Source organism: Onychomys torridus, unplaced genomic scaffold, assembly GCF_903995425.1.
Source record: "Onychomys torridus unplaced genomic scaffold, mOncTor1.1, whole genome shotgun sequence".
Classification (NCBI taxonomy): Eukaryota; Metazoa; Chordata; class Mammalia; order Rodentia; family Cricetidae; genus Onychomys; species Onychomys torridus.
The window spans coordinates 171,920-244,008 of NW_023413700.1; the positions used below are offsets into that span (position 1 = coordinate 171,920).

Here is a 72,089-nt window from a genome sequence, read left to right on the forward strand (position 1 = left end):
AACCCATGACTGATGTGTAAAATGAAAACACAAATATGATAATAAAAATAGAAAAAAAGAAAAAAGAATGGATAAGGAAAATATGGCACATGTACACAATGGAGTATTACTTAGCAGTAAAAAATGATATTATGAAATTTGTAGTCAAATGGATGGAACTACAAAATATCATCCTGTGTGAGGAAACCCAGATTCAGAAGGACACAGTATGTACTCACTCATAAGTGCTAGCTGTAAGGCAAAGTATAACCAGACTACAACACACTGCTACAGAGAAGCTAGCTAACAAGGAGGACCCTAAGAGAGACACATGGATAGTCCAACAAAAGAGAAATATGAGCAAACTGGGCATGTGGAGGGAGGAATGGAGGGCCAAGAATGGGGAATGAGAACATAAGGAAATGGATGGGCCAAGCTGGAACAGGGGCAGAGTAGGAGACCAAGGAACAAGATACTATGATAAATGAAGACATCATTGGAATAGGTAGAGGTATGGTGCTGGGGAAGTTCTCAGGAATCCACAAGGATGACTCCACCTTGGTCTACTGGCAATGGTCGAGAGGGTGACTGGACTGGTCTACTCTGGTGACCGGTCTAGTGAATACCCTAACTGTCATCATAGGTCCTTAATTCAGTGACTGATGGAAGCAGACACAGAGATCCATGGCCTGGAGCCAGGCTGAGATCCCAGAATCCAATAAATGAGAGGAGGGATTCTGTGGGCAGGGGACATGGAGATCATGATGGAAAATGTGCAGCAATGACCAGCCACACTAGTCAAAACCCATGAACTGTGGTCTAATAGCTGTGGAGCCTCCATAAGACTAGAATAGGCCCTCTGGATACAGGAGATAGTTGTTTAGCTTGAATTGTTTGGGAGGCCCCCAGGCTAGAGGTTCAGGATCCATCCCTGGTGCATGAGCAGGCTTTTTGGCTCCCAGTATCTAGGGTGTGACACCTTGAACAGCCTTGGTGCAAGGGGAGGGGTTTAGACCTGCCTCAGCTGAGTGTGCCAGGCACTGCTGACTCCCCATGGGAGATTTTGATTTGGAAAATGTGGGGATGGGGGGTTTGTTGGGGGGAGGAAGCTGGTAGTGGGGAGAGGGAGGAGGGGGAGTCTGTGGTTGTTATGTAAAGTGAATAGAAAATTTCTTAATAAAAAAAAAGAATACAAAGAAGATTCCATAAGAAATATAGTCAGGGAAGAAGGAATGTTGCCGCTGGTATTCTATTGAATCCCTAGGAATGAGACTATAGACATTGAATCTGGAGAAGCAAAAAGCTTTTTCACCATGTTTAATTGGATTATTTCTTTTCTTGATGTTGTTTTTTTTCTTTATGTATTACTAATATTAGTTTTCTATTAGACATGTAGATGATAAAAATCTTTTTCCATTCTGCAGCCTATCTCTTTAATTGAATGATGTTCTCCTTTGCCACACAGATTTTCAGTTTTCTGATGTCCTATTTACTAATTGTTGTTCTTAGTGCCTGTGTTATCAGTGTTCTGTTCAGAAAGATTTTTCCTGTGCTGATGAGTTCAGAACTATTCCCTACTTTCTTTTCTATCAGTTCAGTGCTTATGGTCATATGTTGAGACCTTTCATCCATGGAAAGCTGAGGTTTTTGCAGGGTGACAAGTATGGATTTGTATTCTTCTATACTTAGGCATCTAATTTGACCAGAACCATTTGTTGAAGATGCTCTCTTTTCCCAGTAAAAAGTACCAGCTTTTCTTGTTTTCTTTCCTTTATTTATTCATCTGTTGATAAGCATCTGTACTGTTTCAGCATCTTTAAATTTTTTTAAATTACTTTATTAAATTTCAAAATTATAATTTTGAAAACATTGATGAGCAAGTATCTCTGTTCTATGCTGATTTATTCACCTTCAAATAGTGTATGTGGACCATAAGTAGTTGTGTTCATTATCCAGTGGTGACTGCTTTCATTTCCATGTACTAAATGTGTACATGGGATCCAACCCCAATGTATATGCTCATAAATGTTTTCCGTTATTTTGTGAATGATATCCATTCTCCCTGGGATGGTGGTGTCTCAGTGCTATTGTAATTTTTATTTTCTACATCTCTGAGGATATTGACTTTGTTTTTGTTCTCATACAATTTAGTGTAATTTAAACCTTGACATTCAATACTATCTGAAAATAATGGAATACTAATTTGTAAGATGACTAACAATTATAGAACTAAAGAAATGGCTCTGTGGTTAATTGATATCCCTGGGGATTATATTAACACTCTGCTCAATGAATACAGGTTTGATTCCCAGTATACACAAGGTGGCATAATCCACCTGTAACCCTAGTTCCATTAGATCAAACGCCATCTGTGGTGGTATTGTGTTTCCCACAATATTGCACACCCTAATAAACTGATCTGGGGTCAGAGAACAGACAGCCACTAGAACAAAGCCTTTAATCCCAGAAATCCAGCCTTTAATCCCAGGGAGTGATGGCAGAAAGTAGAAAGATATATATAAGGCGTGAGGACCAGAAACTAGAAACATTTTGGCTGGTTAAGCATTCAGGCTTTGGAGCAGCACAGTTCAGCTGAGATTCGGGATGAGGACTCAGGTGCTTGCAGTCTAAGGAAACAAGACCAACTGAGGAACTGGTGAGGTGAGGAAACTGTGGCTTGTTCTGCTTCTCTGATCTTCCAGCATTCCCCTCAATAACTGGCCTCAGGTTTGATGTCATTAATAAGACCATTTAAGATTCCTGCGACATCCATCTGTTGGCCTCTGAGGCACATGACATGCAAGTGGTGCAAAGACATACATGTATCCAAGCACACATAAACATGTAACATTAAAAGTTAAAAAATAATGCTTTACCAAATATCCATCTCCATTTCTCTTTTCTTTGGCTTCATTTATCTTGACCCTTTGGAGTGTAGTCCATCATCTAAAGCACTTTTAACAAGAGCTTTAGCATAGAGCTGGTCATTCTACTTGTCAGAGCTTCATAAGCTGCTTTTAGGGTAGTCATTCAATCTTTTGTTTTACTTTTCTAGTGGTACAGGGGCGAATCCAGGATCCAATGAATGTTTTAACACTGAATTACATCACCAGTCAACATTAGTGACTATTGCTCAAAGATTTTGTTCATAGTTATACTGTTCAGAAGCCCATTCTGGCTAGATAACAATATACACATGATTGCCATGACAACCAATATATTACTGCAGAGTTCCAATGATCTTCATCTTAGAATAAGAGAAATTGCCAACTCATCATTTGACTTTCTAAGGATACTGACATTTAATGTAGAGACTCAATTCTAGCTCTGGATCTACTCCTAGTGTTTGAAGTTGTTTCAGATGGATATGAGCTGGTCCTTTATTGTCGTTCACTATTCCATCTAATCTTAGATGAATTTAAAAATTTCATCCTGTTTCAGAATTTAAGGTTCTGAAGTCTATGGTAACATGCATGGATAACCTACTTAACATCACTGCAGCTATTAAAAAAAGGGTTAATTTTCAAAATCATTTATATTTTGTGTTATTGTTTGATCATATTAATATTTTTTTTATTTTGACACTAAAATATAATTACATAAATTTTCCTTTTTGGCCTCTATCCAGTACCTTCAATGTTCTTCTTCCCTTTTCTCTCTCAAAAATCAATATTTAATTAATTTATGTCAGTTTCCAGTCCAAATATATTGTAACAAAAAAGATATTCAGTTAAAAAATTAAGACATGAGAAAAAAGATACAAGTCACTCTTCTGATAAAAGACACTTGATTTTTGTTGCTAATTGTTGAGTGTTTCAAACATCATGTAATATGATCAAATAAACCATGCCTATTCATTTACTTTTATAAGTGTTTTATACTTTTAAAAGTATAAGTGTTTTAAGTATATGACTGTATGTGTACTTCAAACAATCCAGGTGCCCACAGAGATCAGATCTTCTAAAATTAAGTTACAAGCTTTTATGGGTTATTATGTGGGGTCTGATATTCAAACATAGGCCCTCTGCAGGAAAATTTAGTACTCTTCAATGCAGAGACATCTTTCAAGCACCCCTGTAAGATAACTGTTTAAAAATCTGTGAATACTACCTAAACATAATAAAAGCAATTTACAGCAAGCCAACAGCCATCATCAAATTAAACTGAAAGAAAAATCAAAGCAATTTGACTAAAATCAGGAACAAGACAAATGCTATCAACTCTCTCCATATCTATTTCATATAGTACTTAAAGTTCTAGCTGGAGCTATAAAACAAAAAAGGAGATCAGGTGGATAAACATTGGAAAGGAAAAACTCAAAGTATCATTGTTTGCAGATGATATGGTAGTATACATAAGTGACTCCAAGAATTCTACCAGGGAACCCCTAAAGCTGATAAATGACTTTAATGAAGTGGATAAATGTGAGATTAATTCAAAATAATCAGTAGCCCTCCTAGATACAAATGATAAACAGACTGACTGAGAAAGAAGTTGGGGAAACACCATTCACAATAGCCACACATAATATAAACTATCTTAGAGTAACACTGGCCAACAAATTGAAAAAGCTGTATGACAAGAACATCAAGTCTTTAGAGAGAAAATGGAGAAGATATCAGAAGATAGAAAGGTCTCCCATGCTCATGGATTAGTGGGATTAACATAGTAAAAATGGCCATTTTTTCCAAGTGATTTACAGATTCAATGAAATCCCCATTGAAATCCAAACAAAATTCTTTCCAGACCTTGAAAAAACAACACTCAGCTTCATATGGGGGGAAGTGGGGAGAGGGAAACAGGGTTGCTAAAACAATCCTGTATAACAAAGGAATTTATGGAGGTATCACCATCCCTGACTTCAAAAAGGTCTACTACAGAGCTATAGTAATAAAAATTGCATGATATTGGCATTAAAAACAGACAGATGTATCAATGGAAACAAATCAAAGACACAGACATAAATCCACACACCTGATCATTGACAAAGAAGCCAAAATTGTGGTAGTGTGGGAACAGACAGCTATAATTGGGGGCATTTGGAGGTCCGTGTGCAACCTAATGCAAGGGAAACTTCCTGGAATCTATGGCGGTGATACTAGTGAGGATTCCTAGAGTCTGAACTGGCCATCTCTTGTTGCTAGGCAAGGCTTCCAGTGGTGAGACTCTTGCATTCTTGACTGAATTGTTGCCTGAGGGGTCCTATAAAGATTTTCTAAACACCTCATGCTGATGCGAGGACAGAAGGCCACTCTGAAAACCGACAGTGGGACCCCATTGCTGAGGACAACATTCACACAGCCCATTAAAAGTAGAGAGGTCGAGCTCTTGCCTGCATGGAGCTTTGGCCCTTCCAGTCTAGTTTCTATGGAGGGGTGAGGTACTCTGCAGGCTACAGAAAGAGAAACCTGGACACCAACCCAGTCACAAAACCCTCACCCTGCAATCTGTCCTGCCCACAAGACGTGCTGGGGCAATGGTGGTCCAGAGCTTGTGAAAGTAACCAACCAATGTCTAGTTTAACTTGAGACCTAGGCCACAATAGGGAGCCATTGTCCCACACTGTCTGGATGGCCAGGCGCTGGAAAGTGGATAGCCCAGAGGAGTAGAACTAAGTAAGACTACAGAAAAAAATAAAAAATGATTCTGAGTGATATTCTGCTATACCCATAAAGCAATGCCTTGTCCAGTCTTCATCATAAAGACTTCCTGTGACAGAGACTCACGGCCAGACATTATATGGAAAGTCTAAGTTGAAGGTTTCAATCAGGTCCCACCCCTTGGAGATCGGGGAACCCCAAGAAAGAGGGGTGTGAAAGACTGCAGGAGTAAGAAGGGATGAAGGACTGCAAGAGAACATGCCACACCAAATCAACTAAGCAGGGCTCACACAGGCTCACAGAGACTGAAATGGAAAGCATGGGACTTGCATGGGTCTCCACTAGGTCCTCTGCATATATTAAGGCTGTGAGTTTGTTGTTTGTGTGAGATTCCTAACAGTGGGAGTGGGTATTTCCCTGACTCCTTTGTCTGCTCTTGGGATTCTTTGTTTTCTATTGGGTTGTCTTATCCAGCCTCAATATGAGAGCTTTTACCTTGTCTAATGTATCTTGTCTTGTTTGGCTCTTGTCTCTTGCAGGCCTGACCTGTTCTGGAGAGGAAACATGGAGTGGGTGGATCTGGGGGAGAGCAAAGGTGAGAGGCAGCTGGAAAGGGTGGGGGGAAAGGAGACTATGGTTGGGATGTATTGTATGAGAGAAGAATCTATTGTGAATAAAAAATTAGTAAATAAAACACACTTTTCAATATCAAATTTTATTTATTTTTCGTCTCAATTCTCCAAAGGACAAAGACTAATATAGTAAATCAGACCAGAAACCAAAATCTTTCCTTTCACTCCTTCATAGACGCATAACTCACAATGGAGATAGACATTGTCTTGGAGGAAAAAGTAGGCATCAGGATTTCAAGGAAATAGAATTAGGAAGTGAGTGCACATTGCTATTCTAGTACAAAAGAAAATAAATATAAAAAAATTAATCCAAAGAGTTAAATAAGGTATTATTCTTATGGAAAGCACAAGACATAAAGAGGAAATTATAATTCTAAAAATGTATACACTGAAGTGAGGTGATAACAATCACATAAACAATTGCTGCTGGATAGATAATAAAGTTACAAATTAATCCCAGCACAGTTATAGTGGGCTACTGCAGTATCCTTCTTTCACCAAGAGAATGGTCATCCAGACCAAAAAAAGAAAAGAAAAGAAAAATCACAGAAACACTGGCATTACAAGACAACATAGACCAAATAAATGAATTAACACATATTTACAAAATATGCATCCCAAAATTAAAGAACACACAACTTTCTTAGAAGCCCATGGGATTTACTTTCAAGTAATCCCCATATTTCTATACACAGCAAGTCTCAGCAAATATAGAAAAATTGAGACAATGTCTTCTATTCTATCTGACCACAGTTGAATGAAGCTAGGCAAAAAAGAAAAGAAGCTACAGAATGTTCATAAAATTTTGGAGACTAAGTACACTTTATTGAATGATGAATTGGCCATTTAAGATATCAATAAGGAAACAAATTCCTAGAACTGAACAAAAATAAGAAGAGAGAATATCAAGTCAGTCCTAAGCAAGACGTTTATAGCTTTAAGGGACTACATTACAAAAATCCAAGAAACCTCAAATAGATCATCTGAAAATGCCCCTTCAGGTCTTGGGAAGCTAAGGGCAATCATCTGAAAGTAGGAGACAGAAAGGAATGAGTAGGATTGGTGCAGGCATCAATTACATAGAAATAAAGAAAACAATGTAAAGAATCAGTATAGCAAAGAGTTGATTCTTTGAAAAGATGAACAAGATCAGCAAGCCCTTAGCCAAACGAACAAGAGGAAAATGAGAGAAGACCTAAATCAATAAGACTAGAGAAGAAAAAGAAGACATTCCAAAAGATAGCAACAAAACTCAGAACATCATGAGGACATACTTTTAAAAACAAAAGACAAAACTGTGTTCCACCGAATCAGAAAACATAAAAGAAAAAGATGAATTTCTAGATGCTGCCTGCAAGATGTAGGACTCTCAGCTATTCTTCCAGCACCTCATCTACCCACATGCTACCATACTCCCCACAATGATGATAATGGGCTGAACCTCTGAAACTGTAAATTACCGTTTGCATTTGTACTGGAAGAATTTACATATGAAAATATTCCTTTGGCCTGGTGTTCCATTCATCCTTAATAAACAGAGGACTGAGTACAACCTGGACATGAAAAATGCAAGAAACTGCAATCATATTCTTTCTGGGTGGAGACAGAGTTTCTTATGTGCAGTCCTGGAGTTAGCAAGATTTTGAGGCTAATTCATGCCCAAGTTGCAAAAAGAGGAAAGAATTGGACACTGCCCAAATTAGCTTCCCACAGACAGAAAAAAAATTCTCCATTCTATGTACGAAGTGACAAGGTCTGGGGGCACAGGAGGGCACTCTGCTTCACGAAGTACAAAGATTTACTCTTTGTATGAATTACAGAGATTCTCCTGGGCTTGTTTTCAAGCAGATCTCATCATTTTTGTTTCTTCCCCTTTGTTTAATTTTAGTACTAATTCAGTTTGGCCATTAGAGGTATCTGCTCACTCTCAATGTTGCCACTGCCCTCTTCCTGATCTCATATCTGATTTCACAGAACAGGCTTAAACACAAACCTGGTTAACTCAGTGCTGCCAGAGCCTCCCAGTTCTTCTGTTTCTTACTCATTTTATATATCTGATGGATCACCCCCAAACCTGCTCCTTGACTGTGAGCTTGTGTGTGCAGAGCTGAACATACTTCATTCTGAGAACAGCCCTGCAGTGGTTTCCATGCCTATACTGAAGCATCTCTTGAATAGTCTTTATCCTGCTCCCACCCCTGCACCCCAGGAAAAAGGTAATTGTAGCTGAGAATTTCCCCATCATCTGCTTGGAGTTTGAGATCAGAAGCTCTGCACAGAGTAGTAACAGCATGCAAATATGTTTACAGAAAGTTCCTGAAAGATGGAAAGACAGGTGGGTGTGCTATAAATGGCAAAGAATGAAAGACTTGAAGATAGCAGAGACACGCATCTTCAGTCAGGTCAAAAGTGACCTAGTTTTCAAACCCTCTATCCCTACTGCGTAGTGTGAGCAGCTACAGCACGCAACACCATCCCCCACTGTGAAATGTTAGCATCTGTGACAGGCAGCACCTGTCTATTTCTGAAAATGTTGGCAGCCCATGCAATTATTATTATTATAACATTATTGTGGTATTATTTTATTATTGTTGCCCACTAAAGGTATCACTTGTCTGCCCCCAGTTCCTTTCTTACCATGTGCCTTTACTGCACTGAAAATATCTGGGACATTCACTCTCTGCTTCAAGGTTCTGCATTTCTGGTAAAAAAACAAAAAACAGGTCTGAGGTCATCTCAGCCTCAGGTGTAATGATGTTATACTCACATCCCCATACATTAAGGCTCCTGGGAGGAATCCATGCTGGACATATTTAGTCCCAGGCCACTATCAACAAGCTACTTGTCTGAACACCATTAAAAGTGTTTTCAGTAGTGTGTCTCAAAAGATCTACAGTTAGATGTGAAGCTAAGGTTCTTGTAGGACCCATGACAGTCAGAATTCATGTATAATCTGGATGTTCCATTCCAAAGTCCAAATCAGGGGAAAGCAACCTCATTTGTAGAGCACCCATCATGCACCGAGAATGCACAGCTGGACCCAGGCTCCACCAGTCATAGATATAGGATACTCAATCAGGACCTATCCCTGCACTGAGCGGAGAACCAATAATCAAGCAAAATCCAGACATTGCCTGACTCATGCTGACTCAGGGTCCATTAATATCCAATTCATCATTTACCATGAGAAACCATTATTTGAGTTATAAAACATGACCTCCTTTCCTGACCCTTATTTCCTACAGATCAATACCCTCCAATGATCCATTCACCTACATCATCGATTTCCTCCTTTGTTTATGCTCATCTTAGGAGCCAATAGTGGCTGGAAAGCAGCCCTCTGTTTAATATTTAGAAAACAGTAGTAGCTGGACATACCACTTGTTTAATGTGTGAACTCTTATATTTCCTGGCAAGATTTTTTTTTGTCTAATTATAGTTAATTTGTAAATCTTGTGCATGCACTCACATCTCCTGTGAGTTCATGTGCATATTTGGCTCAGTTCACAGCTGATACATAATGTTTCTCTGCAGATGCTCATTATCTCTGTAATAGTCTCTCTAAGAAATGGTGTTGGTAAAAGTGACTAGCTGAGTCAGGTGTGGTAGCTTGCACCTTTAATTCCAACATTCAGTAGGCAGATGCAGGTGGATCTCTGTGAATCCAAGACCATCCTCATCTATATAAGCAATGCCAGGCCAACCAGGACAGTGCAGTGAGAAGCTGTCTCAAAGAGGGGGTGAGGAGCTAGAGAAATGTTCAGAGATTAAGAGCACTTGTTATACTTGAAGAAAACCAGAGTTTGATTTCCACCACCCACCTAGTGACTCACACCCATCCATAACTCAAAATCCAGGGGATCTGACTCCCTCTTCTGTCTTCTGTGGACACCAGGCACTGACATGGTGCATATCCATGTATGCAAGCAAAACACTCATACACTTAAAATAAAATAAATGAAACTAAAAATAATGCCAGAAAGCTGTATGTATAAAAATTAAATTAGATGTTTATCAAAGACCTTCACTGAAGAGCTGACAATCTTTTTTTCTCTAGAAGCCAAAACTTTATTATCATTTACTTAATGTAGCTGTCAATAACATTGATTACTGAATCATAACTGATGAATTTGCTTTTTACTATATATATATATATATATATATATATATATATATATATATACATATATATACATATATATATATAATTTTTTTAATCAAATATTTTCTTTCCTTTTACATATCAACCCCTGTTACCCCTCCCTCCTCTTCTCCCGCTCCCCCAACCTACCTCCCATCCCACTCACATCCCCTCCTCATAGAGAGTAAGACTGTTATACCATGTTGGGGCTAGACCCAGCCCCTCCCTTCTGCATCAAGGCTGAGTAAGGCATTGCACCATAGGGAATGAGATCTAAAAGGCCAGTTTGTGTACTCAGGTTAAGTCCTGGTCCCATTGCCAGGGGACCCACAAACACATCAAGCCACACAACTTTCACCCACATTCAGAGGACCTAGTTCAGTCCCATAGAGGCTCCCCAGCTGTCAATCTAGAGTCCATGAGCTTCCAATAGCTTGGGTCAGCTATTTCTGTGGTTTTTCCCATCATGATTCTGACACACACACCCTTGCTCTTATAATCCTTCCTGCCTCTCTTCAACTGAACTCCAGAATCTTAGCCCAGTCCTTGGCTGTGGGTCTCTGCATCTGCTTCCATCAGTAACGAGATGTAGGTTCTATAATGACAATTAGGGTAGACACCAATCTTAGTGCAGGGTAAAGGTAGTTCAAGCACCCTATCCACCACTGCTGAATCTCAGCTGGGGACAATCTTGTGAGTTCCTGGAGTTTTCCCTAGCTGCAGATTTCTCCCCATCCCCTTAATAGTACACTCTGTCAAGATATCTCTTGATAAACATGATATGTACTCACTCATAAGTGAATTTTAGAAGCAAAATAAAAGATAACCGGGCTTCAATCCACAACCCTAAAGAAGCTAGGTAAAGAGGAAGACTCTAAGTGGGACACACATGGATCACCCCAGGAAAGGGAAAGAGTTAAGATCTCCTGGGAAAACTGAGATAGGGGAATAGAGGGGAGGGGATGAGAGGGACAGGGACATGGGGTAGAGACAGGAGGGAGAGCAATGAAAGAGCTGACAGTCTTAACCTACTAAAGGAAAACACAGGTGCCTAGAGAGAAGGCTCAGGAGTTGAGAGCACTCTCACTAAAGAACTGGATTCACTTCCCAGCACCCACATGGTGGCTTATAACCATCTAGAAATTCAATCCCAGGAGAATTTATGCTCATTTCTGAGTTTCATGGGCTTCAGGTATGCATGTAATTCACATAAAATATGCAGGCAACACAGTCATAAAGAATAAACAAGAAAAATATTATTTAATATAGGCATAGGGGAAGACTTTCTCAGCAGGTCTCCAGTTGTTCCAGGAACAAGGCCACAACTGCCAATTAAGACTTCATGAACTTAAAAGGCTCCTGAACAGCAAATAAATGAACAAAAATAAAAAACCAATTGAGTCTATAAGGACCCCACAGAATAGAAGGAAATCTTTGCATACTACACATCTGACAGAGGGCTAATGTCTAGAATACATAAAGAACTCAGAAAACTAAACGAACAAACATACAAAAAAATCAAACAATCCAGTTACTAAGTGGGCTAACAAACTAACAGTTCTCAAAATGAAATGCAAATGGTCAATATACATGGAAAATACATTCCAGTTCACTAGCCTTTGGAAAACTGCCAACTATTTAGTTTCCATCCTATCCCAGTCAGAATGACAATTAAGAAAACTAGTAACAAGTGCTGGAATCTGTGAGTGTGTATATCACCATACCTGAGGATGCCTTGGGTGGACAGATGAGGTAATGATCTCTGGATGGTGGGTTGATGAGATTCATTGAGAAAGGAACTGTGTTAAGGATTGTTATAGAGGAAGAGGTGAGAACTAGGATGTCTCAAGGGTGTGGATTAGGGGAGGTGCTTTAGGTCAGATTTCACCCAGGAATGTGTGAGGATGAAGTTTCAGTGGCCTTGTTCTGTAAGTGTGTTCATATCTGAGGCTCCTGGATGGGTTTCAGTGAGTGAGATGGGGGAGAATGGAACAGGACAGGACAGAGCTGGCTCTTTAAGGGAGCTTTATTCCCACACCCCTCCCCACCCTGTGTTGAATCAAGAGCACCTGCGGTGCACTATATGGGGACCTTGTTCCTCATACTGCTCACGCTGGATCCAGCGGGATTGGAAGGCACGCAGGGAGGCCAGAATGGACCCCCCAATCCACACCGAGAGGTTCCTGTTGGGCTGGGCCGCCACATCCACGTGGGCATCCGGACTAAGACATTGCAGCAGATCAGCCTTGAAGCGGCCTTCGAAGCCGGTGAAGAGAGAGGAGCCTCCGCACAGAAGCACATTTTGTTCCATGTCGGTCCTCACTTCCTGGGGCACCATGCAGAGGCTCTGTTCCACCATACCAGGGAGGCCCAAAGACGAAGGTCCCGAGGTCTCTGGGGGATGGAATAGTAGTTCAGGACACTGGAAGAGCTCCTTCCCCACTGTGATAGTCTGTCCATCTGGCAGCTTCAGGCACCGCCGGAATTTATCATCAGGGCGCCCTTCCTCTTTCTGGAAATCTGAGGCCACATAGCAGTAATGGTGCTTGATGCTCTCCATGGTGTCCGCGTCTTCCTTCTTCAGCGGCAAGCTAGATCTCAAGATTTTCTCTGCCAAGAAGTTAGTCAGGTAGTGACCAGCCAGGTCTAGGCGCTGTATACCATTGGGCAGGTTGTAGCCTTGGAAGACTGGCACTGTGTAGCTGACCCCATGGCCAGTGTCTACCACAAGCCCATTAACTCGTCCATTGGCATAGACTGACAGCACGGATTGGGATGCCACATACACGGCAGGCGAGTGCAGAGACTCGAAGGCTACTTCCACTAGCTTCTCACGGTTGCTGGCAGGGCTGAAGGGCGGATCTGTGAACATCAGAGGATGGTCCTGGGTGACCACGCGGAGGTCATTCTCAAGGATGTGGCGCCAGATGAGCTCAGCTGCTTCCCAGTCCACCACAATACCATTACGAACTGGTTGCATGAGGTTTAACTCTGGGCAAGCGTGGGCTGCCTCACCAATAAACGTCTCCACCTTTGGCTGCCCTATGGTAGTTGGTTTCTTGGGCTGGCAGCCCACAATGTTGGCCACAACATAAGTGGGCCGAGTCTGTCCCGCGAAGCCCATCTTGCACATGCCAGTACCCATGTCGATGACCACAGCACACATCTTTGTTGGCAGCTTATTACGAACCACCCCACACGGTTCTTGTAGCAGATTCTTGTTTGCCAGGGTTGAGCGAGGATTCAGATCAAGTGACTTGTGGAGCTCCCAGTACTTGGGACCATTTACATCCATCGTTACAAGTGAATTTGGTGAGGCCGATTGACAAAGTTGGTAATTTTACTCAGGGGTGCAGGAAGAAGAGGTTCAGTCAGGACCAGGATGAGCAGAATGGGAAAGAGCTGCATCATGATATCTATGAGATCACTCTGCCTGCCTTGGCTTCACAATGCAAGAACAGGGTGCGGTCAGAAGAGGTGCACACTGCCCTCAGGGTTCACAGAAGATTAAGACCACAGAGCCAAATACAGAGAGGTAGGTCTGGCCTCTGCCCAACTCTTTGATTCCACATTCTCTCCCCCACAGTATCACTATACATCATAGACAGCCATGTACCTGCTGACAATAAGAATCAGAAGGCAACAAGCCAACTTCAGTTTCTGATTTGTTCCTTTTCATATGTATGTGTGGACATAGTATACATTCATGTGTGTATATAGGTTCATCTGTGTACGGATGTGTTTTTTTGGAGGGTGGTCCATGTGTACATATCTCCCTGTGTGGGTGGAAGCCCAGTGTTGGTATTCTCATTGTTCATTCTTTGACACAGGCTCTGTCTTAGTTACTTTTTATTGCCATGACAATGTACCCTGACCAAGACATCTATAAGAAAAAGCATTTAATTTGGGGTCTTGAGGTTCCACGGGGCTGAAGTCCATGACCATCATGTTAGGGACCATGGTACTATAGCGGAGACCTTAGCTCTGGTCCACAGGCACAAGGCAGAGAGAACTAACTGGGAAGGGTGTGAGCTTTTGAAACCTCAAATCCCACCCTCACTGACATACCTCCAACAGGGCCACATCTCTTAATCCTTCCAAGACAGTTCCCCCTGCTGGGAACCAAACATTCAATTATATGTGTAAGTACTACAGCCGGTGATGGAGAGGTATCCTGGCAGTCAGGAGCCAAGGAACACCATAAAGTTGCAGTAAATGTAGCAGCTTACAGCTCTGTTCCAGGAAAAGGTTTTCCCAATGCAAGTGTAGCAACTCTGCTCCAGCAGGGGAGGGTTTCCAGAGCAAAGTTTTACTCTGGTCAGGTGAATTATTACAGCTCTGCCCTACTCCAGAGAGAATGTCACACCACACAACAAACCTCACTCAAGAGATTTATTGGGGAAAAAGAATCCAGAAGGGTGGCTGCCTCTAGGGTGAGAAGCAGCAGCAAAGTGAACAGAGCACAGAGCTTATAGAGGGTTTCTTGGGAGAACGGATCTTTCTAGGGCAGCTTGAGATTGGTGGATTTTTGTGGCATGATTCTGGAACAAGCTCATGGATGGTGGGATTTGAAGTCTTGGTCCTGGTCAAGTCAGGGTCAGGATGTTTTTCCTTGGCCCAGGTCTCCGTCTAGCCGGGTTCAGGGTGTTTTTCCCCCCTTGACCCTTTTCACCCTACAGTAGGAGCCAAGGGGAGGCAGCAAATCATCACAGGGTCTCTACATCAAACCAGAGCTTGCTGAAGCAGGTAGTCTTGCAATTCAGTTTGTTCTGGGATCCTCTATTTCTGAATTCCAAGGCTGAATTACAGGCAGACTGCTGTGCCTACATGGACTGTTGGATCCTTATTCCAGATCTCTTCAACCATGGAGCCATCTCTTCTGCCCTGGCTTTCTGATTTTTAAAAGGAATGAGAAGCCAGCATGGAAGGAAAGGAGAGGGAGATGGGAATGAGTACATTAGCTGTCTTGAATTCCTTGTCCTTCTATTACTACACTTGGCTCAATCATTCCCATGACTTCCCTCTTTAAAAAAAAAAATATGTCTATGAGTGTTTTGTCTGTATGTGTATTTATGCAACACATGAATGCCTGGTGCACCTAGAGGCCAGAAGAGGGCACTGGACCCATGGAACTGGAGTTAGAGGATGCTATGAGCCACTGTATGGGTGTTTGGAATTGAACCCAAGTCCTTTAGAAGAACAATAAGTGGTCATAAGCACCAAGATATCTCTCCCAACCCCCAAACTCCACCCCATTCCCTTCTGGCAGAACAGGAATTTGCCTCTTCAAATTTCAGCTCAATGTCTACTTCCTGGAAGCTTTCCCCCATTTCCACTCTGTACTCTCATAATATGGGGTTTATAAAGGGGAGGGTTGTCTGCTTTCTCTTTGTGTACCCTGCTTTCTCCTGATTACAGTGAGCCTCTTGGAATACATAGGCTGCTCCTTCCATTGTAAATACTAGTGGCAGGCAGAGCGGATTTGGAACAAAGAGTTCAATAATTGTTAGCAGAACTAGTGAGATAGCTGGGTCATAAAGGACTTGTCTAGTATGTATGGGGCTCTGGGTTTGACCACCAGCACTTCTGAACAAGCCATTAGTAACATCAAAAATCCATGTAGCAGACAGCAGCTATGTTAGGCTAGTCACTCCTAGGCTTCATAGAGCTGATCTCTGCTGTCATCTGTTAAAGTTAGGTAAATAAAAATAAAATAAAATAAAAATTCATGAGTCGGAATAAAATCATTACTGTTGCAGGAACATGGGCTGAACAGGAAATCACAGTGTCAAGTGAAACAAACCCAGTTCAAAGAGAATATTGTCTGCTTTTTCTTTTCTTTTCTTTTTTTTTTGTTGTTGTATTTTTTTTTTTTTTTTTTTTTTTTTTGGTCAGAGGATTAAATAAGAAAGAATTCTATTTCAAAAAAAAAAAAAAAAAATAAAATAAAGAAGCCCCTTGGTATAAATTGAAGTTTCTCCAAGGTCAATTATTCTTGAGGTCAACTATTAAAAAAAAAAAAAAAAAGGTCTCATTTGGTGCTCAAAACTTTATTCTCCTTGTAATTGCATTGTTTTAACCCAGCCATTATCATAAGTATGTGAGGTGAGCTTTGCCCATTCAAACACTAGCCTCTGCCTTATGGAAAAAGTCTGGTGGGGCCCCTGCTGGGTCTGTTTGCATGCTGAGCTTGGCACAGCTATGCTCACTTACACAGAAGTAAAATTTTTCCCTTGTCATTTCCTTGAGATGTTCAGACCCATTTCTTTCCTTTTTTCTAAAAATATTTTTTATTTTAAAAAAATATATATTATTTTACATACCAGCATCAGATCCCTGCCCCCATCCCTCCTCCAGCTTCCCACTCCATTCTTCCCCACCTCTCCATCTCCTCCTTCTAAAGGGTAAGGCCTCCTATGGGGAGTGAGCAAAACCTGGTATATTCAGTTGAGGCAGGATCAAATCAAGCCACTCCCCACTGCATCAAGGGTGAGCAAGATGTCCAACCATAGTAATGGGCTCCAGAAAGTTAGCTCATGCACCCGTTATAGATCCTGTCAGGGGCCCCTCAAACAAAACAAGCTGCACAACTGTCTCCTGTGTGTATGCAGAGGGCCTAGTCTGGTCCCGTGCAGGTTCCACGGGTGTCCATCTAAACTTCCTATGAGCTTGGTTTGGTTGTCTCTGTAGATTTCTCCATCATGATCTTGACTCCCCTTACTTGTATAATCCCTCTTACCTCTCTACGACTGGACTCCTAGAGCTCAGCCTGGTGCTTGGTTCTGGTTGTGTGAAGGTCTAGACTTGACTTTACAGGTTCCATCTTAGGGAAAAGGCCACTATCTCAGACCACCTGCTGTACTCAGCTCCAGAAAGAATCTCAGGAATATGCCATGGCAACTTGAACAGATACAGGGAAGTCAAGTTTAACAAGATCCAGATACTCCTGCAGACATTCTGTCTGTCATTTGTGGCCCTTGGAGATAACTAGACATCCTGCTGAGCAATCCACATAATCCTCTTCAGTGGGTTTTGGTTCCCTGCCAAAAGTCTAAGCCAGTGGTTTCAAATGTGGTTTTGTGCCAAAAGTCTACTGATAGGAAATCACAACATGTCCATATGGTTGGGCTTTCCCAGCAGACCGCCTAGTTGTTTCCGGTTCAAAATAGCCATTTCCGGGTCAAACATCTCTCGTGGCTAGGACTCCATGGCTTTACATGGTTGCAGTGGCCATGCAATCTACTCACATGCATGGAATAGCCACATGAGTTCCTGTACGCATGCACGGCCCAACCTTTATAAAGCCGGTGCCATCTTGCATGACCCTCTTCTTATCCCCTTAACCACATGTGTGTTTCACACAGGCCTGTCATGTTTCCCTCTATCCTCTCTCAATAAAAACTCTTCTGTGGTCTTGTGTTCAGGACCTGTTCTCGCAGGGTAAGAGTGCCAAAATAATTAACATCTACACCAATAGTTTCAGAAAATCCCCTTGCCCCATATCCCTTCTACCCAATCCCAAATTGCCAATTCCTGGCTTGTGGTTTTTCCCTATAAAAACTCTCTGCACCTGGGTTCATGACCACTGCCACATTTCCTTCCATCTGCTGTGTGGTGGCCCAGGTTGAACCTGAATAAAAGGATCCTTATGTGCTTGTATCGGAAACCAGCTCCTTGGTGGTCTCTGGGGGATTGGCGAAATGGGTACAAAAGTAGTGGATCTCTACATCTGCTTCCTTCAGTTATTGGATGAAGGATCTATGATGACAGTTAGGGTACTCACCAATCTGATTACTGGAATAGACCAGCTCAGGCACCCTCTCCACTATTGTTAGTAGTCTAAGCTGGGGTTGTCCTTGCGGATTCCTAGGAAATTCCCTAGCACCAGGTTTCTCCCTTATCTCATAATGTCGCCCTCTATCAAGGTATCTTTTTCATTTCTCTTCCACTTGGTCCCTCCCCCAGCTCAACCATCCTGTTCCCTCATGTTCTCATCCTCCATTGTTTTCCAGCTTCTCTGGAGCTGTGGGTTGTAGTACTCAGACCCATTTCTAACATTAAGATTGATTAATTTCTTTAGTTATGTTTTAATATTTTCCTTTTCCTGAGTGTAGTGTTTTTGGGGCATGTGTATTGATTGATTCATTAACTTTGGCTATATGTTGGTTAATTCATACTTTGGTAATGTTCATACACTATATGTTTTGTTGGTTCACATTCACAATAATCAGGGATGTAATGCATAAGGGCATTCTACATTGTTTCAAACATGATTTTCTGTTGCATTTTGTAAGTTCTATAAAAAAAAGACATAACATGAGAAGGTGAAGCCATTCATATCACCATTTAAAATTTTACCAGTCAGCCTTGGTTGTGCATACCTGCGATCCTAGCACTAAAGCACCACTGAGACCCTTTATCAAAGCTGAGAGCGCTTACATTGCTGATCACTCCTAGAACACATGTAAGTCCCTGGGTTCAAGCCCTAGCACCTCAAAACAAAAATGTATTTAAAGAAACAAGGGTGAGTTTTGTCTCTCCATTTGTTGTGAAGTCCCTACAGGCAGGTATACACTTACCTACTCTTTTTTGACAAATATATTTTTTTCTGAAGTTAAGAGTGCAATGTTGCCTGGAGAGCTGGAGAGATAGCTCAGTGGTTAAGAGCACTGGTTGTTCTTGCAGAGAACCTGCATTTGATCCCCAGTGCCAATATAATAGCTCATAATCATCTATAACTCCAGTTCCACGGGACCCAAACCCTTCTCTGGCCTCTGGAGGGACTGCACTTACATGATGCATAAACATACATGCAGGCAATGTCCTTTTTTTCTCCCATGATGTGTGAAAAACAATAGCTAAACCTAAATCTAAACTGCTGTTACTTTTTTCCTTCTCTGACCATGTCCTGTTTCTGCAAGTCGAAGGCATGTTTCAAAAGATGAGGTAAAGGGTTTCATTAAGATGTTTCATGCATGTCAAACTTGGTTCTTACTCATCTGGCTATGACAATGAACTCCCCGTTCCCAAGGCAACAGCTGGTTTCATCCCTGGTCCTCTCCTCTTTCTCCTTTCCATTTTCATGTCTCATGAGTTCTATTACGCACTCTCTTCTCTTCCTAGGCCTCCTTCTTACTTTTATATCTCTCCTCTCTCTCTCTCTCTCTCTCTCTCTCTCTCTCTCTCTCTCTCTCTCTCTCTCACACACACACACACACACACACACACACACACACACACACACACACACACACACACACACACACACACACACACACCAGTTCTACATATGTGCAAAAAGCAGACAATATTCTCTTTGAACTGGGTTTATTTCACTTCACACTGTGATTTCCAGTTCAGCCTATGTTCCTGCAACAGTAATGATTTTATTCTGACTCATGAATTCATAAAATTCATTACATATTTGTATTAATTCTTTTGTTTCTTTTTTTTTCAAAATTTTATTGTTCCACAGCTGCTCACCTGACAGGATTGTTTTCTAGAATGTGTGAGAAACTTAAAAGCAAACAAACAAAACCAATACATGAAGAAAATAAGCAGCCCCATGAAAAGTGGGCCATGGAACTAAACAGAAAAATTTCAGAAGAAGAAACACTTGTGATCACCGTTATTAAGTATCATTTTATCCATTGTATAATGTTGATTTTCACACAGATATGTTGTTTCAACTATCATATGTACTTTGACTACATCCCCCATGCCCAATAAATGGCTTTACATATCAATGGAAAATCCTATGACATATAAATGAAAGAAACTCTGTAATATTTGTCTATCTGCATATGATCTATTTTGCTCAACATAATGATAATGCTCCTCAATTAATTTCCTTAGGTGTTCTCTTCTGAGTCATTTCGGGACTGGTCTGTTTGGGGGGGAATCATTGTTATACTGTTTGTAGTATGATGCATATAGAGCATACTGTGACAATGTGAAAGCTGTTTCATTTGGGACATTTGCTGTGTGCCAGACAGTGGGGCCTCTTTTGAGAACTCTTAGGTACTATGGAACCATTGGTGGTGTAGGAGATCTCTCCTCTCATTTATATCACCCTGCATATATTAATTCAGTCCTAGCCAGGGAGAGATTTAGCTAGGTAGTCTCTAACAAGCTAAATGCTGTTTTGTAGTGGATAGCCATCCCAGCATTGGCCTGGAAGTTCCAACCCCCATTGAGGCTCAGGTGATGGTCACGCCCACAAGGCAGGGCAGAGAAGGAAATGGAAGACTAGGATCGAGAGGAGATCGCGCCCTCCAGGGCCGGGGTGCTGGAGGTAGACTGAGCAGAGTACTCCAGAGAACACTGCCGGACTGCACTATACCTTTCCCAGACCCTGCAACCTACCCCTTCATTGTAAGTTACCCCACAAAATAAACCTCCCTTTTAACTACGTGGAGTGGCCTAATAATTTCACCATTATCTTTTTTAGAAAGAATTGGAGCAAAACCAACCTATGCCTTTGAAGCTTCTAAAAAGAAATCTGAGGCCAGGGCTGGCAAGATGGCTCAGTGTGTAAAGGCAGCTGCTACTAAGCCTGACAACTTGAGTTCAATCTCCAAAATCCACATGATGGAAGGAGAGAACAGATTCCCACATTTGTTCTGTGATCTCCACTCATGTGCCATGTGCCTACAAATATACATAAACATACACCAATAAAGTAAATCTAAATTGTAATATATATATTCTATGAGTTCAAGGCCAGCCTAGTCTACAGAGCGAGTTGCAGAACAGCCAGGGATGCACAAAGAAACCCTGTCTCAAAAAAAAAAAAAAAAAAAGAAAATATGTGTGTGTACAGTATATACACACACACATATGTATATATATGTATGTATATACTATATATATAGGACATATATACTTTGTATATTATATATAAATGTAAACTTTATAAATATTATATTTATATAGAGAGAACCACTCATTCTTATTTAAAAATATAACAAATCTCTGGCCAATTATTTTTACATTTGTTTTACAAATTCATTATATACTGAAGATTATGACTATCATGCCTCTAAAAGAGGCATGTGTGAGTGTATGTGAGGATGAACTTTGAGTGCTTCAGTGTGATTTGGAATGTATAAGAAAGAGCCACTGCTTTTGCATCTTGCTGGTTTTTTCCTTGTAGCCAGAGTTAACTAATAGAAATGTTAATTCTTAACTCCATGCCTGTGGAATGCTTGCACTTGCTGCTTTCAAATGTTAATTCCTGAAACTGAGGCAGAGCAAGAAAAATCACTGCCAAAATTTACAAAACTAAAATTTTAAGATTTTTAACTTCCAAAATGGCTTATGTTACTAAAATATGCCTCTTAAAAACATACATTAATTTTTGTCATATTATTGTGATGGTTTCATATATATATATATATTTGGTTTTTCAAGAAAGAGTTTCTCTGTGTAGCTTTGCACCTTTCCTGGAACTCACTTGGTAGCCGCCACCGCCACTGCTGCCGCCGCCGCCGCCGCCACCACCACCTGCCAAAATATAATTCTTATGAAGGATGTGGTATACTTTATGTTAAAATCAATTTTGAAGTGAACATTACAGGGGATATTGTCCCTGCCAGTAGTAACTTTGCTAGTTTACTCTGTATGTGATAAGGAGGCCGGTATCAGGAATGGAGAGATGGCTCAGCCATCTCACTGCTCTTCCAGGGGAAACAGATTGTTGATAGCTGAGTCACACGGAATGAACAAAGAAAGAAGGTCACTCCAGGATGACATAAGTCCTTTTAGGCAGCAGGGAGGAACAGCCATGCAGAAGCACTATTTCATACTGTCATACAAAATTTATTTTTAGAATGAAACCAATTCCCCACACCAAACGCAGCTCTAGTTTACATGTTTCTTGAAGGAGCACCTCACCCTTGCAGTTCCGGTTCTTGTTGTGCATTGTTTGTAGTACTCAATAATATAAGACATTCGGTTTGCCAGGACTGTCTTGTAGCTAAAGTCACGCAAGAGGTGTAAAGCTCCTTCAGAAAAACAACTCTATAAATCACAGAAAACAATCACTCTCTTCTACCACGATTTCTTCAAGATCTAAATGATAGACAATTACACGGTTGGGCTTGCCCGGCGGACCGCCTAACTATTTCCGGTGTAGAATAGCCATCTCCGGGTCAGACATCTCGCAGGACCAGGACTCTGTGGCCTTACGTGGTTGCGTAAAGCGCGCGCGCAGCCATGTAATCTACACGCATGCGTGGAGTACCCACAGGAGTCCCTGTACGCATGTGCGGCCCAACCTTTAAAAAGCCGGCGCCATCTTGCGTGAGGCTCTCAGTCTCTCTCTCCTCCTCCTCCTCCTCCTCCTCCTCCTCCCTTCCTCTCTCCCCTTCTTCTCTCTTTACCCACGTGTGTGTTTCACCCAGGCCTGTCACCTCTATCCACTTTAATAAAACTCTTCCGTGGTCTTGTCGTGTTCAGGACGTGTTCCTAGCGCTGCATAAATACTAACACTAAGTACTTCCAAAAAACAACTACTTCATTCTGCTGTTTACCCTAGATAGTTACTCTACTAGATGTCCCACTACATAGGTTTGGTCTCAGCACCCACATGGTGGCTCACAACTCTCCGTAACTCCAGTTACAGGGGATTCAATGCTCTGCTCTCTGAGGCACTGTGAGCATGTGGTGCATTCACATATATGCAGCCCAAAAACTCATACACATAAAATAAAAATACATTGAAACCTCTTTACTGCCTTATGAAAAAGAGATAACCTGGTATTTTACATTTAAAAGATGAGTCAATTATTAAGACATACTTTTATTAAATGATTTTAAAAATCTCTAAACTGCTTTCTGCTGGGTAAACTTCACATTTTATGACAAGCCTTTTTGCAGAGACCCTTTTTCATAATTACTAGGCCTTGATCTAATTAAAATACACATAGCCTGTATATGAAACAATGGACTAATTTTGTTAATTGTGATTTACACTATTCTTAGAAATTCTATTTCTGGCAGTAATATCTTCTCCATTTCTTTTTAAAGAATTATTTCTTTTACTTTTTGAGATTTTACCATAACTAAATCATTTGTCCCTTTCCCTTCCTCCCATCTTCTTGCATACTTTAAAATTCATGGCCTCTGGGGTTGGGGATTTAGCTCAGTGGTAGAGTGCTTGCCTAGCAAGCACAAGGCCTGGTGGTTGATCCTCAGCTTAAATAAATAAATAAATAAATAAATAAATAACATAAAATAAAAGAATTCATGGCCTCTCTTTTCATTAAATGTTGTTACATAAGTATATGCATGCAAATTAAATGCATTAGTCATTAACTCCAAGTCAGCAATAATGCATCCTTGTAAAGGAAAGAAATAAAAGCATTTCCTCTTGGAGTCATTTAACCCAGGACTCCAGATTTTACTCTCTACTTCACACTTGCTTTGTCTTCTGAACTCTGTCTGCTGCATGAGTCTCAATCTGTGCCTGCCTGAAGGCTGTCATATGAATGTGTGTGTGTGTATGTGTGTGTGTGTGTGTGTGTTCTCTGTTTGTGTCTGTCTGTCTCTAAAAGGACACTAGGAGCACGAAGAAGAGATTCACTCTTTTTTAAAAAATATATATATTTATTTATTAAAATTATTTTCATTTTACATACCAATCCCAGTTCCCCCTCCCTCCCCTTCTCCTGCCTCCTCACCTCCCTCCCACTCTACCCCAATCCACTCCTCAAAGAGGGTAAGACCTCCCCATGGCAGTCAACAAAGTCTGGCATACAAAGTTGAAGGAGAGCCTAGCCCCTCCCCATTGTATCAAGGCTGAGCAAGGTATCCCACCCCAGGGAATGGGCTCCTATAAGCCAGTTCATGCATCTGGGATAAGTCCTGCAGCCAGGGACACCACAAACAGATCAAGCCACACAACTGTCATCCTCATTCAGCGGGTCTAGGAACCCATGCAGGTTCCCTGGCTGTCAGTCCAGAGTCAGTGAGTTCCAACTAGCACCAGTCAGCTGTCTCTGATCTTGACCCTTCTCCTCCTCTTCCTCTTCTTCTTCTTCCTCTTTCTCTTCTCCTTCTCCTTCTCCTTCTTCTGAGGGAGGTCTTAAATACAGGCTTACAGCACAATGGGAGAACCCCGGTGGGCAGAAGTTTGCTTCTGATTTTTTTTTTTTTTTCTGAGCTGAGGATCGAACCCTGAGCCTTGCTCTTGCTAGGCCAGCGCTCTACCAGTGAGCTAAATCCCCAACCCCACTTCTGATGTTTTGCAATCTTGCATCTAAGTTGTTAATGCCCAATATGCTGGATACACAGACAAGGAGCTTCCCTTAAGCTTACTCTTTCAGGGAATTAAGAGTGCTGAACTCCCTCCTATTTAAATGACTCCAAGGGGAAATGCCTTCATTTTTTTTTTTTTTTTTTGCCTTGACTCAATATGGATGCATTATTGATAACACAGTTAATCACGAATATGTTACTTCATGCACATATGCAGAATCTATTAGCTGGTGCTATCATTACTTTGTTTGTTTTTGCTTACTCAGGAAAACAATAAACTTACAATAACATGAACCAAGTAGCCCTATCTTTTGGAAGGTGACTGTGTGCTCAGAACCCATTCTTTAAGGATGGACATTAGTTCTCGGTTTGTATTTCTATGCTCTCACCTCCCTGCAGAGCTGAGATGCTTTTTTACCTGTCATGATCATGACAGGAGAGCTTGAGCCTCAGAACATACACCACACACATGCACATGCACACACTGTGGTCAGCCATAAAAAAATAGCAGTGTCTACTTTGTCCCAATAATCTGCCCAAACCATTGATCCCTTTCTGAGTAGATTAGGTAAGTCAGAGATTCTGCTGCTCTCTGAGGTAATTAAAATGGATGGTTTCTTCTCCCTGCCACAGTTAAAGCCTAAAGCAGCGTTTCCTCCCCTGTCCTTTTCCAAGAATTCTAAAAGATGTTTTCCACATTTTATCTAAAAGCACCTTTAAAATGATTTCTAGAGGACAAAGTCCCTTGAGAGTTAGAAAAATAGAAATGCCATTATCGAGTGGGGATGTCAAGACTTTGCAGGATTAATTAGGCTGGCAGTGGGCTGACTAAATGAAGAAGAGAAATGAAAAGGAAAGGCCATGGCTGCTCTTAGGTACGGTGGAGGAGAAAGTTTACTATAGATAAAAGAAAGAGTGTAGGTAGAGGTATGGACAAGGACATCTGGAAGAGTTCAGAGTGGACATGACCAGAGGGGGAGGAGGAGAAATAGGAAGCGAGAAGAACAAGGTGCAGTAGCCAGGAGGCCAAAGGTACAAAGGAGGTGGGTAGCCCAAATGTCTGGATTATATAGGGAAGAACCTGTGGGCAAGGGTATCCCAGCCCCTGGGCTGGAAAGGTCAGGCAAGGTAGAGGTCAGGGTATGTCAGCCATACCTGTATCAGGCAGGGATTGAAGGATGCTGGGAGAACCTGGAGACCAGGTCCACTTTGATATGTTAAATAGGCATCTCAGTCATCCCATGAAAGCTCTCCAGAGTGAGGGACTGTGTCTAAAATTTAGAATAGTTCATATAAGAGTAGATCATGCAGTTGGAATTTCACTTTTACCTTTAACTAGTGCTACTTGCATGGAGCATTTTGTTTTACTTTATCATTGTCTCTGACTGAGCCATCCAGCTCCACTACTTTGTCTTCAAGCCTGTCAGTCTCCTTCCTACTGGATCTCTTTTGAGTTATTAGATTTGTTGCATTTTCTATTTCTTGTTCCATTTCACTTTGGGTTTTTTGTTTGTTTGTTTGTGTGTGTGTGTGTGTGTGTTTCTAACTAGTTATTGAATTCAGTTTTCGTATCCTACATTATCCGCATTCCCTCCTGTCATTTGCTAGTGTGTTCTCACCCGTCAGTCGTTTTGCTCCTATTCCCTTTGACTTCATTCGCATGCTTTGGCCTCCTTGAACATAACTCTGGTTTTGAGTTCCTTATAACGGATATCATTTAAATTGCTATCCTTAGCGACACAGCTACAGCTTGTGATTTGAGTCAATGGAAGTTTGTCTTAGTTTTTAAAGGGGCTCTAGCAAGCTCCAGCATGGCAAACATGGCTCTTGCAGGTCTTTCCCTTCTCCCAATCTCTCTTCCTTGCTGGAAACCATTAAAATACATTTTTAAAGCTAGCCACCAAGGTCCATTCCTATATTTGGTCACTTCCTCCTCCAGACCTTGACTACCAAGGTCTAGCTACCAAGTATTTAATCCCAGCAATCAAAAGCCCCCTTTGACTAACCTAATTAACATGCCCAATCAAAATATACCACTATATTCCATCTAACATAGATGACCCCTTTTTTCCTCTTAAAAATGACACTTGTGATGTCATTTGCTGCTGTTTTTCTGCCTGACTCAGAGACCAGCCACTAATTTTCTCCACAGTTTAATAAAGGATCTCTGTGAAAATAGGTGTTAGGATGTGGTTTATGCCTAATCTGAAGTCAGGGAAGGAGCACCCTGCTGTGGGCGGTTCCCTTCAGTTGGAACAAAAACAAATCAAAATTTAGGGAGTTCGTTGTCTTTCGCAGTGCGTTTTTAACACTGAAAGCTGGTATTCCAAGATGAGCACTTAGGCGGGATAACTGGTATCTAAAGAGGTCAGAACCCAGCGTGGGGGTCAGATACCAGGTGCAGCGTCCTCCTAGATGCAGTTCTGGTCCAGGCTGGCAGCAAGCATGTGGGGAGGCTGTGCAGAGCGGGTCCAGGGCAGCTGACAGCTGGAGCTGTGTGGAAGGCAGCCTGAGACCCAGTGGACGGGGCGGGGCTCGGGGCGGGGAGGTGGGGACTCACTGCACGCAGAGGGATGATGAAGAAAAGAAAAAAGCTGGATGTACTAGGAAAACTAAGAAAGGGAAAACGTCAGACCTGAGCCGGTTTGGAAGAGCCACGTGACCAGATCCTAGTTGTAGTGGGCGGGGCCAGGGATGAGCTCTAAGGAGTTAGGCAAGAGTGACAGGAAAATCCACCATTCACTGTGGGAACTCGGGGAACCCCGTAGTCCAGAATCCGGGGCGGAGGACTCTGGCTTCCCTAGGAGGACGTGAGAACTCCCGGTAGCCACAGGTGCCACGTTCAGTGTCCTGGGAAAGTCACAGTCACAGCGCAGTGGCGGGAACCGCAGCCCGGCGGCCCTGGAACCTCCCAGGTCAGAGGAGCTGCGGGGCTGGGACGCGGGAGGGAAGGACCAGGGGTGTGCTCGCGGAGGCTGCTCCTAAGAACGCTGCTCTCACAATTCTTTCAGGGATATTGTACCATTGTCGGGAAGTTTCAGGTCCTATATACTGAAGCTTATATAGTGATTTTCCTTTTCATTTATTTTATGGTTGCCAGAGTATTTTCATAAAATAACCTGGTAGATAAAGCGTTCACATTGTATGCTGTCAGCAAACACAGTGCTATTTGCTATTATTGCAGCGGTTACAAAGCTTCTGGAATTTAATTTCATCCGTGCTTTCTAACTCGCCTCTTCTACCACGTTCCTATTCAAGAGAGTAGCCTGTGCCCCTGGGACTAGGCACCCAAAGAGCTTTGTAGATAGTAGCCACATGAGGAACCAGCGCAGATTTGATTGAATCAGAAAATAGACCGTGACAGGACAAGACAGTGCACAGGTTCCTCCATCTTGTATTCTTGCTGAGGCCCTTTCCAGGGTTAACTAGAGTCTGATTGCCTTGACGGAGAATCCCATGGAAAACTACCCAACTCTACTCTAGAAAACAAAGGTCAGGATGTCCTAGCTAATCTGTCTTACTTCGCCTTTGTTAAAACTGCTTTTTTGTGGAGAACCTCCCCCAGCTAACCTTTTATCTTAACTGCCTGTGTGTGCGGGGAACCCCTCCTCTGGCAGGCTAACATCCTCTCTTAGCTTCTGTTAAAAACTGCTTGCTTCTGTTAAAATCTTCCCCTGCAACTGCCAAGCAAGACTCTTGGACCGAGGTCTCTGCCCTTAAATATTCCATGTTCTGGATACTTGGAGCTTTGCCTAGGACCCTGAACACTTGAGTGTAGTCTCTGCTGGCTGGAATAAAGACTTTGAGTTGGCTATAAACTGTTTGAGTGCTAATCTCTCTTAGGCTACTCATAACAATACTTTATCAAGTGCCACAGTTATGGTTGTGAACTTTTACTAAGCAAACTTTTATTCCCTATTAATTTTCCATTCGAGATGTATGTGTTCTATGATGTAAATGCAGCGTTCAGAAATATGTCTTTACCTACTAAGTTCTTAATGTTACCTCTTAGGTCCAGACAAGTGCAGTATGCATGCTGTGAGAGGATATCAGTTCACACTATTTTTATAGTTGGAAAACTCACTATAAATGAAAACAAAATTAAAAAGCACTGTTTGAATAATTACAATCATTCACCTAGATCAGAAAAAAATGTCTCCTTGGCTCAAGAAAAGCATTCTGCCCATATGCATGTGGCCAAACTTTTTTTTTAAATTTTAATTTCACGGTTTGTTGACATTCAGTGCAGTGACTGGGGACTTCTTGTAGGAGGTGTGGGAATGCCTAGATACTGCTCACAGGGCTTTGTGCACAGATCTCCTGTTGGAGAAGTGCAGCAGTCTGGATTCTGAGGGTGAGAATGGTTTTCTTGCAGTCTCTTTAGCTTCTCTTCATGGTTCCTGAAAAAAACTACTCTGCATGTGTGTGAGCTGTTGTGTGAATGAGTCTCACATCTCACAGAGTAAAGTGAAATCCTCAGAGAAAGACCAACATTTTTCCTGATATATTCTTTCTACTTCATGTTTATCTAATTGGCAGGTGTTACACATCTTTCATTTTTTGTCCCATGAAAAGTTCCAGGTGCTTTCTGAAGAATGTCTTTCCCATCTGCAGGTCTCACATTGCTCAGTCAGATCCTGCTCACCTCTGAATCAGAACAAGAGCCCTGGATGGTGAAGGGAGAGGAGACAGTAGCAAAGGACCCAGGTATGTTAGAGGGACTGAGGAAGGGGTGGGGAGGTGTCGGGTGTTCAGTGTTGTTCAGGTCAGTGGAGGAAAGGTCACTCCAAGGTGAGTTTTAGGCCCTTTTTGATTGTTACACAAAAGTTGTTCTTTGGAAAAAACAAGTTCCTCATACCATAGCCCTGATCAAATCTGTATGTGTTCTGAAGGAAAACATCACACCCCTGTCCTTAGTGTTATTGTTTGCAGTACCCAATAATTCAAGAGATCCAGGTGTGCCAGGATAGTCTTGTGACCAAAGTCATGCAAAGGCTGTAAAGCTGCTTCGGAAAAACAACTCTATAGATCACAGAAAACAGTCACTGTTTTCCATGGTGATTTCGTCAAAGTCAAAGTACATCTAGAAAACAACTGTTCATTCTACTGTTTGCCCTAGATACAGTGACTGCTAGATTCCCACAACAGAGATGGGCTCCAGTGACAGTAGAAACAGGACATGAAATTTGTTTTGCCACACTCTGTTTCATTAGAAATGATTCTAGAGAATTCTACTCAAAACAATCTCAGGATTGTCCTATTGTAGGCATATAGAAGACTCTCTATGTAAGAATTAATACTCAGAGGCAAATACAATTTTATCTGACTTTGCATGTGAAAAATACTATCTCTTATGCACATTACTGGTTGGGTCTTCATACCAACATTAAATGGTTTTCATTAATTTTAATATAGTGTTTCATTGGAACAATTCCTTCAGGTTCTATATCTTTCAAGGTTAATTTCTCCACTTCTAAAATAGTGCCAACAGGATTTTGAAAGGATTTGGTTAATGTATTTTTATTATATTTTAAAAAAATTCTTTCCTTTTACATACTAACCCATTTCCACTCTCCCTTTCTCTCCCTCTCTCCCAACTCTCTCTCTCCTCCTCATCCCCTCCTCATAGGGGTTAAGGCCTCCCTTGAGTAGTCAACACAGACTGGCAAATCAAGTTAGGGCCAGACCTAGCTGCTCCTCCCTTGCATTAAGGCTGAGTAAGTCACCGCACCATAAGAAATGGGCTCTAAAAAGCTAAGTCCTGATCCCATTGCCAGGGGACTCACAAACATATCAAGCCACATCAAGCCACGATGGTTAATATCTCTCTTAATATCTTACTATCAGTGTAGTAAACTCTGTCTGCATTGTCTCCCCATTGATTTACCCTGTCGTCTGCCTTCATGTCAACACTCAATGGTTTACATTGCTACAATTTTAACGTGTTTTGAAATCACCTCTGGGTTGGATCCTGTCTCATGATTTTTGAACTCTTTGTGGTTTCTCAAAATTTTATAAATTTTAGGGAGATTTTTCTCTATTTATATAAAAACAGTGCCTGTCCAATCTTGGTAGAAATTATGTAGAAACTTGTCAGAAAGCAAACCTCTTTTCGTATTCCTTCACATGTTTGAATGATAGCATGCCAGTAGTGATTCAGTGTTCGATTATGTCTGAAATAACTGCTGCCCATTGAAAACAAGTTTCTTTGACCCAGGCTGAAAGCAGCACCAGGCTATGGCTTTGTAAAGGCAGTTTAAGTATTTGTACATGTGGCAAAATGTGAGTACTGGTTTTCCTCCTAAGGCCTATGACATTTCCCATAGTTGGCTTTTAGCCAAGTTCCCGTCGATGTATTTCCTTCTACGGAGCTGACCTCAGTTTGAACCAGAAACCTTGTCTTACCCACAAAATAGTCTTGCCGCTATGACAACAATAGTCATGCCTTGCCTGGCAGATTGGAATTATATCATACAGGCTTCAAATCTGGGCATGTACGTTAAGAACCCTGCCCCCTGCCCAGGCCTGCACAGCAGTTTTTGACACTAAGAATGCTACCACCAGGGAGTCCAAGATATTTTTAGATACTGTGAGTGGTCTGCTGACTTCTCAGCAATTTATTGTTGGTATGTACAGAAACCAAGAGATGTTGTATGTGGATTATCCAGTTTAGTAAGAGGGCTATCAGATCTGAGCTTTCTCATGAGTATTTTATAGCCTTTGGATTGCAGAGTTCTGTGTTCTCTGTAGCAGGTCCATTTCATTTGCTTCTTGACTTTCTCATATTTTCTCCTTTAAATTTTTCTTTGTCCTTCTTAAACTGTGTACCCAGTGATGCATTGTACTGAGTTAGTATGAAGGGAGATGACACTTTGTCCTGATTACAGAGGAATGATTCCGGTTGTCCTCCTTTGGCAGTGTTAGGTTTAGGTTTGTCTCATTGTCTTTATTATGCTGAGGCATCTTCCTCCTGTTCTCACACTCTTCAGAGCTCTTTTACTGAGCAAATGTGATATTTTGCCATAGGCCTTTCATGGATCTATTTACAAGGTCATGTTTGTTCTCTCCCTGAATCTACATATGTGGTGTCTTACGTCGATTAGTTTGTAGATGTTGAAAGTATTGTGTCCTTCACATTAAATCAGCTTGCATTCTGTTTCCATGTAATTTAGAGATAATCTCTGTGTCTGTGTCAATCCTGATTTTTCTTTGCATATATTTGTTCGGGCTCACCTGCTTTGGGTATCAAGTTAAAGCCAGCTTTTTATGATGACTTCTAGAGTTCCTTTTCTTTGTGTTTTGTGCAATATTCTCCTTTTGACATGGATATGAATGAGGTTTGACTGAAGGAAAAGAGAGTTCTGTGTTAAATCTGTCCTGTTCTCAGACACTGTTAGAGGAAACTCTTCCTGCTTCTGTCTCAGCACTCATATAATGCTGCCTGCTCTAGTTTTTTGTTTTTGTTTTTGTTTTTTTTGTTTGTTTGTTTTTTTAATATGGAACGCTTCACGAATCTGCGTGTCATCCTTGCACAGGGGCCATGCTAATCTTCTCTGTATTGTTCCAATTTCAGTCTCTGTGCTGCAGAAGTGAGCACACCTGCTCTAGTTTTAAGACAGAAAGTTGATTGACTTGTTCACTTGTTTCTAGGAACTCATCCTTTTCTCCTTCAATTCTGATTTATTAGCTTACGACTTTCCACAGCACTCCATAGGTAACACCGACGTCACCGGCGTACACTGCAGTGTCCTCTTTTCAGCTCTAGCCCTAGTACTTGAGGATTCGCTCTTTTAGTTTGGATAGGGAGAGAAACGCTTGTCAGTCCTTTTGTCTCTTCACAGAAACACGACTATTCCTTTGACTCATGGCCTTGTCTTTGAGTCCGTATTTCATTAATTTCTATATAAGCTTTCTAATATCTTTCATCTAGTATTTCAGGTTGACTTGTTCTTATAAGCCCTCAGTCACATACTTATAGACAAATGTCTTTCATAACCAGCCCCTCTTGCTGCCAATACTTCTGAAGTGTCTTTGTCATCCATTTCTGTGTGACTGTCTTTTACGCGCTTGTACTCACCCTGACAATATAAGAAAGTGTCCTCAGTGCTCCATGAGCTCTGTCTCATTGTTCCTTAATTTAAGTCTCCATGGTAGCTAATCACCAAACAGTAAACAAGGGGCTAGAGAGGTGGTTCAGCAGTTAAGAACATTGCTGCCCTGAATGTTTCCAGGTTCAGTTCCCTTTTCCTGCATGGAGACTTAACACACTCCTGTACCTCAGGTTCCAGAGGATCTGTTGCCCTCTTCTGGCCACTGCAGGCACTGCATATTACAAGGTACAGAGACCTACCTATGTGCAGGCAAAGACACTTATACACATAAAATTAAAATAATAAAATAAACCTTAAAGAAAAAGGAACAGTGAATCATCTGGAGGTATTGCATAAGGATTCAGGATAACAGTACAAGAGATGACTTGGAGGTATCACCACTAGTGTGAGAGTAAGTGTGGAACTTGCATATGTGATGTGGTAGCTGACACCTCATGTCAGCGTTGAAAGAGTTAGGACTGATCCTTATGGGTGATAAATAAAGTTGTTTGTGTTCATGGAGCCCAGAGCTGGAGAACATTCTGTGCCCACTGTAATGCGGCAACAGAAGAGTTATCCTATTGATGATGTAGTTAGGAACACAGCAGTTAACTTTTGAGAGGATCCTCTCTAATTGTGGAAGAATTTGTAATACAGGATAATGCTGTCAACCAGCATCCCGTCTACAGAGAAGTCTACTATGGAAGGAAAGTGAACTGCATCAAAACCAAAGTCTTCTTATTCTGTAGTGTAATGACAGGCCCCAGACCTCAAACCTGCACTAATCAGTCATGTATGATGTGGAAAGGACATGTTCCCACTCTAAATAGTTCACAATTGCCAAACAGAACTTGAGATTAAGAGCTGCATGTTAATTATGTCCTAAATCACATACAACAAACTCTGTCATGCTGTCCATATGTGAAATGTGCTGAAACCAAACACACTGAGTGACATTCTCACTGCCACACTCCAGTGCTGGGGTTTGTATTTGGTCTGCTGAGGTCCTGAAGGTTGTGCATGGTGCTCTCTGAGGAGAGTTGGCTGCATGTGGTGCTCTTCATTGGGGCTTTTGTTCTTGCTACATTTCACTTTTGTCTCTACATTGCTGTTGAAGTCCATGTTGCTGATGTGACTTCCATGAACCTTCTCCTAGAAGTACCTTCTGTTGAGAGAGGGCACCTCACTTTTTATTGCTGCTCACCAAGTCCTCCCTCTGTTGTTAGTTCAAAGGTAACAAATTCTCCATGTGTCCTCTGGTTTCTGCTGGGTAGGAGTAGTGGAGTTGTTGAGTGATGTCTCTTTCCTTCCTCAGCGATGAGGATTTCCTTCCCTCCTGTTTCCTCCTATTGTAGATTTCAGAACTACAGTCTGTTGTCTTTGCATTGCTTAAACTCTCCTTTTATACTGAGAATTTCCGGATCTCATTTCCTTGTTATTCTTCTTCCTTAGCTCACTGAGTATCTTTTAAATACCTCAAGGAATTCAAATTTAAATTTAAATCTGTAGTTGGTTTCTAGAGATTTATTTGTATTCTTTTACTTATTTTGATCTTTGAATTCTCTTGACTATTGTTTGCATTTGATCATTTATGAAAGTGGAACATATAATGAAAAACTGTAGAACAGTTCCTCTGGAATTGTGGGAAAGAAACATAGAATGCATTTGCCCCGTGACTGGATGTGGTCAGTTGAGAATTTGTTAATGAAAAGTGGCATTGGCTGTCCCGTGCTTACCTTAAAGTAAGAAATCATGGAAATGTCCATTAATTATTAAGAGAATTATAGGAGATTATATATATATATATATATATATATATATATATATATATATATATAGTATACTTACACACACATATACATATATCCATTTACACATACATTCATATATTATAGTGCCACTATCTGTATCTATATATCTATGTCTATATCTGTATAGAGGCACCGTAATTGTGTAAACTAAAAAAACATTACTCAGAAATGCAGAATTAAGGCTAACTTTGTGACACAGGATTAACATAAGATATAATATATGGTTACATAAGCCAAGAGAATAGATACATGTCTCACATTTCTGCTTTCTTTTGGAAGTATAAAGTTGATTTCCACAGAGGAAAATGGTGGCAGCCAGTGACTGAAGGATCTCAGAGTTGTCACAGTACATAGTGATTGTTAACTTGAGTGTATTAAGAACTGCCTGAGCACCAGAGAGATGGCTCAGAGGTTGTGTGTGGGAGTCCCTGCATGCATCACAGCTGTCAGGGAAATACATCACAAGAGGCAAGAAGGAAAATTCGATTCAACCCAAAGTAGTTGATACTGGCTCAAACTTCTAAGGAGTATGACATCTTGCAGTTTATTATGAATATATTTAAATACAGTACAGTTTAGGAAAACCTTTCCTGGTGTAATATAGTCTGTGGTGCAGAAGGAAGCATAATTACATCAAAACCAACTCAAAGTACATGCCATTTTTTTTTTTTTAAGGAAGATGCATTCTAGAGATGTTCTACATATATTAGTTTAAGGGTCTAGGGAGGAACCTAGCATGCTGTTGGTCATCAAGATCATTCAGATAGCATAGAGGCCTATAGCATAGGCTGTAAAATATGTGTGACATCTCCTGTGAGGATAGCTTCTATTGACTGAGAAACAAAGCTAAAGAGAAAGGTCTAGGGAGGGGCACTCTGGAATGAATATTCTGTGGTATTTGGGTGAGGGCTGTGTCCATAGATAACAAAGGTCACCAGGTCATTAAGAACATGTACAACCAACCTTCTTAGTGGAAAACAAGTATTCATTTCCTTCTTTGAGGAGACAACCTTGTGTGATTAGTATTCTTGGTTTCCCTAGTGATCTCAACATCTTATCTCTTCTAATTTGTTTTAAGAAAAGATACTGTTATGCCCGTGCATGGGCCCCCCAACAAGACCACCAAGGAGCCAACTTCTGATGCAAAAACAGAAGGTTTTGTTTATTCCAGCCTAGGCAGGGACCTTCCCCAACATCATGTTACAGCAGGTGAAAAGAGGGTTGGCCCTGAGCACTCTCTTTAAGGGGTTTAGATAGGAAAGGTTTCCTCGAAGAGGGAAACATATCTCAGGATTGGATGAGGAGATCTAGGAGTGAGGTAGTTTTTTGAAGTTACTGGCTGAACGATAAGCACAAGGTTCCTAATGGCTAATGGGATTCAGGGTATCTAGAGAGACATAAGCTTTTACTCCCTCTGTCCTGCTTTTGCTGAACCCAAGATATATACATTCAGATTTATTGTTCCAGTCTTCTTCTCCCATGAGTTCAACTTCTGGTCAGTTGAGTCCATTACTCCCCATATCTTGTTTTGCCAAGTACAGGATATATAGATTTATTGTTCCAGTCTTATCTTCCCATGAGTTCAACTTCTGGTCAGTTCTAAAACTGTTGGTCATTCCTTTAGAGGAGGAGGGGGAGGGAGCATCTCTCAAGAGGGCTACTGATTTTTCACTTTCAATACTGAATAGATGCCAAGGTTGAACACAATGCCTCTCTGGCTAGTGCAATTAAATACCAGCAAGCATAAGAGAATTAAAAGAATAGCTAACAGAGGAAAGGGAAAAGCCATTGTAACCAGAATGGCCATTCAAAGGTCACTTGAGAGATTTTGTCTGTCTCTTTATGTAAATCATTAAAATGACCATCAATAGTGTGATAAAAATCTCACATAGTAAAGGAAAACATGCTGGGGAATTGTTGGCAACAAATAATCTGAAGTAGCTCTTATTTGTAAAACTGTGATCCTTAGTGCACCAATCTGTAGACTAATTTCTGCTAAAATTTTTGCCACAATACTAGCAGTTTTCCTAATCAAACAGGCCACTTTTGAGACTTCTCTTTGTATTCCAGTAACAATTCTTGGGTTAGGCAATAAAAAAACCGCTAATTGCTGTAACCATTACAGGATCCAATGGATGTAAGAAACCATTACAATTTTCAGGGAGAGCTTTCTTGATTCTACTGATTGATTGCAAAGATTTACTGAGCAGAATGGATAAAACAGTATCATACTGTTTTCTGTCACAGGTGTGTCTTTCATCATCCCTGACCAAAACAAAAACAAAAACAAACAAACAAACAAAAACCAACCAAACAAACAAACAACAAAACCAAAACAAAACCAAAAAACATTTGTGTCCTTTTGTTTCTCCAAAGTCTCAGCTTGATGAGTTAAAGTACTGATGTCTCAGCTTACTTTCCCTCTTGGGATGTCTCCTCTTGATGGATTTGTCATCTGCCTTCAGATGTCTCATTCATCTAGTGGCCTCTGGATATCCTGGTCAGATGTACTAGGTCAGGAGCCACCAGGGACTTTGTTTTCTGAAAGACATAAGTTAACCTCACTTCAGTGTTAGAACAATTGGTCCTTTCTATTGATTAGTTTGTAGATCTTTTCATTTAACATATTATTGTAGTCCGTGTTCTGTTGCTGTGAAGAGACCATGACCATGGCAACTCTTATAAAGGAAAACGTCCATTAGCATCATGGTAGGAAGAATGGTAGCACACAGGCAGACATCTGGATGAGCATGCAGCAGGAAGAGAGAGTGCCACTGGGCCTGGCCTGAGTTTCTGAAACCTCAAAGCACACCCCCAGTGACACACTTCCTCCAACAAGGCCACACCTACTCCACCAAAGCTATTCCTTTCAAATGATGTCACTCCCTATAAGCCTACGGGGACCATTTTCATTCAAACAACCACAGATGTACATTCGTCTATGTCTCCTTTAGGGAAAAATGTTTTGGGGCAGCATAAAAAGCCTTATCCTTTAAAGTGAATTTTTAATTTAAAGTTAGCATAGCTAAATAGTATGTAAGGATTTAGATGAGTGTAAACAATACCATCTTTTTATTTTGTAAATTTTTCCAGTTAAATATTTGATGTTGTCATTCCACAATAGCTTGACCCTGTGGATAGTAATGGATTTAGTAACATGATTAATATTAAAATTCCTCAAATCACTTTTGCTAGCATAGGCAGGGTCAATATTAGTATTTAATTGTGATGAGAGTCCTAAAAAGGAAATGTATAAAAGACTCTTTTACAAAGTCAGATTCCAGATGTATCGCAATGGTATGTTCCTGGAGTCACTAGGGCCACATCCCAGGCCTGGGGATGTGTCTGTAACTGACTAGTTATGGAGAGACATTATGCACTCTGAGCAAAGATCTCTACATATATGATAGCAGAGAAGGTCCCAGACACAAACAGCTGTAGTTCCAGATGTCAAGCTGATGTCCATGCATTACTAATCATGCATTAGAATGCTCTATAATTGTGTCTTTATACCATGGAAAATAGTGCTGTTAATAGAGGATAGGCTCTCATGAGCCTTTGTTACCTCCCTTGCCAGAGTCTGATCATTTGTCAGACCAAGGGCATGCATGAAACTAAAAATAAACAAAACATACTACAGTAATAGTGGTCATTAACTGTCTTAATTAGGGTATGTATTGCCATGAAAATACACCATGACCACAGCAACTCTTATAAATGAAAACTTGTAATTGTTCAGATGTAAAGTCCATTATCATGGTGGAGAGTATGGCAGCATGCAGGCAGACATGGTGCTGGAAAAATAGCTGAGAGTCAGGCAGCATGGTAACAGGAAGTCTACTTTCACATTGGGTGGTATCCTGATCATAGGAAACCTCAACACAGAGACACACTTCCTCCAACAAGGCTATACCCACTCCAGCAAAGCTATACATCTTATTAATGCCATTCCTTATGAAATTCTGGGGGCCAATTACATTCATACCACCGCATTAACCTAGTGGCACACACCTTTAATCCCATCATGTAGGTGGCAAAGGAAGGTAGATCTCTGTGAGTTCAAGGCCAGCCTGGTCTAAAAAGCAAGTTCCAGAACAGCCAGGGCTACACAGATAAACTCTTTCTCAAAAAACAAAACAAAATTAGACCTAAGGCTTCATCATTAATTTAAGATTCGTTATCTTTAAATTTTAGGGCAAGTTAATTTTGAACTTAAGAAGACTCCTACTAGGTAAATGGGTATTCAGAAGTACCTGAGAAATGTTCACAGAAAAAAAATTGAGGAGAAAACAGTTGGGTTTTCCCATTAAAGTATGAAAGTACATATTTAGCTGATACTGTAAATGAAGCAAAGAATGTACAATTTCAAAGAATAACAGTTTCTTTCAAGAAGAACTTTCTGGAAAGCTCCAGTTTTTACTACATTTTGTAGACAGTCTGATATAGCAGATTCTCAGGCTGTCAAAAAAAATTAGGTAAAACCTTCAAAATAATCTAATTTTTAAAATTGCATTTCTGGTTTAACCACTTCTGTCTTTGAAGCAATTTGAGAAACATGCAATTTGTGTTTGTGTTTCTTGGCTACCACATTACCCAGAAGAAACATTTTTTACCTGTCTTATTTAAAGTAATCAATTAATTTATTATTATTTTATGTGCATTGATGTTTTGTCTGCATGTATGTCTGTGATAGTGCCAGATCACCTGGAACTGGAGTTACAGATAGCTGTGAGCTGCCTGGGAATTGAACCCAGGTCCATCGGAAGAGCAGCCAGTGCTATTAACCCCTGAGCCATCTCTCCAGCCTTTAAAAAACTTTCTTGATTTTAATTTATTTCTGTTTTTATTTCTAAGTCTATCCCAAGCATGTCTACATTGTTATTTTTGAATATTTGTTATGTGGCACAAAAATAAAAATTTTAAAAAGTGAAGTTTTAGTAATAATAAATACAAAGGAATTTGGGTGGTATTTGGGCTCTCAGCGCCTTCAATGAGAAAAATCTCCATTTTTGATGAAAAGGATGAATTATTTTTTATTTTGCTAATCTTCTGAGCATTGCATTGATGCATAATTTGACCAGGCAACAGCAGAGAAGCTATTTGTAGTCTCCATAAAGACAACTCATTGGTTGCAACAACCCTTTGGAGTAGCTTTTTACCAACAGTGGCCACAGTTGTTCCTTGTTTTCCCATAGGCAGGATTTTCCTGCTTTGTTCTCTGGAGACAGGTGCTGGCACTTCAGTGTCACTGTCATGCTTTAATAGGACTGGATGTATTATTTTATTCCTTACTTACCTTGTATTTATTGTTTCCCATTTATTGAATTATTTTCTCATGCAATATATATTTATTACAGTTTCCCCTCCCTCTATTTTTCCCAGTCCCTCACCACCTCCCCTCCTCTCCAGATCCACTCTTGTTCTGTCTCTCATTAGAAAAGAGCAGGCTTCTAGGAGATAACAACCAAACATGACAAAATAAAATATAGAAACATAAAACAAAAACAGTCACATCGATGCTGGAGAAAGAAACCCAACAGAAGGAAAAGAGCCCCAAGAGCAGACACAAGAATCAGAGACCCACTTGTTCACACCCTCAGGAGTCTATAAAAGTACTAAGCTGAAAGCTATAATATATACACAGAAGAGCTGGTGCAGAACCCTGTAGGCCCTGTGTTTGCTTCTTCAGTCTCTGTGAGTTCATATGGGCCTTGCTCATTTGATTCAGAGGGCCTTGTTCTCCCAGTGTCCTCTGTCCCCTCTGGTTCTTACACTCTTCTGCATGGTTCCCTTAGCTCTGAGGATGGGGACGTCTCATTTAGGACTGTGTGTTACAAAGTGTGTGTGTGTGTGTGTGTGTGTGTGTGTGTGTGTGTGTGTGTGTGTGTGTGATGTCTGGCTGTGGCTCTTTTTTTTATTTGTTCCGATCTGCTGCAGGAAGCCTCTCTGATGATGGTTGAATAAGGCACTGATCTATGAATATAGCAGGGTATCTCAAGAGTCATTTATTGTTTTTGGGGGGGTTGTTTGTTTGTTTTTGTTTTTATTTTAACCAACAGTGTTTGATTTTTTTCACCCTTGTTCTCTGGGCTATTTTCTCTGGATCTTAGTCACCTCTACAATGTTGGGTAAGGGTTCCATCTCATGGAGTGGGCCTTAAGTCAAATCAGACAGTGTTGACTACTCCCACTAGTTCTGTGCCATCATTTCCCTAGTATATCTTGCAGGCAGGACAGATTGTAGGTCAAAGATTTCGTGGTTGAGTTGGTGTTTGTTTCTCTTTTGGTAGCCTGCCTAGTACCTTCTTGCACCAAAGATAACTAGGATGAAGGAGTGAAGGCTCCAGATGGGCTCCACTCCAATTCTCTGTGTTCAAAATGAGTTGCGTGTGTGTTGTCCTCAGCAGTGTGGCCCACTGTCAGTTTGCCGAGCACAACTCATTGTCATAGCAAAAGCCTCAGTTTGGGGATTTTCCATGGGCCCCCCATGGCCAACAACTCAATTGGATGCAACCCAGTCCCTCTACCGGAAGAATCATTTGGTGAAAAGAGATGGCCATTTGGGGTTTAATGTAAAATGTGTTTCTGGTATTGGGAGCTGATGCCGAGGAGTGTGGCTATGCTATGGTCCTGAGGGGGTTCACAAGAGAGAGAACAGTGTTCAGTACTGATATACTTGTTTCATCTGCTGGTAATGAAGGGAGACAGTGAAGATGGGTCACTACAGACGTCCTGCTATAGCACTGGGGATGAGACTCCTGGGTTGGATCTAGGGGAATGGAAGGAGAGGGGAAGATCTATAGGCGGTCCACCTACTTTCTTGGCAGGTGTGGTCGGTAGTTTAGCAGGGAGTGTCTGGTTGGAGGCTGGGTTATAGCAACAAGTGTGGAAAGGAAGTTCGGAGCCGAAAGTCTGTGGGATCCATGGGTGATGTGGGCAGAGGGGGAAGGGAGAAGCTACAGCAGGTGTTCTGTTGAGGAGCTAGGGGTGAGAGAGACAGGAGTATCGGATCTGAGGAACAGAGGGGGAAGATAGGATCTGTAGGCAATCTATCTGGATTTCTGGTTAGCAGGGGGTGCCTGCTGGTTTTGGAGTCTGCGATAAAGCAACAAATGTGGGGAGTAAGGTTAAAAGGGGAAGATCTGTGGGCTCCACAGGAGATGGGAGCAGGGTAGGTTACCACAGGTGTTCTTTACCTGTTATTTTGAAGGCAAAGAACATTAGCTGAAGTAGTGCACTAACCTCTTTTTTCCATTTTTGTCTCCAAGCTACTCAGCTCCCATCGGTTCCAACCTTCTGCTTACTTTCCTTCCTTAAGAACCTCCTTCCAAATGTTTCCTTCAGTTCTACCCTTTCTGCAGTCACAGTCCTTCTGCAGAATTCCTTTTCTCTCAATTTAGGTTGGTTTCCACTCCAGGTGCTTCTCTGTCCTTCATGTTCTAATGTATATATGAGGTCAGTGAATGTTAGCCTCAGTCTTCCTTCAGGATAGCCATTTTGGGTGAGGATGTGCAAACTGGGTTTTATAGCTACCCAACATGACTGGATGACTCTGATTCTTCCTTAGTCCCCCCCCCCCCCAAGAAACTGTCATTCAAACTTAAATAAACCACAGAATCAGTTAAAATATTTAATTGTTGGGAAACATCTAATAAAATTTGATTGAATGTAGCAAGTTCAGACCAATCTCTATAAGACTTGTTTTTTTGTTTTTTTTTTTTTAATGTAATGTTAGGCAATACTCATAGGATATCTTCAAAAATATTAGTAGGGGATCTTTTGGTTAATGATTGTCTATTGAACCCAAGTAACATACTAATGCAACCCACCAGTTATCGGTGTAGAACAAATAAATAATCAACCTAAATTTTATTTAGTAGCACACTGATTTCTGTGGATTCATTATTAAGTCTATAAGTTCTTGTAAATAAGGAGTTATAGATTATTGCATAAAATTATGACATAACTGAATTTCTGTAATACCATTACCTTGTTGATGTATAATTCCAGCAGGAGATGAAGACAAAGGAAGGATAAGTAGTTGATAAGGAAGTAAGGGATTAATTCGGAGTTACTGCTTCAGCTTTCAGCTTTAATAAGCTAATCATCCTCTCTGCTTCAGGTGTTACACTCCTTCTAGAATTGTCCCAGGAGTCTCCAGCAGGTAACTTCAAGAGCAGAGCTAAGTCCTCAGTAGTGATAGGCAGATAAGAGGGTACTCAAATGGGCTAGAGAAATGACTCAGCAGTTAAGAGCACTGGTTGCTCTTCCAGAGGTCCTGAGTTCAATTCCCAGCAACCACATGGTGGCTCTCAACCATCCATAATAAGATATGATGCCCTCTTCTGGCCTAAAGGCAGAACACTATATACCTAAAAAATAATAAACCTTAAAAAAATATATATACTCAATTGACATGACACCAAATTTAAAATTTTTCTCTTTTAGTTTATTGACCTTGAAAGTCAAGCACTCATTTAAGTGTTTATTAGATGAATAAGAGAAGAGAATGTCATCTATATAATAAATCACCAATACCTCAGGAAATTTAATTAGCATTGGCTTAAGTGGTCTATGTCCTAGTTACAATTGTTCCTTCCTATACTAGAGATTGGGCCTGTTTTAATTTCTCCCCATGAAGAGACCATTGATCAATCTAAATTGAGTTATTTCTGATGGGAGGGAAAAACAAATGACAAAAAACAAAATTAAATTCTGGAGCAGCCAAGCTAGCTTATGCTGCAGCAGTAGAGCCCCGCTCACTGTTCCTTGGAATTGATGTATTGCCTGAGATGCCTTTCTTTGCTCTAAGCTAGGCTGGACTGCAGCCCTGGAAAAGGTGGTGGAGCTGGAGGGCTTTGAGTTCCACTCAGCGTAGCTGGTCTGGATACAATCCATTTGGCCAGCCCTACCAAGATGTGTCAGGCAGAAACATTATTTATTTATTTATTCATACATTCATTTTCAATAATTGGTAGGGATTTTATCTCCCCCTTTCAGGGGCTCTCTTTACATTAGTTACTGTGCATACATAGTTGCAGAGCCCTAGCTCTGAATATTTTGCTTTACTGTATCTTAACAAACATTTCAGTAATTGTACAAAGTGCATTCTTGAAAAAAACAGTGAGAAGAACCCATGTTAATTCCACTCTCTCACTTATGGTTGCCAGCCATTGGGCAAGAGGCTGAGTTTCTTGAACCCCTAATTTATATTCAAAGAAAACTTTTATCTTCTCTAAGACTTGCACTCCTCTCTTTGATATTTGTGATTTTCCTGTGACCATGTGACTGTATCCATATCTACTTTTGTGGAAAATCTCAGTATTTTGCTGCTGGGACTTGCATCAATTCTGCTGATGTCTGTTAGTAATATAATCATTTATACCAGTCATTTGTCAGTCAGAGTATGTGTCAGTCCATTTCCTTGTGTACTTTTATTTTTCATTTTTTTTTTTCCTGAGTGCCTTAAAAAAGTAAAGTCATCATAATTTTGGTTTATTCCTAGATATTTTTGCAGCAACCTGAATGGATCAAATTTCTATTTACTTCTCAAATTGTCATAGATTTGTAGGAAACTAGTCATGTTGTGTGTTAATTTTGTACTTTTCAGTAATAACTAAAACACTTGTCAAGTCTTAGAGTTTCCCATGGCATCTGTGAAGAGTTTTATGTGTGACTTTATCATCATTAAAGAGGAGTTTGGTGCCTTTCTTTCCTACCTGTATCTCCTTTTTATCTTTTGTTTTATTCAGATTTCCCCAGCTCACTCTTATGCCTCTGGATTAAATTGGACTGGAGAACACATCATCTTCCTCTCCTTCCTTTCCTGCAAACGCTGTCCATTGTACCTCAGCACTGTATGATTCACCTCTGTGTGGCTCATGCGCCCTTTACTGTGTTCAGCTGTGTTTCCTTTCTTCCTAGTTCCTTTAGGAGTTCATCACAGAATCTTGTTGAATTTTGTCTTAGATATTTCCATTACCTTTGAGATTTTCATCTCACAGGACTTTTATTCCTGATAATGACGTTTTTAAAAAAAGTATTCTGCCGGGTGGTGGTGGCGCACGCCTTTAATCCCAGCACTCAGGAGGCAGAGGCAGGCAGATCTCTGTGAGTTCGAGGCCAGCCTGGGCTACAGAGTGAGTTCCAGGACAGGCTCCAAAGCTACACAGAAAAACCCTGTCTCAAAAAACAACAACAAAAAAATTCTGTTTGGTAAAATTACTGATAGTATTTTCCTTTCCTCCAGTTAAAAATAGTGGTTTGTTGTTTTTGTGAGTTGGGCATGGTATCTCACCCCAGCTCTCCTCTGTTCTTCATTCTTTATGTAAAATGTCTTTATTCCCTGTATTATCATGGATAATTTCTCTGATTGTTTTTCCTTTTTTTTTTTTTTTTTTTTTTTTTAAACTGGAGCTGAGGACCGAACTTAGGGCCTTGAGCTTGCTAGGCAAGTGCTCTACCACTGAGCTAAATCCCAACCCTCTGATTTTTATATGTATAGTTTACATTCAATTATGATCTTTAATATTGCTTGAGTGCATGACCTTTGTTATTTCCTAACTTCCTTCAAATGCACTTCCTTCTTCAAGAATTTTAAGAGCTTACATTTCTGGGTGCAATGATAATGTTCATAGTTTAGTTTTTGTTTTTGTTTTTGTTTTCATCACTATAAATATGTCTTCCCATGCTCTCCTCTCTATAGAAATGTTGACAATACCTCTGTCATCATTTTCATTTGGGGATTTTGTTATATGGTTTAGCATTGTCTGTAACAGGGTTGTATTAATTTTAGCTTTTTATTTTTGACACCTTGATGTGAAATGTCAAGAAGAGTTCCAGTCTTTGTTCCTAAGACAGAAACTCAGAGAAGAGCAACAGGGAAAATGGATGCTTCTCCAATAAATGTTCCCCAGGTCAGTGTCATGTCCACATTTCTTTGGAAATTTTTTTTAATCAAAACCATGCAAGCTTTATAATTCCCTGCTTCTGGTAAAGCTCTCTAAAGTGTTTATTTCCTATCATTTTTTTCTTTTTTTTTCCCCCTCTGATAATTAACATTAAACCTTTAAATATTTTCACCTACAAAGCTCAGCCTTGTTCTATTTTATCAGCCTGTAATTATTATTGTGAGGACATATATCTTCCATGCATTTAAGACCTGCAATTCTGAAAGATTCCATTGTGAATGATGATCAAATATATTGATGCCCAGTTCCTACAGAGGATGGACTTCGGGCTTTTAGTGAGGAAGGAAGGTTTCATGTGCCACATAGGTTTCATTTCAGGGATGATAAGGTTTCCAGAACCATATTATGAAAGTGGTCATGGAAACACATGGACTTTTGTTTACATCACTGGGCTATTTATGAAAAAGTAGAAATAGAAGAGACTCAGAGTCTTGAATCCTAGTAGTAAATATTTCAGCACCCTATAGAGTGCAGATGATGGAAGGAATATGCAGCTAGCTCTTCCCATAAAACTGATGTTTCTGAGAGGAGCTGCAGATTGCAGTACAGTGGATTATTTCTTTGCTGTCTGATATCACACAGTGATGATGGATGTGTTGACACCTGAAATCTATCTGTCTCAGGATTCTCATATCATTCTCCTGATAACAAAATAATGCTCAGTGTGAAGTTCTTGATAGAGAGATCAGTATTTTCTCTTTGTCTTTTGTTTTAGTTTTCAGGCAAGGTGTAAGCAGTCCTGTCCTGACCTCCATATTGCATTATGTGGAATATATTAGTAAGAATTTTCTAGAGTTACTGACTCAATTCTGTGAATAAGCCATTGATTTTCAACCATAAATGAATGTTCTTCTTAATTACTTTGCTCTCTTCATTGGGCAGAGGAAGGCTCCCCCAACCCTGTATGTTTCCTTGCCCTGAAGCTATGTATTACATAGGTATACATTCTGTAGAGAGATTGCAGTGGACAAGTTTCTATTTCTTACATTTAAAAAGTCTTTATTAAGTATGTAAGTTATAAAACATGTTTGTTTGCATGTTTTTAAGTGCACTTCATGCCTCCATTGATGCCTATAGAGCCCTGAGGTTGACACCAAACCCTTGGTATGGGAGTAAAGTACTGTAGTAACCTGCCGTGTGTGTGTAGAGATAATTAAACTGTATTTTTCTGCAGGAAAAGCAAGTGCCCTTTACCTCTTAGCCACCTTTCCACCCCTCAGGTTTACATTTCTGGTGCATATTTATGATGGAGCCAGTGTGTAAATTTATATCTTCTATTATTTTGCAAATTTGAAGAAAGAATCATAAATGATACTTATCTATGAGATTTAAAATCATCTTAGAATATTGAGTTCAAATACAAAAGAAGAGATTCGAGTTGAAGCCTAATGTTGGTGGCACATGTCTTTAATACCAGCACTTGGGAGGCAAAGGCAGACAGATCTGTGAGTTTGAGGCCAGCCTCATCTACAGGGCAAGTTCCAAGACAGCTAGGCATAGAAAGAGAAGCCCTGTCTCCAAAAAAACAAAAACAAAACCAAAAAACATACAAACAAAAAAAGGGTTGAAATTACAAGATTCAAAATTTCAATTGAGACAATCTCATGAGCAGTAATATATTCAAAATTAATGGAGAGTTAGAGTCATTCTCACATAACTTAATATCATCATGTTGATCACAGAAAATCTTTCTACTTCATCTGAATGTATTGTCACACAGGACATGTATTTACACATGTATTTACACATCTTTTGCTAACTATTCTGTAGTGAACTACCTTATGGAATTTCTGAAATTTTTATTCATCTGTATTGATTTTGTTGACTTTTAGAAAAATGTAGATTATATTAATGCTGCCTAATCCTGATTTTTCTGTTTACTTGATGGTTGTGAAAATAATCTCATTATAATAACTTCACAAATCATTTGGGTCTATGTGTTGTTTGGAATATTGGATATATGCACTGATGTTACCCTCACTGCTTTAATTAATTTATATTCTTTTAATTCATCCATATTTTACCTCTTTGTTCCACAAAGAGTGCGGCCTTGTGTCTAGGCCTCAAGATCTCAATGAACACATTAGAATAGAATCAAGCAAGGCCCAGCTTCAGACGGGATTGATACAGTGCCCATATTTGAGCAAGATAAACAGTTGTAGAATTTGGAAGTTTTGCTCATAACTTTTCCATCTATGATGAAGCAATATGATCCTATTTGATATCAACACAGCCTTCATAAAGGTACATCCTGTACCTAGACCTCAAATGTATATCTTACAGTCCCTCAGAGTTTGTTGATTGTGTGTCCATTATGCCATCCTGTTTTTATAGAGATAATGAAAGAGATACTGTGATAAAGGGAGACATCACAGGGATAGCGAGAAACTGGGTGCTAGGGAAGTTCTCAGGAATCCACAAGGATGACCCCAGCTTAGACTACTAGCAACAGTGGTGAGGGTGCCTAAACTGTCTTACCCCAGTAATCAGATTGGTAAATAGCCTAACTGTCATCATAGAGCCTTCATCCAGTAACTGATGGACTCAGATGCAGAGATCTACAGCCAAACACCAGGCCGAGCTCTGGGAGTGCAGTCGAAGATAGAGAAGAGGGATTCTGTGAACAAAGGACATCAAGATCATGATGGGGAAACCTACAGAGACAATCAAACAAGCTAGTGGGAACTCATAAACTTTAGACCAACAGCTGTGGAGCCTCCACGGGGCTGGACTAGGACCTCTGCATATGGCAGACACTTGTGTAACTTGATCTCCTTAAGGGCACCCCTGGCAGTAGGGTCAGGATCTGTCCCTGGTGCTTGAGCTGGCTTTTACCTATGGTGGGACACCTTGCACAGTCCTGATGCAGGGGGAGGGGCTTGGACCTGCCTAAACTGAATGTACCAGGCTCTGCTGACTCTCCATGGGAGGCCTTACCTTGTCAGAAGAGAGATTGGTCGGGGGAGGCTAGGGTCCAGGAGGAGGAAAGAGAGGGGGATATGTGGTTGGTATGTCAAATGAATAAAACATGTCTTAATAAAAGAAAGAAAATGCAATATAGATTATGAATATTCTAGAATGTATCTTTTATTAAAATTAACTTTTACTTTGTGTGTGGATATATTTGCCTGAATATTTACATAAGTAATATGTGTACTTCCTGTAGAGTTCAGAAGACAGCATTAGATCTGATGGAACTGGAGTTATAATTTATCATGTAGTGCTGTGTGGGTTCTGGGAACCAAACTTGGGTCCTCCAGAAGAGCCACCAGTGTTCTTAACTTCTGAACCATCTCTGCAACATGGTTAGAAAACTTTTGTCTTTGAATAATGTCACACCTCAACTGTATCATGAAAATGTCTTTAATTCTTTAGGTCTCTTTTATTTAGGAAAGCATTTTTGTCCAGCAGCACATGGTAATTGAGGAATTTTTCATTATAGGGTCTGTTGACATTCAGGAATGTGGCTGTGGTCTTCTCCCAGGAGGAGTGGGAATGTCTAGATTCTTCTCAAAGGGCTCTATACATGGACGTAATGTGGGAGAATTACAGCAATCTAGTTTTTGTAGGTAAGAATGTTTTTCTTATAGAATTCCTGACTCTCCATTTGTATTTACCTTCTTTGTGGTATGTAAACTCTCTGATCTGTCTAGAGACTTTCAGAAATAAGGGAAATTCTGATAATCATAACCATAACTTTACATTTTCAGTGCTCTCTTCACGAACAACCAGTGCTACATACATACTGTATGATCTCTCCAGCCCTCTTAACTAATTTTTAATCCTAACTTTGGAGATCAAAGAAATTGATATTCAAAGCAAGGAAATGCATTGTAGTGCACCTAGTTGTTGGATAATTTGATTTTTACTCTTGGATTAAGCTAGTCACCTCTTTTAGATTTCAAAACATGAAGAGATTTTAAAATAGAGAAAGAGCTGTTGGTGGTGTGCATATTGTTGTTGATTTTTTTATTTTTTATTTTTTGAGATGTGGTCTTTAGTCCTGGCACAGCCTGTTTTTAATCCTAACTCTAGGGAGGCTGAAGCAAGTGGATCTGGTGAGTTCCACGTCAGCCTGTGTTACACAGTGCGTTCCTAGGCAGTGAAGGCGACTTGGTGTGATTCTCTCAAAAATACAAACAAGGAAAAAGAGAAGCGTTCTCTATATGATTGCTAAGAGAGCTCTTTTCTCAAAGTACATTATTGCTCCATTCCTCATTCATTCAGCCTTCTGCAAAATATGAAGATTAGGTAAGTATGAGAAGGCTGTTATCGGTCCTTGTGCTTTGATGGAGGTCAGAGTGGCAGTTCTTCCAAGCATCCATGTAATGATAGTGAAATACAAAAGGCCTCTGCTGAGTGTTCTGTTCCTAAGAATTGCTAATTTATTTTTCTTAGAGAACTTAAGGATGCATCAGTTATTGGATCTGTTTAGTCAAGCATCAATCCTTATTATTCCTAATTGTGCTAATTTTCCAGAGAACCACTGCATATGTGGTAAATATGAGAAGGTCTTGGATCAAGACTCAAAGCATATTGTCCACCAGCATGTGTATGTCCAAGAGAAGTCTCACAAATGGTCTGACAAAATGATTCATGAATCCCCCCAGTGTATTCCTTATAACACAAGTGATACTACAGAAAACTGCAAGAATTTTGGAAGTGGTAACCACAGGTATAACTCTATTGAGTCATCAAACCTAAAGAGACATAAAAGTGGGAACACTGTAGAAGAACAATACACGTATAAAGATTACGGGGAGTGTTTAAATTTGTGTTCTACCATTAGCCAGTATCAAAGAATCCACACTGGAAAGAAAGAACACAAAAATACAGAATATGATGAAATTCTGGACTTTCAACATGAACTCACATTGAAACAAATCCATAATGGAAAGAGACCATACCAATGCAGGAAATGTGGAAAGTGCTTCAGGACCTATTCAATCCTCAGTGGACATCAGAGAAATCATTCTGGAGAGAAACTCCATAAATTTATAGAGTGTAATAAGTCCTTTCTGCATTTGTCACACCAGAAAGTACATCACAACATCCATTATGGAAAGAAAACCTATAAATGTACAGAATGTGGCAAGTGCTTTTATCATTCATCAGGTTTTAAAAGACGCTACGGAATCCAAACTGGAAAGGAGACTTACAAATGTAAAAATTGTAGAAAATCCTTTATCTGTTGCTCAGGTCTTAGAAAACATGAGAAAATTCATGGAAGAGGGAGGCCTTATAAATGTAAACAATGTAGTAAGGCATTTTATAAATTGTCCCACCTTGAATACCATTACAGAACCCACAGTGGAGAGAAACTTTACAAATGTAATGAATGTGGCAAATTCCTTTCTACATCCTCGGGTCTTAGAAAACACCAGAGAATTCATACAGGAGAGAAAATTTACAAATGTAGTGAATGTGGGAAATCCTTTACCTTTCGAACATCTCTTAGACTACATCAAAGGATTCATACTGGAGAAAAACCTTACAAGTGCAATGAATGTGACAAATCCTTTATCCAGAAAGTCAACCTTAGAACACATCAGGCAGTTCATACAGGGGACAAACCTTACAAATGTAGTGAATGTGAGAAATCTTTTACTGTTGGCTCAGGTCTTAGAAGACATCAGACAATTCATACCGGAGAGAAACCTTACAAATGTAGTGAATGTGGGAAATCCTTTACCATTGTCTCAGATCTTAGAAATCATCAGAAAATTCATACTGGAGAGAAACCTCACAAATGCAGTGAATGTGACAAATGCTTTATCTGGAAAGCTGATCTTAGAACTCATCAGAAAACCCATACAGGAGAGAAACCTTACAAATGTACTGAATGTGGGAAATCCTTTTCCACTTGCTCAGGTCTTAGAAGACATCAGAAAATTCATACTGGAGAGAAACCTTACAAATGCAGTGAATGTGAGAAATATTTTGTCCAGAAAGCCAATCTTAGAAGACATCAGAGAATTCATACAGGGGAGAAACCTTACAAATGTAGTGAATGTGGGAAATCCTTTAACACTGGGTCATATCTTAGAACACATCAGAAAATTCATACTGGAGAGAAACCTTACAAATGTAGTGAATGTGACAAATACTTTATCCAGAAAGCCAAGCTTAGAATACATCAGAAAATTCATACAGGAGAGAAACCTTATAACTGTAGTGAATGTGACAAATGCTTTATCCAGAAAGGCAATCTTATAATTCATCAGAGAATTCATACAGGAGAGAAACCTTACAAATGTAGTGGATGTGAGAAATCCTTCTCCATTGGCTCAGTTCTTAGAAAACATGAGAAAATTCATACTGGAAGAAACCTTACCAATGCATTGAATGTGACTAATTCTTTATCCAGGAAGCCAGGTTTAGAACTCATCAAACAATTCTTACAGGAGAGAACCTTATAAATTCAGTATATATAGCAAAGTCTTTGTTCACCTCTCAGGTCTAAGAAAACATCAGAAAATGAAAACTGGAGACAAAGTTTCCATATTAAATAATGTATAAAGCCTTTGCTTTACCCAGGCTCTGTCCTTATGAACCACTGCAAGCTCCACTGTAGAAAATCATGAACATGAGAAACTTGTGAAAGCCTTTAAGTAATTCTCTAATCTTTAAAAAAAAAAAAATTAACACTTTATAATAAGGAAAAATTCTGGAACTGTGACATTGTAGGAAAATTTTTGTTAAAACATTTTACTTTTTCAACCTCAAATACTTCATAATGAAGACAAAATGAAGAAGTCTAAAGAATGTGCTGTTGTGTAGCAGTTTTCTGGAGACTAAAGCATTCCATCCTGTGGGGTAGCTGATTAGGGCAAGAAATAAACCATTTTAAAAAAGCTTCAAGAAGTTCCTGAAACTACCAGGATTCACTATGCTCAATCCTATGGAAGAAACTTATACTAGTTTTGCAGCAAGAGGCTTTGATGAATTAAGCCAGTAAGATACAGTGCTCTTTAACATGTAGGTATACCTGCAGGTGTGTACTATGCTGTGGATATCCAGTGTTCAAAAGCTGTATTTCACGCTGACTTGGACTTTCATGATGGCAACTGTCTTTACATAACTTTTGCTTTTGCAAACAACTCCAGTCCCATGTATATGAAAGTAACCCCAATAAAGCCCATTGGTTCAACGACATGGATTTCAGTGGCAAGCATACTTGGTTCTGTTTTCAGTTCCCATTTTGACTAGGTGGGTGCATATGAATGTTGTGTCTCCCCAGCAAAAATCTCTCATACCACGTGTTGAACTCATTAATTGTTCCTCCAGACTTGTACAGAAAATCAATGTTAGAGAAAAAGCATTTTAGTCAACTAAAGTAGGGAGGACTGTTTTGCTCACTGCTCCAGGCTTACTACTATAGTAGTACATTGTCCCATTGAAAGGGCTCAACACAGACAAAATATAGAGGCTTGGAGAGCCTAAGAAAGAAGGTCACTCTCTTCCTTGAATGCAAGGAAGAGAATGAGAGGTCTGCAGTGGGACAAATGAAAATACAGGTACAAACCTGTGTTATTGACAGACATCATCCAAACTGAACTGTGTCCATGCATGAATCTGAAGTCATGTTTAGACTCCATGAGTCAGTCAAACTGACTTCTCAGAAGACTATTGTCCATGGGTAAACACTGAATACCTTTGTGCTATCCTTGTGTCCTGTTGTACCTTAGAAATTCCATTCTATAAACCTCAATAAATGAATCAAAGGCCTTTTGTTAAATCCTTTACACAATGCTAATATTGTAGACATATCAGAAAATTCAGCACGGAAAAAAAAAAAAAAAAAAACTCAAGGAAATGCCTTAATAAAGACTTACAGTCAGCTCAGCTTAATTTCATGTGAGTTCATCCATACTAATATCAAGAGACTCTGAAGCTTTGAAAAAATGACCTATGAGCAAGAGAAGATGTATGTACTCATATATAGCTTAGAAGGGGGTGCTGGAAGATCATTCTGAAGTACTGAAAAAGATGGAAGTATTTAGTCTAATTCAAATTCAAAAGTATATTATAATATTGATACTAGAAACAGCAAGACTCAGAACATTTAGACTTTAGACAAGGCAGCATGTTACAATGAACAAAACCATACCACTGCATAAGTGTTTCATGAGTTTCGGTACAAAAGGATACTCATTTTCAACTAATGGAGAACTATTGTTTGAGAACATTTTGGTGTTCTCAGTATTGGAGTTTGTTGAAACATGAATATTGGCAAATGACCATGTAATAATGTGTATTAATTGCTGCTCTATCAGGGCTGATTAGTCTGAAACAGGATACAGTGGAAACTTAGGCTTCTGAACTGGCCTTTGGCAATTTGGAGAATGCAACCAGCTGGTCAGATACCTTGGATGCCAATTTTAAGCATTCCATGGATTGAGGCCTCTCTCCTTAGTGACATTAGATGATTATCCTACCTAATTCATCCCAGATTTCCAGTGGTAAATTTGTGAACTTGTGCACAATAAAGATATCTCACCTTATACTCCCCACACAATTTTCTTCATTCTGTATGCATTTATAAACATAGTTCTCATAAATGATATGTGGGGTGACTGAGTAGAGCAGATCCAAGGCAGCCTAACAACTGGAGCTATGTGGAAAGTAGCCTGGACAGAGTGGGACAGATGGGGCTGGGACTATCATGTGATCTTATTAGTGATAGGGAGGTTATGTGGGCCTGGAACATTCAGCAGCATTTGTACAACTGCATGGTGAAATCTGCATTAGAGGAGCCATGTTACCTGAACCATGAAATGATGGTCTGGAAAACCCAGTATTCCAGACTTCTAGGAGCTATATTGTTCAGAACCAAATAGAAGACACAGATGCCATCTCCATAACTTGTACAGACAGGAAAACTCCCCTCCGCTGCAGGACACCCTTAGGCATTTGGGAGATTACCAGTCAGCAGTGTAGTAGGGGAAACTGCAGCCCAGTGGAGTTGCAGGGCTGGGCAACAGGCACCACAAACTGCCGAGGGCTGTGGGAATGTACAGCAAGTGGCAACTAGTATTTGGCAAGTTGGCCCACCAGGTGGATAACTCCCTGATGGGGAGACCCACCTGGCAAAGCCATGAGGTCACTGACTGGAAACTGGTTGTTTTCTGTCTGTAACTTTCTCAGGTGCCACTGTTATGCCTCCCTAATAAGAATATCTGTGGGGTGCTTTCCACAGCTCTTTGGTAGTGTGTTTTTATATCTTGGGGCATATTTACAGTTGTGGATGGTCAGGTTATGATTTCTGTTTAAGCTGTATAATTCTGATATGTAGAAATAATACCAGAATATTCTTCTTTACTGACAAGGAAGTAACAGTATTCTCAGTCTCAAAGACAGCCTTTACACATTTTGCAAAGACCTTAGAACAAGTCCAAAACAGACTAAGCTGCCTCTACAGAGAATACACAAAGACTAATGTACAGGTGTTGTTTCTTACTAAATCAAAGCCAGGCCAGGCTGTTTACATCTAGACATAGTTCTTACAGTAGTTCCCTTTCTGCATGCTCAAGTTTCAGTCAATAGTTGAATGTCTGGGACCCCTCACCAACTTAGACCTGTGTGCAAGGGTCAGTGTGACATTACTAGCCTAAGAGAAACTAAGTGACTTATCTTGTGTATTGAGTATTGGTAGGGCCCTGAAAATATAGCATGTAATTGTCCAGAGGTCCCCAGTTTGGCTGAGAGAGAGAGCAGTGGTGGTGTGGAGAGAGATGGCAGTGTGGAGCTCTGTGCGAGCGGCTGCAGAATGTGAGTGAAGTGTGGGCTGAGGGAGAGATGAAGAAGAAGCGTGAGAAGTGGGAGGGAGGGAGTGCGGGAAAGGGCAAGTGTAGAGTGAGTGAAGAATCCCACAGTGTGTATGGGAGTGAGTGTGAGGCAGAGCTGTGTGAAAGAGCTGCTGATACATAGAGGAGCTATGCATAGAAACTGTAAAGTGCTGCCTGGTGAGAGAGCTATGTAAATGAGTTGTTAGCTGTGGCTGGGTGGAGATTTGTAACTGTGGAGGCAAGGAAGATGAAGCTATATAAAAAGATGTAGAAGAGAAATGTATGTAGAAAGATGTGTAGACATGTGTAAACAGATGTAACTGTGTAGAGATGTATGATCACATGGATGTAAAGATAGGTATGTAGGGCTGGGGATTTAGCTCAGTGGTAGAACACTCACCTGAATGTGGGTGACGGTTCCTAGTGCCCACATGGTGGCTGACAAGCATATATAAATAACTTCAGGTCTGGGGATCTGATGTCTTCTTCCAATCTCAATGGGCACCGGAACAAACATGGAGGATATACACACATCCTGCAAGGCATCAATACAGAAGCTTACATATAAAATATGGCATTTAAAAACTAAATGCACAAATGGAAAATGAGGTTGGATTTGCCACATTGTTTCTCTAGAAATGGTTGTGGAATATTCTACTATAAATAATCTCAAGATTATTCTATTATGGATGTTAGTGGCTTCCTAGGTAAGACTTAATACCAGGAAAAGTATAATTTATTTGGTTGTTTGTGAAGAATGACATCCAATTCCATTTCTATGACATATATTCATATCACTATTATGCGAATTTCATTACTCTGATTTTAGCACAATGTAAAATTAGGATAATTCTTCCCTATAAGTTTGTTTCCTGATCTCCTAACTTTGAAGGTTTTGGTAATTTCACTAGATTCTATTTTCTTTCTGGTCAACTTTCCCGTTTCCTAATATAATGCCAGCAGGAAGAATTGTTTAGTATCTCTGCAGAGTATTAAGCTCTGTCTATATTGTCTTCCCACTGATATCTCCTTTTGTCTGCCTTCAAACCATCACTCAATGCTTGTTATTGCAATACTTTCAATTGATTTTGAAAGCTCTTGGTTGAATCTTTTGAGAGTTTTGAACTCCTGTAGCTTTTTTCATATTTAATATCTTTTTAGCATTACTTCATTTGTTTTGCAGAAATTGTCCATTCCTCTTGAAATAGCTTGCTTAGAATCTTTAGGGCAGAGAAATTTCTCATTTACTGTCTTCTCATAACTGAACGAGAACATGGTAGCTATGTGTCAGTGTTCACATATCACATATGTATTTTTCTGTTTTCCATTTTTTGTTGCTGTTCATTATGCATGTTGATCAGGGAATAATTATTCATTATTGCAAGAAGGTAATGCATTATAATTAGTTATTTCATACAAAACCAAATTATGATATATTTGAATCTTATGTGAATTTTTTGGTGGTTTATTTGTTGAAGAAGTTGCACACTTACTTGCATGGTGGCTGTGGTAAGTTAGATTCCCACCAACACTGTGTCTCTGTGTTCTTTGTGTTGCATTGTCTGCAGGATTTACTACTGTTGAGGACCTTGAGTATGACACTGACTAGGCAGAGACTGAATCTCAGTGCACATTAGGTTGGGAATTTTGTCCATGACTAAGGTTGTGTAGCATGGAGATTCTAGTCAGAATATTGGTTTCAGGATAAATCAGGGGAAAACACAAGATATGTGCCGCTTGTGATGAGTGCCGCCCACTGACCAGCTGTAATAGGTGCCCTGAGTGCTAGGCATGTCTTGTATCACTTTGTTTCTTGTAAACAGGAAATCAGGAATGGTTATTCAGCAAAAGTGGCAGCATATGCACTAAAAACATGTGGAAAAAATGTCCATCTGTGGTTGGGAGGGGTCAACAGCATCAGAGATCAAATACATAACAGCCTTGTGATAGATAACAACAAACCTCTATGCTGGAAATAGTTGGGTTTTCACAGTCAGAAGACATAACTCCCCAAGTTCTTACCTCAGACCATTCTAGCTTTGCCAAGCATTTTCCAGGTTTTAGAGGAGGAATTGTATTCTTTCTCCATACATTGGGGCCTCAAGAAGAGCCTCAGATTGATCTAGTCATCACAATTTCTTGAGCCTTGAAGAAGGTGATATAGATGTTCCACTTAGAATAGAGCACTCTGGAATCATTCACTGTCTCATTTTGGCCCAGTATTGTTTTATGTACTATTGTCTGTGCACTGTGATTACAAGATTCCCCAAGGAAAGCTGTGCCCATCACTTCACTTTCAATGTAAGCATGTATTTATGGAGAAGTTTGCCATTGGGACTTTTGAGTGTGTCCCCCTGTGGTGCCTGCGATCTACCACACTGTGTGTTCCTCACCATGTTTCAGTAGGCTCTGAAGGGAGCCTTAAATACAAGCAGAAAATGCTTTGCTGTAAGAATCACTCGTCTGTTGCTTTCATAAAGCACCGTTACCATGGTAATATACATAAGAAACAGCTTGCTTTGGCTAATGCTTCCAGAGGATTAAGAGTTGATCATGGCAGGGAGGCCTGACAACAAGCAGCCATGTTGAATGGAAGGCTGAGAGATCACATCCTCAACCACAGTTGCTAAGGAGAGAGAAAAAGAACTAAGGTGACTTGGGGACTATTTTTTCTCAGAGCCTACAAGTGACATACTTTATTTAATATATTTCAATGAATAAATTTCCCAAAATATTTTTGAACAACTGAGGATTTAGGGTTCAAACACATGTCTGTGGAGGGACATTCTCATTTAAACCATGACAGTCAGCCTCCTAATATTCATGTCACCATTTGACCAAAGGTCATATGTTAGAAGAATTTATCAACGTATGAAACAGACCTTGAATTTTTGTTTATTTCTGAGGCAATCTCACTACGTAGTCCTGTCTGGCTTGTAACATGGTAAGTAGACCAGGCCAGCTTTTACCTCACATAGATCTTCCTGCCTGTCCCTCCTGGGTGCTGACATTAAAGACCTGCCTCGCCGCATCATTCCAGGCTTCGGTTTCACTTTTGTCTTTTAATGTTGCTGCTAGGATGCAGCTAGACTTTTGTTTACTTTTTTCATCTATTATTTCTTTGATTGAGTGATCCAGTTCTGTTGCTTTGTCTTCTCCCTTCTCCGTCCTGGAGCACAGGCTTTCTGTGAGTTACTATTTCACTTAATTTGGTCTTTCTCACTTCATATCAAGTTGAAATTTCCTGAGTTTTCTTTCTCCATATAATGCAGTGTTTACATCCTGCATTTGCTTCTGTTTTCTTGGCCTTCCCTGAGTGTGTTCCTTTCATTTTTTTTCAGGTGATTGTCTCCTGTTTATGTTCTTTGATTTCATTGAACAGGCTTCAGATTGTATTTTGAGTTCTGTATCTTGGATGTCATTCAAATTGCTCTCCTTAGAGAGCACAGGAATGGCATTAGTGATCTGGTGTGGCGGTAGCTTATCGGTGCTTGTCATATTGCTTTAATCTTAACCTGTTACTTGTCTTTTGCTGTGTGTTTTAAGTCCGGTCTAGAATCTCAATACACTAAAAGGTTGAAACCCAGGGTTGGGGCGAGAGATACAACAGAAACTGGGTGCAGTGCCCTATTAGATCCAGCTGTGGTCTAGGCTGGCAGCAAGTATGTGGGGAGACTGAGCAGAGTGGGTCCAGCCAGCCTGGCATCAGGAGCTTTGTGGAAGGCAGCCTGAGATAGAGTGGGAGGCACAGGTCAGGGGTAAAGTGGAATGCTGAATAGGGTTAGAGGAAGTGCCTACATTGGGCTTAGTTATAGCTGAGCTATAACTTGAGGCCCAGGCATTGGGGTGGGGCCAGAGGAGGCCCCTAGGACCCAAAGGCCTGAAACAGTGAAAAAGCTCCCCTCCGTGAGTGAACCGAGGCTACATGGTGAAGAACCTGGGCTAAGGGCAGGGGTCAGAGTCTTGCAGAGAGGTGAAAACTCCCTGCAGGTGTAGGATGCTCATTGTGGGGTTTGGACAGTCACCAGTCAGCGGGACAGTGTTGTGAATAGCAGCCATTTGTCCTTGAAACATCCAAGTACAGAGGAGTTGCTAGGCAGTAACACTGGAAATGGACCAGAGGAGTGATCACTTTCTCTACTGATGCTCATGAGGAAATTATTCTCAGAATTATTTTGTGGATATCTTGCCATTGTTGGTGAGGTTGAGATCTTATGAACTAGGTTTTGTCTTGATTTTTTTTTCATTTATCTTATATGTGCCAGAATATTCTAATAAAATAATTTTGCAAGCCAGGTGGTGTGGCACATGCCTTTAATCCCAGCACTTGGGAGGTAGAGCCAGGCGGATCTCTGTGAGTTCGAGGCCAGGAAAGGCGCAAAGCTACACAGGGAAACACTGTCTCGAAAAACCAAAATAACAACAACAACAATAATAATAATAATAAATTTGCTGCATTGAATCTATGTATGAAGGTTTCAAACAGTGTTCTCTTGCTATTTTGGAGCTAACAGGCTTTTGAAATTAGTGTTCATCCTGCCTTTCATACTTTCTAGTTCTACTACTTCCCTCTTCAAGAGAGTGGCATGTAGAGCCTGAGAAGCATCCCCAAAAGCTTGTTAGCTCTTACTCTCAAGGATCGACTGAAGATGTGATTGGATCCCTAAGGGTACTGTTACAGTCTCATCCACTAGCTCTGTGCCAGACTACCTACTGTGGATGGCCTTTCCTTACTTTCTGCTTCCATTCCCAGGGGACTAAGCAGATCCAATGGTTCTGAATGTAGAGAGCATTGGAGCAGAACTGTGAGCAGTAGACGGAGGGGAAACTGTAATCAGGATATCTTATAATAAGAGGGGAAAAAGAAAAATGAAATGAAGAATTTTTCGGTAAATGGATGGAGCTAGAAAAACAGTCATCCTGAATGATGTAACCCAAACCCAAAAGACAAATACTTATCATTTCCCTTATATGTGGATGTTAGCTTTTAAGGTTGCAGAATCTTGGCTTCAATCTGAATAGCCACAGAGGTTATGTACTAATAATATACTAACAGAGACAAAGGGATCTTCCAAAGAAAGAGGAATAGAATATAGCACCATGGAAAAATAAAGAATAAACTGGAATAAGAGAATTAAATATGGAAGGCTATAGGTAAAGAAGGTAAAGGAGGAAATACTGGGTAGCCCAACTAACACTTGAAAAACAACTGAAAAACCATATAGAAACTACTATTGTAGAAGCTTCCTAAAATACACACATGTGTGAAAAGAATGTAAATGGACTCACCATATTATCAGGCAGGCAATGATATCATAGACATCTTGTGTCACTAACCAAAATACAGCCTTAAGTCAATGGTATTTTTTGAGTTCTTCTTGTTTCATTTGTTTTTGTTTTTGTTTTTTTCTTTTGGTCTCACTGGTTTTTGTTCGTTTGTTTGTTTTGTTTTGGCTTTCCACCCCCCCACACATGTTAGTTTTTGTTTGTGTGTGTGTTTTTGTTTGCTGATATATATATATATATATATATATTTGCTTTTGTTTCTTTTTGAGAGAGGGAACAAACGTGAGAGCAAGAAAGCAAGCATAAAGTTAGGTGAGTAGGGAAGATCTGTGGGAGGGAAAACATGATCAGTACATTGCAGGACATTTTATATTGAAGAACATTTTTTTAACAAAAAGAGAAATGGGGAAAATAGCAATTACATGAGATATATGACCATTTCTGTATTGTTTGTCCCCCACAGCCAAGTCAGTAAACAAGATACTCTACTAATTGTAAGCACAAGAGCTCTTGCCTCCTGTCCCTTTCCCAAAAGAGAAGCTGTTTGCCAATTGTGATTTTCTCAGGAGCTGAGTAAAGCATTTTATCCATTAAAAAAATAATAGGAAGTGCTGCCCCTCATTTTGACTTTGTGAAGATGCCGACATTTCATGTCCAGACTGGGCTCTGCCTCAAGGGCATGCATTCTTTCAAATGGAACATTTCCTAGTTAGTGTTACTGTTTCTGCCATGATACACCATAACCAAAGCAGCTAGAGGAGAAACAGTTTTATTTGGATTATGCTTCCAAATCACTGTTCACAATCAAAGGATGTCAGGAAAGGAACTCAAACGTGGCAGGAACCTAGAGGCAGGAATTGATGCAAGGCACATGGAGAGGTGATGATCACTGGCTTGCTCCTCATGACTTGCTCAACCTGCTTTTTTGTATTTTTCATTGTGAGCCTAGCCTTTAATGGCAGAGCTATCCCTCCAGTCCTCAACCTGCTTTTTTATAGAACCCAGGACCACCAGCTTAGGGGTGGCACCACCCATCATGGGCTGAGTCCTCCCCCATTAATCACTGATTAAGAAAATGCTCTATAGCCAAATATTATGGAAGCATTCTCTCAGTTGAGGTTCTCTCCATTCAGAAAACTCTGGCCTGTGCCACGTTGACATAAAAATAACCAATATAATTAATCCATTGTCAACCTGATGCACTAACACATCAAGCAGTAATCTTTGATTTATTGTTCTTCCCCAAGATCACACACTAATATTGGCATTGCATCATAAAACATTTTACACATTTAAAAATATCTCATGGTCCCTAAAAATTCAAGCACTTAAAGATTCAGTCTCTTAAAAACCCAAACTCTCTTGTAAAATTCATGAACTTCATAAAAAGATCCAATTCCCTCAAGTCCTGCAAAATCAAAATTAACTATTTACTTCAAGAGGGAAGAACCAAGGCACAGTCACAATTAAAGCAAAGTAAAACCAAACTTTTACTGTATAAACAGCACAATGACCTATGTCTGGAATCTACTCATGATCTTGATTTCTCCAGCTCCTCCCTCTTCAGCACACAAAGCTTGTTTCTAGCTCCTACTGGCTCCACTCCACTGCTGTTGCTGTCCTTGGTTGTCATCCCATGGTACTGGGGTCTCTAAATTCTTGGGTCCTCTTGCTGCAACTTATAGTAACTTGGATGAGGGTACAGATAGAAATGATGCAGTCAGGTGCCCCTTGTATATGGAAAGTGACCCTTCATTTAATATGTAAATTCTTCTATCATTTTCCTAGTTATCTATTACATTACCTAGTTATCTATTACATTACCTAGTTCTATAACCTGAACTGCCAGGGCGAAAGTGTTCTGATGAGTGTGGGCTGATAAGCCTCTTTCAGTGGATATGGACTGCAGAAAATGTAGGTCAAATGTAGGCAATTCTTCAGCATGTGTGGTGATTAGTCCTATTCAGTATTTGAGATGAGGTACACAGAGCTGGTGTTCTTTTGTGTTCCCCCAAATATTGTACACCCGAATAAATTTATCTGGGGTCAGAGAACGACAGCCACTAGATACAGATGATAGAAAATGGTGGCACTTACACCTTTAATCCTAGCATTTCAGAGACAGAACTCCTTCTGGATCTCTGAGTTCAAGACCACATTGGAAACAGCCAGGCATGGTGACACACGCCTTTAATCCCAGAAAGCGAGCCTTTAATCCTAGGGAGTGATGGTAGAAAACAGAAAGGTATATAAGGAGTGAGGACCAGAAACTAGAAGCATTTGGCTGGTTAAGCTTTCAGGCTTTTGAGCAGCAGTTCAGCTGAGATTCATTCTGGATGAGGACTGAGAGGCGTCCAGTCTGAGGAAACAGGATCAGCTGAGGAACTGGCAAGGTGAGGAAGCTGTGGCTTGTTCTGCTTCTCTGATCTTCCAGCATTCACCCCAATAACTGGCCTGGGGCTTGATTTTATTAATAAGAACCTTTGAAGATTCATGCTACGGTCAGCATTTAACATGTGCATGACCTCTGCTTCTGTGATGAGCTGTCCTGGGGGCTTCAGACCTGCATGTAGAGTTGGGCAGTGGTGGTGTGCACCTTTAATCCTGCACTCAGGAGACAGAGGCAAGCAGATCTCTTTGAGTTCAAGGCCAGCCTGGTCTACTGAGTGAGTACCAGGACTCTTTTAAAACGAAACAAAAATTGTAGATGTAACTGGCTTGTTAGGCTTGTTAAATAAGAAACACAGAACCGACTGCAGAGTTAAAAACCACGAGGTCAGAGCAAGAGTGGAAAACCTTACCCTTCACTGTTTCTGCTGTTCTTCCTCTCCGAAAGAGAGCTACTTCTGTGCATCCTGTCTATTTAAAGACTTTCTGTTCTCCTTTCTCATTGGTTGTAAACCCAGCCACATGACCTCTTCATCACTGCCTGTTTGTACAGACCTCCAGGTCTTCTATGGTTGGTATTGAGATTAAAGGCGTGTGTCTGCCATGCTGGCTGTGTCCTTGAACACACAGAGATCCGCCTAGCTCTACCTCCCAAGTGCTGGGATTAAAGGCGTGCCCCACTACTGCTCAGCTTCTGCTCTGGCTTGCTCTGACCTCAAGGCAACTTTATTGACATACAAATAAAATCACATTCCAATACAAATAAAATATCACTATAAAAAATAAACAAAAGATCACATATAGATGAATGTGACAGAAGGAATCTTTCATGGGGAGACAGACAAATACATCTTGCAAGAGTGTAAATAAAATTTCTTGTGGTCCAAATTGTCATCAGAGAGGCATCATCCAGCAACTGATGGAGGCAGATGCAGAGACCCAGAGCCAAACATTAGGTAGAGTTTGGGAATCCTGCAGAGAAGAAAGGTCAGAGCCAGAAGGGTCAAGGACACCACAGGAAGGCTCACATAATCAACTAACCTGGGCTTGTAGGAGCTTGCAAAGACTGAGCCAACAGTGAGGGACCTGCATGAGACTGACCTAGGCACTCTGCATATATGTTACAGCTGTGTAGCTTGGTCCTGTTATGAGACTCTTAACAGCAGGAACAGGGCTGTTCTCCAACTTTTACTGGCTTTGGGGACCCTACTTCTCATATTGGGTCACCTTGCTAAGTCTTAATACATGGGGAGGTGCTTAGTTTTTTTGTTTTGTTTTGTTTTGTTTTTTTGCCAGAGCTGAGGACCGAACCCAGGGCCTTGTGCTTGCTAGGCAAGCACTCTACACTGAGCTAAATCCCCAGCCCCGAGGTGCTTAGTCTTACTGCAACTTGATATGCCATGTTTTATTAATAACTTATAGGAGACCTGCTCTGTCCTGGATGGAGATGGAAGTGGAGCAGATTGGGGGTGGGAGGGGGAATGGGGGAGAGGGAATGGGAGGGGATGATGGAGGGGGAGGCTGCAGCTGGGATGTAAAATAAACAGATGAATAAAAAAATTTCTAGTGGTCCACAATAAGCGTGGCATCCAGTTATGTCTTGTGTGTAATAATTGTTATCTCCTTTTTAAATTATTATACAACACAATGGATCTCATTACAGCACATTTACATGAATTCTAAAACACGATGTCCCTCTCTGATCCTCAATTCTCACAGGTCAATACCTTGTTATAACCCATTTCTTCTACTTAATCTTTGATTTCCTACATGGTTTTTACCTGTATGAGATTCCAGTAGTGGCTGTGAAGAAGTCTTATGTTGAGTACCTTTGCTGGTATGTGCCCCTCTGTCATCCACATCTGTTGCTCACTGTACTACTGATTTTGTTTCTCTGTAGGTAGATGCCTTTGACTTTATGTCGTGTATGTGTGTGTTCAATTTATGCAACAAATGTGATAGTTTCTTCTGTGTTTATCTTCCTATTGGCTTCACTTGGTACTTTATCCCCAATTGCTTTGTCCCTGATTGTAAAAGAGTCCTGGACAATCCCTGTTCCTGCTGTTAGCAGTCTCAGTACTTCAACTTTCAAATAATCTCTCTTCTGCTTTCTCTGTGTACAAATGGACATGTAGACAGACACACAGGCATATGAACACACACTGTTCAATCTAGAGTCTGTGAAAAGTCTGAATTTCCCAAGTCTGTCTTAATTATTTTAGCATGATAGATAATCTGTTTCATCTCCCATTCCCGCTAATGACATCATTTAATTCTTCCAGGCTGAGGACAATTCTATTATATGTATATAAACCCTGTATGACTTTCATCTGATTTCAAATATGTCTCAGAGTAGTCTGGACCCAGTGATCTTATTTGTTTATTTCATCCTTGGTTTCAATCATTTATGAATTACATAGAAGTTATTTTAACTTCTATAAGTTGATTACATGATGTTTTTTACTTAGGTTTTTATGGCTGTGAAGAGACACCATGACCATGAAAACATTTAATTGAGGGTACTCACTTACAGTTTCAGTAAATCCATCATCATCATCATCATGGCAAGGAGCATGGCTGTATGCAGCCAGATATGATGCTAAGCTGAGAGTCCTACACCTTGACTCAGAGGCAACAGGAAGTCAGCTGACAGTCTCGCTGAGGGAAGCTTGAGCAAAGAGACCTCAAATTCCACCCCTACAGTGACACACTTCCTCCAACAAGGCCACTCCTTCTAACAGTGCCACTCCCTTTGGGGGCCGTTTTCTTTCAAACCACCACATATGATTTCATTAAAAATTGCAGTGTATGGGGGCTGGAGAGATGGCTCAGAGGTTAAGAGCACTGGCTGCTTTTCCAGAGATCCTGAGTTCAATTTCCAACAACCATATGGTAGCTCACAACCATCTACAATAGGTGGTTATTATGATGCCTTCTGGCATGCAGGTATACGTATGGAGTGCTCATACATAAAACAAATAAATTTTTAAAAACTCACTGCATACATTGTAATACATTGCTAATTTTTTAAATGCTCATCTGTTGTCACTTTTCCTTTCATTCTTTTCTCATGGTTTTAAGTATTGTAGTCCATCCCCCCCCGCCACACACACACATTAAGCAAGTGCATTAAAACAGACCCACATAGCCCGAGTCCTGATGCTTCATAGGCTAACTACAAATGAATGATTGATTTTTTTATTTAATATTTCTATGGGTACTGAGGACATCAGGAATGCAAGGCATATGTGCTACCTCTGGGTTACATCTCCAGCCAACATTATTGGCTCTTGTCCAAAGATTTCATTCATAATTTATACTTTGCAGAAGTCCATTCTGGCTATTCTGGCTAGATAACTGTTCACATATCATTACAAATTCCATGTTATCCTTTCAGGACTCCAAACAATGGCTCTATTAGTATCCTGGCATTTACTATCCAGACTCACATCTGCCTCTAGTGTTGCTCCTTGTATCCAGCATTCTTTCTGTTGGTCCATGATTTCTACTGTCATTACCTCCAACGTTCTCTAGAGACTATTCCATCATTTTCTATCACTGTTCCACCTAACAACAGGTGACTTAAATAATTTACATCCAATTTAGGCTCCCAAGTCCTGAAATCCAAGCTCATATGAATTTTTCATCTACACTGTCTAACTGTAGATACCAAGTCAGTAGTTTAAAATTACAAATTTATTTATTTCCCTGTATTTCAGTGACTTACCTTCATGTGTGTGCACCATGGACATGTGATGCCACTGAAGTTGGAAGAAAGGCCTGAAATACTAAATAGAGTTGGAGGCAGTTTTCATAGTCCATGTTTGATTGCAAATGGAACTAGGGTCCTCTGCAAGAGCAACAAATCTTTTTGATGGCTGAACTATCTAACTCCCTTACTAACATTCATCAGTAGATTCTTGGTAAATACACAGATTAGTGAACAGATAATAGGAGACAATATAAAGAAGACTAGTAGACATGTCACTTCTAAGTAGAATCATTAGGGAAAGCAGTGAAACTCATTAGAAAATGCAGATATATTGTACATTGTGTACTTTACTGTGGCTTTCTTGCCAGGAACCTGCTTGACACAATTAATGAAGCCAAGATCCTGACATTCAGCATGACCTAAGATTGTGTGGTTATGTAGCAATTTTACATTTATGAGTTACAGTTCATAAAGAGGGAGTTAAAGAAGTTTCATTCTCCCTGAACTTTTGAAGAGAATTTCTCTCCAGTCTAAACAAACAAAATTATATAGCCCTCGGGGACAAAGATGTATCCCAGCAGGCTTGCACTGGAGGCCAAGATGGAGAAGTCTTCCACAGCGAACATGACTTTGTCCTTATTGCTGTGGTAGAAAGGGAGGAAGGTGACCCAGACACTGGAGAATAACAGGGCAGTGAATGTCAGAAACTTGGCTTCATTGAACGTGTCAGGGAGACGCTTGGCCAAGAAATCCACAGTGAAGCTCCCCAAACCAGAAAGTCCAGGTATCCTAAGACTGTAGCTGTAACTGAGCCCTTGTTGCATGAAATGATGATGTGGCCATTCCCAGAGTGTAAATAAATGCCAATCTAAGGAGGAGAAGCTCCCAGACAGATTTCACAGAGAATAACTTAGATGAAAGAATAGAGGGCGATGATGTAGTCAGGTACTCCTGATACCAGGAGCCTCCTCATTTTCCTTCCAAAGGCAGTGACTTCCAAAGCATGAACCATGGTAAATGTTTTGGCCAAGACAGTAGAAACAGCCACAGTGAATGCAAGACCATGTGTGATTTGCTGCAAGATGTAGTGAGTGAGTTAGTATGTCCATCAAAGAGCAAGGAGCAGAAGATAAAGGAGATAACCTTTATGTAACTGAAAGTGTGGATATTGACCTTAACATTGGAAGTGCCTTGGTGTTTCTAAAAGACCCCAAAGAACCAGAACTATGAGTGCAGACAAATAAAGACTATGCAGAACTGAGACATCCCCAAGGGATCTTCATAAGCCAGAAAAATCACATCCTTGTGGAGGCAGTGGCTATCCTCTGTGTTGGCACATTGGTCCTTTGGACACATCACACACTGACCAAAATGTGATGGAGAAAGGAGACTATCATTAGTGAAATATCAGCATTTCTTATTGACAGGACACAAAATAAGTATGTTGGAGAAGCTTCTCAGCATCCACATACTTTTGCTGCTGAGGTTATAGTTGAATGACATTATGACATAGCAATGCTACTAGTTCAAAATACTCATCATCATTATTTGGAAGGAAACCCATAAGTTATTTCCTTTTACTCCTACTGGGATTTTCTGAATCCATGACCACAATTAATACTGCACACAGAGTGCAACACTGGAGAAAAATCAGATATATGCTGGTGTCAGGAATTTTACCTACGTCCATAACTAAAATGTTTTAGTGTGTTGGTTAATTGATACATCTATTTTTTATACTAAACTGAAGGGCCAGAATTCACTTAGTATATTGTGTAATGCCATGCATACTAATATATGGCAACACATTGATAAACAAAAATTGAATTGCCTCCCAGTTTCTAAAAATTCCACAAGAAGACCTGGGTATATGCAATGTGGAACCTTTATTGATCCTTCAACACAGTTCTATTAGTGTTTGACACCATGACACAAAGTACAGTAAAAAGGCAGAGGGAACCTGAGTTAAGAAATTATCACTACCAGACTAGCCTGTGGTCATATCTATGAAGTATTTTATTAATTGTTAATTGATGTAGTAGGGCTCAACCCACATTGATACCCATATGCCGGTGCACCTGGAGTGTAGGAGACAACAAGCAGAGCAAGCCAGTAGGTCGAGTTGCTCCATGGCCTCTGCTCCAGTTCCTGCCTCCAGATTCCTGTCTTGTCTTGCTTTCACTGGGAGCCAAAGAAAGCTTTCCTTCCCTCTTGCCTTTTGGTCCATGTTTTTTTTTTACAGCAACAGAGATGCAAGGCAGAGCAGAAGTGCAGCTGAAGAGGAGGAAACAGTCCCTCAAATCTGAAATCACAAACACGACCTCCAGTAAATTCACACTGCAAAACCTGAGAAACAGTGGAAAGAGTAAAACAGTTGAAGAGGCAGGGGCTGGTGCATTGGTGAGGAAGAAAGCTGAGCTGATGTGTAATGAGCAGGAAGGCAGAATGTTTTCTGAGATGAAAGGGCTTTACAGAGGCTATAAATATTAAGGCCCTCTTAATTAACAGTCCCTCTTGTTGTGATTTCCCACAACTATAAAATTATTTTTGTTGCTGCTTCCTTACTGTAGTTTTGCTACTGTTAAAAATCATAATGTAAATATCTGTGGTTTTTGATGGTCTTAGGTGATACCTGTGAAGAGGTCTTTTAAACCCTAGGGGCCACGAACCACTGTATTAGAGAAACACATTACTTTTTAGAATTAAGTGAAACATTTTCATAATTGAAAAATATTGATATTGTTGTGTGATCATGAAAATGGTGATTGAATCAAAGAGGTTCATTGGAAAGATTGCTGATTTTTATGTTTACATTACATTCTTTGTTCATGGTTAAGTTCTCTGTCAAAAGTCTATGGTGACTTTATTCATAAGGTCATTTCACTGTCAATAAATAGTGATAATTTTTTTTCCTTTTCTTTTTGAGACAAACTCTCTTGCTCTGTTGTGAAACTAGCCTTGCATTGCTGCCTGAATTCTGGAATTGAAGGTATGTTCAATCCATACCTTCATTTCTTCCCTGTTTTATTGTATTCATTTTTAAATAATTTTTTTTATTTCTAAGATGTTAAGGACTATATTGGAAAGGAGTTCAGAAAGTGCATACCAATGTCCTATTTGTGACTATTTCTTTTGATGTATTGCCTCACAGTGCAGGCTGTGTTAGCCTTGAAATCAGTATGTTAAACCAGGGTGGCTTCAGATTTACAAAGAATTACCTACTCTGCCTCTCACATGCTAGAATTAAAGACAGGCATCAAAATATCTGCCCACTTCTCATTTTCATGAAAATGCTTTGTGTTTCTCTCTGTATATTATAGTGTTGCTTAGCAATTTCCTGTATAGAATCTTATTTTATCAATTTATGTTCTTTCCACTTCTGTCAGTGTATGTGTGTGTGTGTGTGTGTGTGTGTGTGTGTGTGTGTGTGTGTGTTTTAGGCTGCTAGAGTTTGTTAAGCACAATTTTCTATCATTTTAGATGATCTTGTAATTTTTGTCCTAGAAAATATTGATGTGATCTATTTCCAATAACTGATTTGATCTATTTATTATTTACTGATTTGCATATGCTGAGCCATATTTCATCCATACTGTGATGTCATCTTGGGCATAGAGACTGATTTTTCTGATGTGCTGTTGAGTTTTGTTTGCCAGTATTTAGTTGAGAATTTCTCCATCTTTTCCATCAGAGAGATTGGCCTGTAGTTTCGTTTTGGTTTGCTTTTATTCTGGTTCTCTCTGGTTACTGCTGAGACCGTGTTCATCTTTATGAATGTAGTATGTTCCTTGGATGTAAAAATCACTGCATTTTAAAAAACCAATCTCCTTGTCTTTGTCTTTTGATCAGAGAATGAGATTGTTGATATTCAGTTATTTTTTGAAAGTTAAGTGTTAATTTGTCAATTTGTGCTTTTAAACGTTTGATAGTTTGATCCCCTGCCATACCAGTGAACACTGGAGCCTTAAGCCCACATTGCACTGATTGGAAACATGAAAGGCCCCATCTCTGGACTGGGCAGACCCACGGCTCTAGCATCTAGGCCCCCAGGGCACATTCTATGCCCCTACCTCCAGCTAATGGAGCCCCAGGGACTGGGCAGTTGCCCCTTTCCCTGCTCCCTCAGCAAGCTAACCATCACTGAAGACACCAGTAACCACCAGAGTCATAAGCCATCATGCACCAATTGGGAATAGCTGCTCCCTGAGACAGAGCCCACTGATGTCAATTAGACTGAGAGCTGCTACCTGAGACACATAATCAATCAGCACAAATTGGACCAAGAGCCCTGATTAGACCAAGGGCTCCCATTAGACCAAGAGTATCAATCTGACCAAGAGAGGCCCCCTCAAACACAGATACCACTTGCATGGAGTGGAGGAAGAAATGGTTAGATGTCAGTGAAAAATACAGTCAACAACATAAAGACCAATATGGCACCATCAAAACCTAGTGTTTCTACATCAGCAAGACCTAAACATCCCAACACAGAAGAAGCAGAAGAAATAAACCTTTAAAATGACTTTAGGAAGATGAGAGAGGCCTTTAAAGAGGAAATGAAAAATTCCCTTAAAGAAATTGAGGAAAAGACAAACAAAAAATTGGAAGAAATCAATAAATCCCTTAAAGAAAGCCAAGAAAAAGTAATTAAACAGATGAAGGAAACAGTTCAAGATTTGAAATCAGGAATAGAGCCAATAAAGAAGTCACAAACTGAGGGAGTACTGAAAAGGGAAAATATGACAAACAAACAGGAACAAAAGATACAAGAATAACCAACAGAATGCAAGAGATGGAAGAGAGATGGGACACCATGAAAAGACCAAACCTAAGAATAATAGGGTTAGAAGAAGAAGAATACCAACTCAAAGGCACAGAACATGTACTCAATAAAATCATAGACGAAAGTTTCTCAAAGAAATGCCTATGAAAATACAAGAACGTTACAGAATACCAAATGGACAGGATCTAAAAAAAAAAAAGTCCTCTCGCCACATAACAATCAAACCACTAAACATACAAAATAAAGGAAAAATACTAAGAGCTGCAAAGGAAAAAGACCAAGTAACATATAATGGCAGACCCAACATAATAACATCTGATTTCTCAATGGAGACTCTAAAAGCCAGAAAGTTCTGGACAGATGTTATGCAGACACTAGGAGACCATGGATGCCAACCCAGAATATCAGCAAAACTCTCAATCTTCATAGATGGAGTAAACAAAATATTCTATGATAAAACCAGACTTAAACAATACCTATCCACAAATCCAGCCCTATAGAACGCACTAGAAGGAAAAATCCAACCAAAGGAAGTTAGATACACCCATGAAAACAGAGGCAATAGATAATCCCACACCAAAAAACACCAAAGAAGAGAAACATACAACACTACCAACAAGAAATAACAGGAATTAACAATCACTGCTCATT

At 40.3% G+C, this 72,089-nt stretch overlaps 2 protein-coding genes and 1 non-coding gene across 4 annotated transcripts; 1 reads left to right on the forward strand and 2 right to left on the reverse strand.

The window, feature by feature from the left end:
• Positions 1-12,411: 12,411 nt before the first annotated feature.
• Positions 12,412-13,647, reverse strand: LOC118576428 (actin-like protein 9). Its single transcript, XM_036176689.1, has one exon. It carries the CDS (start codon positions 13,645-13,647, stop codon positions 12,412-12,414), a length of 1,236 nt encoding a protein of 411 aa, XP_036032582.1.
• Positions 13,648-27,354: 13,707 nt separating this feature from the next.
• On the forward strand, positions 27,355-52,634 carry LOC118576427 (zinc finger protein 345-like). 2 transcript variants are annotated; one of them, XM_036176687.1, is made up of 5 exons: positions 27,355-27,526; positions 29,226-29,318; positions 45,343-45,427; positions 48,924-49,050; positions 49,961-52,634. In XM_036176687.1, exons 3-5 carry the CDS (start codon positions 45,398-45,400, stop codon positions 51,898-51,900), a joined length of 2,097 nt encoding a protein of 698 aa, XP_036032580.1. In that variant the 5' UTR covers positions 27,355-27,526; positions 29,226-29,318; positions 45,343-45,397; the 3' UTR covers positions 51,901-52,634. The 2 variants fall into 2 exon arrangements, with proteins under 2 accessions (XP_036032580.1, XP_036032581.1); XM_036176688.1 differs by having other exon boundaries at positions 45,346-45,427.
• On the reverse strand, positions 32,102-32,208 carry LOC118576429. The gene has a single exon (XR_004943942.1). It is a non-coding gene; the product is annotated as a U6 spliceosomal RNA (small nuclear RNA).
• Positions 52,635-72,089: the final 19,455 nt, after the last annotated feature.

Bases quoted from the DNA above. Each gene is read 5' to 3' on its own strand.
- LOC118576428 (XM_036176689.1), bottom strand. From the start codon at position 13,647: ATGGATGTAAATGGTCCCAAGTACTGGGAGCTCCACAAGTCACTTGAT.
- LOC118576427 (XM_036176687.1), top strand. From the start codon at position 45,398: ATGGATGCTTCTCCAATAAATGTTCCCCAG. The intron at 45,428-48,923 runs GTCAGTGTCATG...TTTTCATTATAG, and splicing joins CTCCAATAAATGTTCCCCAG to GGTCTGTTGACATTCAGGAA. The intron at 49,051-49,960 runs GTAAGAATGTTT...CTAATTTTCCAG, and splicing joins CAGCAATCTAGTTTTTGTAG to AGAACCACTGCATATGTGGT.